This window comes from Coptis chinensis, chromosome 9, assembly GCF_015680905.1.
Source record: "Coptis chinensis isolate HL-2020 chromosome 9, ASM1568090v1, whole genome shotgun sequence".
Classification (NCBI taxonomy): Eukaryota; Viridiplantae; Streptophyta; class Magnoliopsida; order Ranunculales; family Ranunculaceae; genus Coptis; species Coptis chinensis.
The window spans coordinates 21,690,856-21,762,944 of record NC_141464.1 but is presented as its reverse complement, the minus strand read 5'-3'; the positions used below and the strand labels follow the sequence as shown (position 1 = coordinate 21,762,944).

General features: G+C 37.6%; 3 protein-coding genes across 3 annotated transcripts; 1 reads left to right on the top strand and 2 right to left on the bottom strand.

Moving 5' to 3' along the window:
* Window positions 1–35,931: 35,931 nt before the first annotated feature.
* On the bottom strand, window positions 35,932–37,059 carry LOC147475201 (uncharacterized). The gene has a single exon (XM_086585318.1). It carries the CDS (start codon window positions 37,057–37,059, stop codon window positions 35,932–35,934), a length of 1,128 nt encoding a protein of 375 aa, XP_086441444.1.
* An 18,671-nt stretch (window positions 37,060–55,730) lies between these two features.
* On the bottom strand, window positions 55,731–56,432 carry LOC147475200 (uncharacterized). Its single transcript, XM_086585317.1, has one exon. The coding sequence runs from the start codon at window positions 56,430–56,432 to the stop codon at window positions 55,731–55,733; it is 702 nt and encodes a 233-aa protein (XP_086441443.1).
* A 3,980-nt stretch (window positions 56,433–60,412) lies between these two features.
* On the top strand, window positions 60,413–60,811 carry LOC147475199 (uncharacterized). Its single transcript, XM_086585316.1, has one exon. It carries the CDS (start codon window positions 60,413–60,415, stop codon window positions 60,809–60,811), a length of 399 nt encoding a protein of 132 aa, XP_086441442.1.
* Window positions 60,812–72,089: the final 11,278 nt, after the last annotated feature.

Genomic DNA, 72,089 nt, shown 5'->3' with positions numbered 1-72,089 from the left:
ATGTAAAATTATCTTTACACACTAATACAAAACCACTTTTAACTAGTTGTTTTAAAAATCTTCAACTAAAAATCATAACATATAAAATCCAATGTCAAACTATAAAATCCAACAGCATTAGAAAAAAGAAAGCAAGTTCATCGACATCTCGTTTTTTATATACGAACAACATCAAAGAATAGATCAAAAAATGCAAAATCATCAACATCTTGCTTTTATATAAGAGCAACCATCAAATAGCAAATAATTGAATCGGTGCAGAGCATGTTGTAGGAGTGGAGCCCACTCTTGGGTTGCGATGGTCATAACAAGGGCGCTTGTTCTTCTTCGACCTCTTGCAACACCAGTGCTCTGCTTCCGTTTCTTGTTTGGTCTCCCAACTCTTGCCAATCAGACATCATTTTCATAGTTTTTCCATGGATCTTGTCCACCATTGTAGTGATAGGCAAGTGGCGTTCTAGCATAATCCAAGAGTTTAAGCTTGTGGTGGCCATAGCAACAGTACTCACTTTTCACCCAATAGAAGCACGCCAAGGATTGAAGCTTCGAGTCAGTCTCTATCACACTATGATTCAAAGAACGATTAAAATGAAATGTCCAATGGATAAAGGAATAAAATCCTACCATTTTTCCCTTAAAATCCATGATAATACAATTAGCGCAAAGACGAACACTAGTTAGGATTTTGCAACAAATGACAGAAAAGCACAATCCCTCCATTTCACTGCATTTACAAAAACAATGCCAAAACTGATAAACACTATGCAAGTCTAATTTTTCATAGTAACAACACCAAAACTGATGAATCACTACAAAAATTTTACTTTTCATAACAAATTCAAATCTAATAGAAACACATAAAACCAAATTAAAGCAAAGTGAAAACAATATCAAGATGTATAATTGCATAAAACTATAAAATACAAAAGAATCATTAATTGAATAGAGTTCGTAATCAAATTGAGAAAGCATCCAACACAAATTTGAAGACAATCGAGATGAAAATATATACCACTTTCTTCAATCTCTCAGATGTAAGAATAACTATTTTATAAATCTTTAATGTCAAATCTTGTTTCTTCAATAGTCAAACAATGAAAATCTGAAAGTGGAAGCTTGTTTCTTCAATGGTGAATCAAGAACATCACTGTTTCGGTGTTTTTCATTTTATTTTTTGTAATCCTCGATGGTTCGTCAATCTTAAATCTTTATTTTAGTGAAAGGGTAGAAAAGGAAACAATTTTGGTGAGGATATTAAAATTAGATCGAGATTTAATTAATTTTAAAAAAACAGGGAGGTTACATATAAACGACTTAAAAAGAGGGGGGTTTAGTGGGTATTAGCGATTTGAGGGTGGATTAGTGTAACGGGTTCTGAATGAGGGAGGTGAGCCTCATTTCTTGTTTTTTTATCTTCTATTTTTTTTCTTTTTTCACCTTAATGTTCTTTTCCTTTTCCTTTTAGGTTTAGTAAGTTAATTCTTTTTGGAGAGAACCTAAAAATATAGCCGCGCGCCCAAATCACGACTTTCAATTTCGTTGGATAAGCAATTACTAGTGTCGCTTATTTATTTCGATAATTTGTTAATTTTGTTTTCGATTTTTTTACACCAGAAGTGACACAACAAGGCAAACCACTAGTGTCACTTTTCCTAGAAGCAACACATCAGCCCTCATTCTATAAAAAAGTGACACATCAAAACTCTGTGTGTCACTTTTTTCTAATAAGTGACATGAGATAACAAAATAAGTGACACAAAAAGCCATTCTTTTAGTAGTCCTGGATCAATGTTCATACCTATTGGATCATTGTTCATAGCTCCAATAGGTATGAACACTCATTGTTCATAGCTAATGTTTGTAATTGGGGTTATGAACAATGAGTGTTCACACCTGCTTAAAGGTATGAACAATGATTGTTCATACTAAATACACCGGGTCGTTTCGTCTGGGCCGGGCCGTTAATTATTTCGCGTCAGGGGTATACTTGACATTTCATCTACCCGATCCGTTTTTTATTTCGCGTCAAGGGTATACTTGACTTTTCATCTACTCGGTCCTTGTGAGTTATAAAAAAAAAAGGTGTCCTTGAGAGTTACTTTTTCGGCAGTTTTGTCCTTGAGAGTTACTCCTTGATTTACTAAAGTTAAATCCAAAATGATATACCCAACATTCCCAGAACAATGCCCCATATATATATATACTAGAATTTAACCCCTGGCTACGCTACTCGAGTCATTATGAAATGAACACACGTAAATTTAGTATTTTACAATCTACACTAACTTTTACAACAGAGTTACCAATGTTTTCTGACATTTAAATTGAACTTGTTTGTATCATTATGATACCCTCGAGTCCTTAACTAATCCGTGGTGTAACTCGAGTCACTATGGGTAACTTTAGTGATATAAAGGTAAAATTCATAAGAGTTTTCAATTTTTATTACTTTTTTTTGACATTTAGACAAAACATGGAAAAATAGAGTTAGCATTTTGATTAAAACATGAGCACCATAGCATCACATCTAACAGATTTATTTTTCCATATACAATATAAACATTGTACCTTCGACACATACCACATCTTCTATTGTTCATAATATCTATTATAACAAAAATATAGTTATTGTCTCAATATATGACCCAAAAATCAGGTTATCATCGTTGGCAGAATTGGCAAGATGTGTCCATTGGGTCTTCTTCCATAAAATCTGTCACTCAAGTGCCTATAACAAAAAGAACTATTTATTAGAAATCAATTATACAACACTCAAAACCTCCAAACTATATAAAAAGGAACCATTTTCTTAATTACTTCAACTATTGGTTTATTGATGGTTTTTGTTATATATAGACCAAACTTCTTTCCAGTAGAAATCTAGTAACAAAGTGTAATGTAGATAAACTAAACCAGTGTAAATTGTCTAAGTAGAAAGCTATGACAACATAAATATTGGAACCACAGAGTACCGAATGAGAAATACTTCGATACTTTAGAATTTCATAAAATCGGGAGGCAGAGCCAACCAATACACACAAACTTTCTTTCATCTCAAGCTAAGCACCAATGAACTCTTAAAGCTCTTAGTCCATCTACTCCATCTACTCTCTACCACCACGATACACTTGGTAACAATCTACATCTATCTCAGGAGCCAATCATTTACTCCAAATTCGTATATTTCACTGGCCTCAATGGGCAAGAAAGAAAGTGATGCGATAATAAACAGGACATGTTTATAAATAGTAGTAAAGACGGTAACACTTCATAAAGTAGAATACACAATACAAATCAATATCTCGAATTGACAATTGGTCCAGACCAGAGTCATCGATGAAGTTAATGTTTTTACATCTGAAGTATGGCACTGCAGTTACACAGTAATAAGTGCGTTTTCAAAATTCTGATCTCTGAGTCCCTCTCTCTCATGCCCCCATGATTCTAATAAAACAAAATGGAGAGTGAAAGGATCTTTAATTAGGATTGAAATGTTCCTACTTGGTACACCATTCGTTCGTAATAATGTGACTTTTGATTTTTTATGCTTTTTTCCCCCTTAGATTGCAGCTTCCTAACCATTTTAATACTACCCTCTTGGCACTGCAGTTTCACAGTAATAAGTGCAAATGGAAAAAAAATTAAACAGATTAATCTATCTAGATAAGAAATCTAAAAATGATCACAATGACCATACCCATATACACTGAATAAATGGTTCTAGATAGGGATATCATTATATAGTTACCATTACTGTTAATCAAAGCAAGCAAGAAATCAACTCAAATCGCAGAAAAATAGACCAACCTTAGATAATCACCTTATTTATAGATGATAAATTTGATCACTTATGTGTTTTAGAAATAGAGCAGTCGTGTATCACTCAAGTGGATCTTTTGGAAAAAATCAACTAATAATCGTATTAACTCATGCTATGAGATTTGCACTTGAAATACATCCATTGGTTCCTTGTAGATTTGTATTTGGAGTGGTGGAGAGAACAATGTGTCACAAAAATTATAATCATTAAAAAGAACGAAGAACAGAGAGGGTACCAGTTATCTCCAGTGCTTGAAGAAGGTTAGTGAAGAAGAGTTAAAGTCAGAGTACTTGTTTTGGAGTATTTTTGTTTTGTTTTTGTGTGAAGAAAAGAGTTGTTTTTAGGGTGCGAAGAGAAGGAAAAGGCAGGGGTGAAGAAAATCTTTTCTTTGTTTCGGTGGTTTAGTTTTGTTTCAGTGGTTTAGTTTTTTGGGTGTCTTTGGCAAGAAATTTATTGTCAGTAGGATTCTTAGACTAATGTGGTGTAGTTTGTTTACTGTCAGATCATCCCAAAATTGCTTTCTCCCAGACCGCTTGATACAACAACATAAAAAGACCAAGCTGTTTTATTACGCCACTCGAGTCATAACGTTATTCATTTTTTTATTAATTAAATTAAAAGCTGCAAAAGAAACACAAAAATCTAATAACTATTATTTACAAAATTAATATTGAGTGCTTATGGAGGGTGCATGCTATTTAGATTATTTTGGATTAGGATGACCTTTGTTATATAAACATATGCATCAAATTCATTCATTTATCAGAAAATTTGAGAAGTCATTACAATACAAAAATAACTCTGCAGGTCCACCCTTGGCTGCCTAAGCAACAAGTGTTTTTGACGAAATATATAGAAAGAATCTTGTCCTGATTGAAAAAGGTGCGAAGGCATCTACAATTTTGTTTGGTAACAAAAGCAGGAGCAGTGCCCTCTTTATGACATCAGTATCTAATAGATCAACAATTACAGTAAACAGGAGAATATCATCGTCCAATCTATTTGTAGTGGTCAGCGAGAATCAAACTGCTGAGAAAATGTGGGGAAAGAAAATTTTGAAGTGAGAACCTTCTCTTCCTTTACTCAAGATTAGAGAGAGAAGAAAACTCATTTTGCACAGGATAACCATGGGTAACGAATAACATCAACCCTAAGGAATATCACACTTCTTTAGAGATGTACAAAAGATGCAGAGATACAATTTTACATTAGTTGACAAATTGACCCTTTCTTGCTCCAGTGGCTACATCTTTCAGCATCAGAGAGCTCCCCAAACTCAAGTAACCAACCAATATCTTTCCCAACCTTTCACTTTCCTGCTTCATTTTCAACAACTTCCTTCATATGTTCTGCAGCCTTGTCAGTGTCATCACGTTCTACGGTTGTCATGTCTTCAACTGCAGTATAACAAAATATATTTGTAAGCACTGGTCTCCACCTCCATGGCGCATTGTCAGCTCCATCCCTACATGCATCTATAACTTGCTTGCATCCCCTTCATAAAAAGTACTGGTCCATTGTTTCTAGTGTGAAAATTCCCCTGTTGGCTCAGCATCTAGTAATTTTGCTTATGCAGACATATTAGCCTTCTTTTTTCTTGAGCAAGCACCTTGAAAGCTTCATTCATTGTCCCTACTAGCCACAGCTAGAGTATCATTATAACCATCACTTTTAAAAGCATCATCAAACTTAATCTTCACCAAACCAAGTGGTGGGAAAATGGTGATGAATATGTTATAGTCTTGCTGCCCTTGCTAAGAAGCTCCAATGCAATCAATTACGCTCCCTGCATATGACATATGAAGTATTTATAGATATCTCAAGCAAGATGCCCCTTAAGACTATGATGTGTGTCTTCTTAGTGTATGATGGATTTCAAGAATTGTCGAGTAATGAAATCATTAAGGCAAAATGGCATAGTAAATAAGATTGTGTCAAATTCCAACAACAACATATGTCACTAAATGCAAGAAACTCTATTGATAATGGCAAAATAGTAGCAGACACATCTTTTATGGAATTTAAACAGTATATCATCGACCTTTTATATAAATGATAAAATATTATAAACACACAACAGTGGTTGTTATCTACTTTCTCTAACCACTCCCTAATATTGGTTGTGATTTTGACCTCATGGCCATGAAAGATGAAAAGAGCTGGTGCTCTCAAATTTAGGAAATCCTTGTTGCAGAGCCAACCATTATAGACATAGAACATTGTATTCCTCCTTTCATCACAAGTACCAATGAACTCCTTAAAGGTAATATTCATGCTCATTTACCTACTTTCCACCACCATGATACAGTTGGTTCTACTTTAAATTTATTTCAGCAGCCAATCATCTACTTCAAGCTCGTATATTTTACTTGATGCTGAAGTTGATATTTCATTCGTCATATTAAATGGAATTTAAGCTTTTCAAAATTAGAACTAGTGAACTTATAGTAGCTGCTTTCTAAAGGTCAGATTTGAAGATGTTTGTTTTGTCTGTCATCTCCATACTACAAAAAAAAAAAAAAAATCAAGATAAATGATTGAAAATGTAAAACTGGTAAAGAAAAAACTTACATGCTAGCTGGATCAGAATAGATGTTTTCATAAAGAACTTTTATAGCAACCTTCGTCGTCCCATTCCATTTGCCTACTTAATTGATTTGATTCCTGTAAGGGGAAAAGTAAAATTAGATATCCCTTATCCAGACCAATACCCATCCTTGTCGTAGAATATTCTTAAACAAAACGCAAAGAATAATTAGTTCTAAACACTAAAAGATTTAGTCTGTCATGAAGGCCCAACTTGGCAGCTAAAACTACAAACTCCTTGCATACTTTAAAATGGGTATTGTGTCATGTCAGATCAACTTCTAGTGCCAAATTAAGCTATTCATGTGTTGTTAAGGTTGTACGAACCTGGTGATATGCTGAATATGTTACTCATAGTCAATACCACTTATGACTGATAGAGCAACACTCTTGGGTGGTTCCTCATACAACCTGCCCTGTTGTGCATTATCCCTGGAGTACTTTGTCTAACCCACAAAAATAGACGAAGAACAAAAATCAGAATAATTTCTTTATATCTGAACAGTTAGAATTCACTGTATGGTATATCTCAAAATAAAAAAATTGTTCATTAAGATTGTTTCAAATCCCAACCAAAGAACACAAAGCACTTAATGAGTATCATTATCCTATTAAATATTCTATTTTTTTTTATCAAAAAATATTGTTGTCTAGAAACCAAAAAACAAATTCCTCTATCTAGCAAAATGCTACGACATAACAACCAGTCAATATTTCACACTCGTTGTTAGCTGATCTAGATTCAAATCCTCACATACAATGAAGGGTTCCTTATTTCCTAACCATATGTATAAAATAAGAAATTGAGAAATAAACATCAAAGCTCAAAAGTTATGAAATATACCTTCTCTCAAACTAAAGCAGGACTTCAGGATACACGATATTAGTTGTGTGGTTTGAAGAATCAGGAGGGAGGATGACACTGATTTGTTTTGAAGAAGTGCATCTTGATAACGCCACATATAATTGACCATGGCTAAACACTGGGTTTCGCAAATCAATTCCAACGTACTTAACAGATTGCCCTTGTGATTTGTTTATCGTCATTGCAAATGACAATCGAATTGGAAACTGTCGTCTGGTCATTTGAAATGGTATTTCATTGGTCGAAGGAGTTAATGATTTCTCGAGATAAAGCATACATTCCCTGCTTTTTTCTCCAGTTAAGATTAGAACTTGCACCACGTGTGGCTTTGTGCACACAATCATCAGGCGCGTGCCGTTACAAAGTCCATCTATTGGCGCTATATTTCTCAGCAACATTACTGGGCATCCTTTTGAGTGTAAGCTTGAATAGAGGCAACCCAGAAGGATCGAGTGAGTTCAAGTACTCTGTCGGATAGCTATTTGCATTACCACTATCAACAACAATGGCAGCGCCTAACTTGTCAGCACCTATGCAAACAATTTCTTCCCTAGGAGACGTACCTAGTGTAGTAGCATTTATAGTGCTAACGTCATCATTGCATACTAAAAGGATAGTCTGCTCGGTCAAATAATTTGGGTCAGCTTCATACTGCTCACTTAGATCGGGATATACATTATTTAACAAGTCATGAAGATTGCTACAATTTTGAATCTCCAGTGGCAATTTAACACTTTCTTATGGTTTCATTCCAACCTAAAAATTTCAAATGAGAGCATATGAGATGAGTGATTGTGTATAATTTAAAATGGTCAGCAAAAAGCATTATTTATTTCAAGAAATTAAGTAATACCTCCATCAAGAAATTGGAGAACAACACGTTCTCTGGCAAGTCACTGTCTAATCTCATATTTTGCACCAAAGATAAAACATTGACGTGTTTCCAGAGCAAAGACCTTCTCAGTGATGCACCTACAATATCCTCACATTCACCTTGTGGTACAACTGGAAGAATTTTTCGGAAGTCACCGCCTAGAACAATAGTGATTCCATCAAATGGTCTTTCATTGTTACAAACATCTCAGAGTGAACGGTCGACGACTTCAATACAAAACCTAGGCTGCATGGAGAGTTTATCCCAAATTATCAGTTTTGTTTCTTTAAACAGATATGCTTGGAGCGAATCCTTTTTGAAGCTGTACATAGAGTTCTCCAACACATCAAAAGGAATTGAAAAAGTTGAATGAGTTGTTCTGCCCCCATATAATAAAAGGGACGCAATACCAAATGAGGCAACTGCAATCACAATATGTCCTAGATGACGACATTTAGCTGTAATCGTATTATACACAAATGTCTTTCCTATACCTACAACTCCATTTAAGAAGAAAATTTCCCTTGCATTTTGCATGACTGAGTCAACCACGGTATCAAATGCATGGCGTTGCTCATTGTTAAGACGATCAATGTTACGGTTGATTTGTTCATCTTGTAAATCAAACTGGAGTTGGCGTTGCTCCCAAATTAGTTTATTTCCAATCCCTTTGTTCCATTTTTTGAGTGCTCGGAGCATCGGGGGAAAGTCTTCTAGAGTTTTGTTTTTAGATTCCATGAGGAACTGCTCTAATAGATGCAACCCGTAATCTGCCACCTGCAGGAAAATTATGTATTAATAATATAATATAAGATACATGAAGGAAGCATTAATATAATATCTGTCACCTGCTCTTTTGATGGATTAGGAATGTTGAAGATAGTTCGTAATTTGTGCGCCAGGTCGTCATATATACTTGTTGAGAATCTATCCCACAACAGATGTGGTTGCACTGGATTGCACTCCAACAGAATAATGCTGAACAATCTCCTTAGCTAATATCCAGTATTCATTATCGCCTCTTCTTCTAAACAATGTATCTACTCTCCATCATCTTCAAGAAGTCCACGTGCAACACACGCAGCCTTGAATGTTGGATGAGGAATACCTTCTGTTTCGACCAAATATGATCAAAACACCAAGTGTTGATGAAAAAGACGAAGAACGTAGAAAAGTAATTAGAAAAATGATGGTGATCGGGGGAATGATGAGACTGTACCTTGCGGTTGCCTCACGCACCCAAATTATCGGTGGGATCAAGTCTCAAGAACGTAGTTCTGAATGAAAAATAGTTTGGTATTTATATAGGTAGAGTAGAGAGTCCTTGTAGCTCAAGTAATCTTGTAGCTTGAGTAATTGTGATATACTATAACTTTCAACTGATAATTATCTCTTTGATAAGAAACGAATCTGGACATAAATCAATGTACATTAGTTAAAGCCATGTGGCTAAGGTTCACCCTTAGCCACATGAGTTAATGGGCCCGTACATTGATCCATGATATTACGAATTGGGCTTTAGCCCCGCCGATTAAACGAATAAAGTGGAGACTCCTACCAATGGGCGTTTACACGTAGGTGGGGTCGAAACACCCCTCTTTGGCATGCGAACAAAGTTCATATGGCGAAGAAAGAAGAAAAAAATGAGCGGAATGTATAACGAAGTGTCGTCGCGAAAAAGAAATAATTGGAAAATTGATTGTCAAAAAAATCGTGAATTATTATCGAATCTAAATAATGTCAAACTAACGATATCACGGACGAATGTAGTTAAATAAAAGATGGCCGAAAATGCACGAGAAAAAAATAAAATATGCAATGTAAATAAAATTGCAAAAAAAATCGATTGGCTTAAAATGCGATCAACGCGCCACGTAATAATATGAAATTTGAATTGACGATGCGTGCAACGGAATAGCGATACTTGGATTATACCGTTGAAAATTAAACGTAGGGGCAGTTTAGTAATAATAATAATAAAAGGAAGTTAAATCTTTAATTGGACTAAAAGTGTTCGGATGAGATAAGAATTGAGAGTAGAGATGAAGTTGGAGTTGGAGAAAAATCCTACCAAAGATCGAAAACCCGCCGTAATCCTATATATAAGTGTGGGGCCGCATATCCCAATCCGAAAAAACACCGCACGCCATCCAACGTAACGCACGTAGGCAAGAGAAGTTTTGAGGTCGCGATAAAGCTCGTCTTCTTCCCAGATATCGCCGCTTTTGAAGCGTTGTGTGCCGCCTTCCATCGAGCAGGCACTTGTTCAAATTTCACATCTTAGATTTTTGGTAAGTAAAACTTTACTCCTTATACTCCTTGTATTGATCCCATCAAACCGCACTTTTGTCGGGTTGAAAACTCCACACCTTGATAGCACGAGGTATAACCATCCTCTTACCCTTATCATAAGGAGGATTCAACCTGTCTAGGTGGGGAAAACACCAGCGGTGGTGCTGATTTTCGTGGGTTTTTTTTTTCTTGTCAAAAGTCGTCTTTACCGTAACCACTACCGAACTTTGTAATCGGTACTTACCTCCTATGGCGTAAGGGCTTAACAGCGCCTAGCTTACCTTCCACCGTCATCTCATCGGAACAGTAAGTTTTTGGAAGAGGAAACTCTTTATCCGCAAAACCACGACTTTGTGGTTGCGAAACAGTGAAAGATGGAGGCGCTAGAACTCAAAACCAAATATTAATCAAACATGATACGGTGCAACACCTTCTAAGGAAGGGCACCGTACCTGTCCCATTGATTTGGTGTTTGTTTTTATTTTTTTGTATTGATCCTGAAGACCTGCTGGAGAAGACGGTGAGGAAGAGATACTGGCGCTCGTGTTCAAATTGATACTAACCAATATGATACGGTGCAGCGCTAGTTAATGAAGGGCACCGTACTTGCTCTTTTAATATGGCCAAAGTGTATCCGGAACTGAAATAACAAAACATGATACGGCGCCGCCAAAGCAAAGAAAGGCAAAGGAAGTTGCCTTCGAAATGACCCGTGTTGCCTTGAGCTAGTGCATCCGGTTTTTGAGCTATTTGACCATTTTTTTTTCAGGGAGAAACGACCATACTATACGGGTGAAAAATACTCGAGAAGAAAACGCGATGACGATCGCAGACTTGGTGAGGTGGAAAGAAGGTGACAGATACAGCGACTACCTGAAACCGCGTCGATGGTTGCTTAAGGAAATACAGAAAATACTAGGACTCGAGAAATTTGAGATGGAAGAAGTGTACGAATTTGAAACGAAAGTCGAAGAAGATGAAGTAGTAATGACTTACACACAATTAAATTGCAGGAATACAATTCCGTTGAACAAAGAAATTGCGCAATTATTGGAGTGGTGGCAAATTGCATCGGGACAACTGCCAATATCGTTCTGGTTAATCTTTACGAGAGCGCACCGTTTACAAAATGAATTTAACAGAAGGTTTGGGGCTCAAGAAATCTTCGCGTTGATACGATCGAAAGCCATACTGATGAAAGGGTACATAAAATTTGAAGTTGAATTCAAGGATTCAAACAGAACTTTAAAAGGGTTCCCAAAAGTATACACCGGATGGGATAGATTTCTGTACCGCTTGCGAGGGAAGTGGAATCCGACAGAGTTTAAAGTGCTGAACAAATTTCGAGGTAAGCTAAAACATAAGTATTGAAAATTGTACTACGAGTAAACTGTTGACTAACACGAGTTATTTTGTGTCTAACAGAAAACGCGAGTACACTACCATACATTGAATTGGACAAGGAAGTGGAGAACAACCTTCGTTTCTTCTTTCATGAATGTTCTGACGAAAGATTGGTAGATCTGAGCTATTTCGATGATATTGTTGATTTCCAACACTATGGGGGTATTAAACAACAGTCCGATAGGTCCAAGGAGACACATAGTGAAATGGCGAAGAAGAATAAGATTCTCAGAAATGCAATATTTGGCAGCGATAGCGATAGTGAAAAAGAAGATGGAACGGAATTAACACAGTGAGAACTAGTGTTGAGCTTGCCAAGCACAAAAAGCGAATTGCACAAAAGAAGATGTTCCACAAGAAAACCGGCGAACGGAGACCAAGAGAGACAACCAACATTACAATGTATGATGCCTCGAGGGACGAGACTACAATGCACAAAACATCCCCGACGAAATATAATACACTCTCAACATAAAGAGGAACAGGTATGTACCGTAGAAAACATAGATATGTAAAAGTGTGGGGAGATGTAATATCTCGCTCTGGTTTGGTATATACAGGAAAAGAATGGCGGGGAAAAGAACGAAACCGTGATACTTACAAAAGATAGTGCAGCGAAGAACACAAAGTCGGTGAAAGAAAACAAACGGCAAAACAAAATGCAGGAGCAAAGAATCCAACCACCACTGGCAAGTACTGTCCGGGGTAATACTACTCATGGAGGAAAACCACAGAATCTGTTAACAGTAAGTTGACCGTTGACTTTTACTATTGCGTTAGGACGGTAAAGAAATTTATGTCCAACACTAAACCGATGAAATTGGTAGATGAAGCAAAGATGTTCAAGTATGGACAACGAAGCGAAGGTATTGCCAAGGACCACGCCAATGGAGGGGTTCGAAAAATATCAAAACTGTGACCAGAATACGGAGAACATCGGAGAATATGACAGAGCAGTGTCAATGATTTTCGATAATATGAACCAGGTATGATAGTATTTTTTATCAGTTATTGCAAACTTGTGTTTAAGTCTGAAAAATTGATGAAAACAGATATTTTTCGCCGTAGGTTAAAACGGCGGTAGTACGGGCCAAAGAAATTCATGAAAAAGTTGCGAAGAAAAGTATCGTTTGAATGAAGTCAATGCCGTAGAAGAAATAGAGAAAGTGAAAATACTCAACCGAAAATTGGAAGAGGCAAACAAAGTGTTAAGTGGAACCAACAGAGAGTTAGAAGACGAAAACAAAAACTTAACCGAGCGGATAGAAGAAGCCGAGCAGAGATCGTACGAAGACTTTGGGAAAGCCTGTGAGATAATGGAAGAACACAAACACTTAAAAGCCGATGTGATAGAATTAAAGGCACTCGTGGCGACCAAAGATCAGGAACTTAAACGTGCGCAACAAGAGGCAGAGAAAAATAACAAGCGAATGACAGATTTAAACGAGCGGCTCGGCCAAGATAACGTGCAAATGGCACATTGTGAATCGTTCGTAAGACAATTGACAGAGACTTTAATAGAAATGGGAGATGAACTAGAACGTGAGAAGATGAATTACAAAGATTTGTACGAGTTATATATGCAAAAAGTTTGTAAGGAACCATTGGATTTGCCCAAACCAATGAGCATGTGATTGTGCGTTTGTAATACCATAGAGCTAAAAATTCTTTTTGAATAAAATAAAGTATGTGTTGGCAATTGAATATCATTGTGATGTCAGATAACATACTTGTGGAAAACTGACAATGTCGTTGAATTATATAGATGACACAAAATAGAATGAAACACCCCTAATGCTAATCTTTAAGCTTGCAAAATTAGATTGAGTGAAAAAATGCTCCGACGCAGAACCGACGAAACGAAACGGGGTAACTTCATCAGATGTTGACATAGCGCGAGTAACCAACTAAGCGAGCGTAAAATCGTTCAATTTAGACTAACGAAATTAAATGTGGTAATTTCGTCAGATTTTGTCGGAGCGATAATACGACTAAGCGAGCGTAACAGTGTTCAACTTAGATTGCTGAAATTAAACGTGGTAATTTCGTCAGATTTTGTCGGAGCGATAGTAACGACTAAGCGAGCGTAAAAGCGTTCAACTTAGACTGACGAAATTAAACATGGTAATTTTGCCAGATTTTGTTGTAGTGATAGTAACGATTAAGCGAGCGTAAAAGCGTTCAACTTAGATTGACGAAATTAAACGTGGTAATTTCGCTATTTTTTGTCGAAGCGATATTAACGACTAAGCGAGCGTAAAAGCGTTCAACTTAGACTGACAAAATTAAACGTGGTAATTTTGCCAGATTTTGTTGTAGCGATAGTAACGACTAAGCGAGCGTAAAAGCGTTCGACTTAGACTGACGAAATTAAACGTGGTAATTTTGCCAGACTTTGTTGTAGCGATAGTAACGACTAAGTGAGCGTAAAAGCGTTCAACTTAGACTGACGAAATTAAACGTGGTAATTTCGCCAGATTTTGTCGGAGTGATAGTAACGACTAAGCGAGTGTAAAAGCGTTCAACTTAGACTGACGAAATTAAACGTGGTAATTTCGCCAGATTTTATTGTAGTGATAGTAACGATTAAGCGAGCGTAAAACGTTCAACTTAGATTGATGAAAGTAAATGTGGTAATTTCGCCATTTTTTGTCGAAGCGATATTAACGACTAAGCGAGCGTAAAAGCGTTCAACTTAGACTCACGAAATTAAACGTGGTAATTTCGCCAGATTTTGTTGTAGCGATAGTAACGACTAAGCGAGCGTAAAAGCGTTCGACTTAGACTGACGAAATTAAACGTGGTAATTTCACCAGATTTTGTTATAGCGATAGTAACGACTAAGCGAGCGTAAAAGCGTTCAACATAGACTGACGAAATTAAACGTGGTAATTTTGCCAGATTTTGTTGTAGCGATTATAAGATTCGCTAAAACCAAAATCATACCATTGGAACTGAAGTGAAAGAACTGTTTCTTTATTGATTACCGAGTCTTAAAAAATGCAAAGATAACAACGGAAAATACATGCCTGAACTGAAAACAAACTAAATATTGTATTATTTTATTTCTCCAGGATAACGGAAAAACATAACTAAAATCTACTTATAGAACCTGCGCAGATGAAACGCATTCCACGGCTTATCAAGAACATTCCCATCTAAATCTCGGAGAAAATAAGATCCTTTGGTGGCAGGGCGATCTATGATGTATGGACCTGTCCAGTTTTCTCCAAATTTACCGAAATCTATCAACCTCGCTCTTTCGACAAAGTACCCTATCATCATCTTTCTCAAACACTTTAAGTCGAACTTTCTTATCATATTTTTGTTTCATATCAGCTTGATAACGAATTAATTGTTGAAGACCAACATCTCTTGTCTCATCTATCAAGGCTTTGGCTTGAGCAAGTGCTTGATCATTCGACTCCAATTCCACATTAGAAGTTCGTGTGGTTGGTGTCATCAACTCTGTAGGCAAGACCGCTTCCGTACCATAAGCAAGATTAAACGGAGAAAATCCAATTGAATGCTTAGGTGTGGTTCGATAAGCCCACATAACCACAGGAAGTTCCTTAACCCAATTTCCTTTGGCCTGTTTAAGTCATCGCTTGAGCATTGCAAGAATGGATTTGTTAGTAGCTTCAACTTGTGCTTGAGGATGATATGGTGCCGAGAAATTATGATTAATCTTCAAGTCAGAACAAAATTATCGAATTTCTTCAGCATCAAATTGTTTGCCATTGTCGGAAGTCAATGATGTTAGAATACCGAAACGACAAACAATGTCTCGCCATAAGAATTTTTTAACATCTGAAGCATGGATCTGGGCTAAGGGCATAGCTTCTGCCCACTTGGTAAAATAATTAGTTGCGACGAGTAAGAAACGAACACTGCCAGGAGCTTTCGGAAGAGGACCGACGATGTCAATACCCCACTTTGCAAACGGCCAAGGGCTCAAGATTGGATGAAGTTCCGTTGCTGGAAGATTTCCCATATTAGCATATTTCTGGCAAGGAACACACTTCTCAGACAAACGCTTAGCATCCTTTTGTATGTACGGCCACCAGTATCCTTGTGTCATTGCTCTATGGCGAGAGACTTAGCCCGAGAGTGGTTCCCATATAGGCCTGAATGAATTTCCGCCAGGACGAGCAAACCTTCAGCTTTGCTGAGACAACGAAGCATAGGGTTAAGACTTGTGCCTTTGCGATAAAGTTGCAACAGACCGTTTGAAGTCGATATGAGACAATATTTCCAAGCATCGCATTTGACACGATCACCCACTTTATGATCGGGAGGCAAGATGTGATCATGTAAATATATGATCATTGATAAATGTAAAATGAATAGTCTACCTACGAAATGAGTGATGAATTCACAACGTAAGTAAACTAACAACTATTTTGATGCTTATTTATCAAAGATATTTTCTACTCTCAATCCTATGAGATATAGTGGAGTAGAGTGATTCGTTCCACTCTTAGTCCTTCCGTATGCTTGTTTTCTAGTCTCAATACTCTACTTAAAGTCAATGAGAGCTTTACGAAAAGGGGACTAGACTACGATGCAACTACCCACGAAATGCACTAGTCGGTTATCAGAATACTAAGGGAATGCTACGTTGATTCGATGTTAAGGAGTTAGAGGGGGATTGATTCCACCTTAACTCAACTTAATCCACTAGCGGCGAAGTCGTCGTAATCGAATTGAACTGCTAAGCGAGAACAATCGGTTCTTCCTAATCCCTAACTACACATGACATTTCTACCAATTAATAATTAGCATGTGAGCGATTAAACCCATTCTCATGGTGAACTAAACGCGTTTCTAGAGTGGAAAGGAAACTACGACAATCTCCGATAATTGGAATCAAGCTTTCATCAAGGTTTCTCAACCCCTCTAATGGAGGTTTAGCCTTGAATCATTCATAATCATTTCCATTTAAATTTAAACTAAACATAATATAAAGCATTGAAATTTACTTAATGAAACAATAATGGAATCTAATTAATAACTAAGAATTGAATGATAACAAGAATTGAAATTAGATCTAATAAATTGTAAATGACAAAAACGAAATTGAATAATAATAACTATTTATTTGTCTAATGAAATGAAGAAAAAAGATTCAAAGGTTTTATCTAAACAAGGATTTGAAACTAATTAAATAAAACAATTAAATCTAGATCTAGAAGCTATTCTAATGGCTACTTTCTATTCTAAGCTATCTACCTAACCTAACTGCCATTAACACTGAGTTAAGCTTTTGTTCTTATACATTCAGATCCAAAAATCGTACATGGGCTTGGAGCCATGTTTTGGGCCAGAGAATCAGGCCCAAAACCCAATTCTTTCAGTCCAAAAATGCCTCTTCAGCTGCAGTTGGCTTCCACAGACTTTTCGTCCACTTATGCTCCTCTGATTGGGTCAAGGCTTGGACCATTGCAAAGCTCTTTCCGAGACGGTCGTTTTGACATAAGGTAGGTCTCATTCCGAGGTCTGAGTCCAAAGATATGTCATTCGGAAGTTCTGCTGACTTTTGCTCCTTTATCTCGCTAAAGTGGCACATTTCTGCACATAATAGACTTTGAAGCCTGAAATGCATAAAAACACGTAATCAGTATTAACTCTTACTTATTATTCACATAATTGGTCTAACAAAGATGATTATTAAAGGGGTTAAAACTACAGTTTTGGGCCCTTATCAAACCACCCCCAAACAAAGATTTTGCTTGTCCTCAAGCAAAGATGAGAAATTAGAATAAGTGACCAAAAATGGAGTTCTAACTACTCGTTTTTGAGTGCGATTGCATTGACCATATGCAACAAGGCCTTAAACCACTAGGAATTCCCTAGTGGACGAAGTTATAGCCTCGTGAGAGTTTTCGATGAAGGTACTCACAAACTTCATCTATACTACAAACGACTAAGAAAATAAAACTATTGTTCCTTATTCATGCTCCAAATTATCTATACATCTCACTAGCTATGAACAAGAATAACCAAGTCAAAACCTAAGTTAATATATGCATAATAATCTATCATCTACAATAAACATATACACCATGAGTAGTACTATAAAATGTTTAGCGGGTTTGTTTTCGAGAACTTCGGAATAAGCGTCCTTAAGTAGGTTCTCACAATAATAGTCAAGAAACAACACTCGATTTTTCCACTCAAGTTTTAAGCTACTCCGGTGTAATTGGGCACACTTTACCTTACAATCTCAATGACACACAAGGAAGAGTTTGGAGTCGATCAAACACATCTACCACTTACTATCACACTAACCTATTCCTGGCGAGCTAGAGGTCTTTATTAGGTGTTGCGGGGATTAGGAGATGGTTTAAGAAGGAAGGAAATGGATATACAAAAGGACAAGTCTGAGATAATAGAGTCTTCATATTATATAACTTAGAGAAAACCTTGTTATTTTCTTTTGCTTCTATACTTTGTTTTCATCCTTAGCCATATTTTTCTTTTTCTTTTCTTTGGCTTTTGACTCCCTTTTATTCTATTTTTGGAGTTTTTATTTATTTCTATTTTTTTTTTTCTTTCTTGGATGGAAACTTCTTTTCTTTTTCTGAAGCAACTACTAATTTTTGTTTACACAGGTTTTTCTCTTTTTCTTTCTTCCTCATTCTATTCTCAGACTTATTCTAAATTGGGTAGGTTGATTTATATTTATATTTTGTTTTGTTTTTGTAACAGGGTAAAGGAATTTTGGTTTATGAAAGGCTAAGGAAAGGCTCAGAGGGGTGACTAGCGGAAAATATTTCATAGGTTTGAATTTTTGGCTATATCGATCCAAAGAGGGCCTAAATTCTCGCTTAGGATATGACATAGTGATCAAGCAAGTGGACGTGTGATTTCTCTATCCGGATTTTACTTCTCCCTTGTGTCATTTCTCAAATGTTTCGCTCATATAAGGCTTTAGGCTATATTCTCACAGGATTTGTAGAATAACTACTCTAGCCTAGATTTCAGAAACTTACTACTAACAATCATAGATACTCATGTAATATATTTATAGATAGATGCAAAGATTATTACCTACATATTAACCTAAGTTTCTAACAATTATTCTGATGCAAAAGCTACATTGAGACTTCTAGATTGTTAAGAGCATAGAGAAAGAAAACAATACCAATATTCCTAAGTGTATAGCATAAACTTATTTATTTATATTTTTGAAATTTTTAACTTGAAAACAAATGCATATTATACATATCTATATCCTAACAGATGTCTTAATTACACGAGTTTCTATGCCCCCAAACAAGAAGCATGCTTTGTCCTCAAAGCATTTAAATAAAGAGGGTAGGAAAAATACCATTGAAGCGTGAAATTCAGGAACATCTGTAAAACAAGGTTAGAACGTACTAATATAGGAAATAAAAACTGACACAACTCTATACGAGTTCTACCCATTATGGGGTTAACAGAATTAAATTGCGTGGGACATAAGCAGACACTAACAGAAAATAAAACTTACCTCCACTCCCGCTGTTATTCGTCATCTTCGTCATCCTCTACTTCTATAAAGAAGTGAGGCTCCTTCGCGTCCTGCCATGCTATGATAATTTGCCAGGCTTCACGCCATTTATCATCTATGGTTGCTAACCTATTAAGTGCCACTTGGTCTGATGGGGTGTAGGGTGCAACCTGGTGAGGTTGTATCCGCCACCCTTGCCAAGTCATTGCACGGAAAGATCGAATAATACTATTGGTGGGTCGACCGCGTCTACCGTAATCCAATCCGTGAAGCGTGTACAAAACAGGAAAGAAACATAGCATAATACGTGAAATTAGAACGGGCATAAGAAGGTACTTATGCCTCATGGTATGGGCTCGTGCTAAACTAGACATCAAAGTTAAGGAAGATCATAGAACCCGCCCCGTGGCTAAAGCAAGGAAAAAACGCAAGCAAGTGGCGCCATTCACGTAAGAGAAACGCCATTCCCTAATATGTTTAGCATAATCCAAAACATAACAGTTCCTATGTTCATGGACGGGCTACCAAGGGCAACGCGTTATAGTCCCCTTGGTCCTCAATCTGGAAAATGCACGCCCCATAAGCCTCGTGCAAAAACTCATAAGTGTAGACATGCATATTATCGACCCAATAGCACCATGGGTCTTGTATCTCAGCGGGCATAGCAAGTCCAAGAACAAATGCTAGCAAGAACACTTGTTCTCCATCCGGTCTCTCAAAGAAAATGCAGTTATTATAAAAATAAGATGCAAGTGCTGGAGAATAAAGTTCAGCCGGTCTTACCATAAGAGGTTCCCAGCCAACATATGTGATCACCTCGCGAAACCAAGCACCGTAAGTAGTGCTTTGGAACAAATCTTCGAAAGACTGTTCCGGTATCAATGTTGGAGATGTCATCTCAAAATTACGCTTTGGGATAGCTGCGAATGATCCGGATACTACACGCGAAAAACTGGAAAATTTCTGGTCCACGCAAGTCGGTCGCTGAAGTCGCTCTTTGTGTTTTGGAATTCCAAGAACTAGGGCGCTGAAGTCGCGGCCAAGGAGAGCGCTTATTATTAGTATTTTGGAATTCCAGTGTGTTTTAGCCGAAGTCGCTTTTTGACTTTCGCTGAAGTTTGACTTGACGGCTCCTCGAAAAAATTTTCGAGGAAGTGTAGAGAAGCGGCTTACTCAAGGGCGCTGGCGCCCGATGCGATTTTTGGCGAAAATGAAGTCGAAACGTGGGAATCGCGGGTGTGAAAGGTGAGTGATGGAGTTTAGGTGTAGTGTGAGTTGTGAGGATAGTTTGTATCAAGTTTATATAGGTTTAAAGTTGCTAAAAAGGATCGGAAAGTTGCCAAAACTAATTACGGCAGTTTCCGGAAATCCTAAAATTTCCAAACTCGAAAACGGAAACAACTCATATCCTGGATTCTAATTCAAACCGAGTATCTTTTAGGTTGATTTTATGATAGAATGTACCTATTTAATCTAGATTTCATCCTACAATGATACTTAATCATATTTCTGCCTAAACAACCATATTTTCACCTTGACTCCGCAATTAATTCTAATAACGAGGGTTATACAAAAATAATGCTTGAATTGATAAAACCACCCCCAAACAAGTTGGGAAGGTGGGGTCAATATGAAACAACCATGCATAATGAAAATAAGCCCTTATATTAAAATTTCATTTGGAGTACCACTACAATATTCAAATTACGGAAATAAAAATTACATTACAATAAAACAACAAAAGTAAATAAAACAACAACAAAAGTAAATAAAACCAACCACTATCAATCCTCGGACTCTCTAAACAAACTCGCCATTGGTGGTGGGGGGGCACACTCTCTAGTGGTGGCTCCGGGCTCGGAAGGTCCAGCAGTCGTCCTTCGTCGACGACGCTCATGCCTCGTAGATTTGTCCTCAGAAGCAGAGTCTGTATGAGGTGGGAAGCGTGCAAGCATATCCACTCTAAACTGGCGCTGGGCTTCCATCTCAGCCCTCGCCTGCTCCCATCTCTCATCCTCTCTCTGGGTGCGGAGCTCGAAGTTGTGATAAATAGTCGCCTGTCGAGTCTTGAGGTCTGCACAGATAGTGTTTAGGGAACGCATGCCCCTATGAAGCACAGCCATGCGTTCCGCATCAGACCAACACCTCTGGAGGGCATCTGCATCAAAGCAGGTCAAGTCTTCCTCATCCTCGGAGGCATCCTGCTGTCCCCCAGCCTCCTCTTCATTCCCAGCCCCACCATCCTCTTCTTCTTCCTCTCTATCCTCCGCCCTCCTCCAAACTTGTTGGACACACTCCCTATAGATCTGGCGTGTTCGGTGCGAGGGGTAATGTAAATCCTCTCGGTATTTGGAGCTGCTTTCATCTTGACATGATCTTGGTGATTAACACGGGGAAGAGGTGCCAAAGACCTTCCGACCCCCCGATCATGCTTCAAGCCAAAAACTCCGGATACGAAATCGTTATACGCTCTGAGTACCAAAAAACGATGGAGGCAGGTCAGACCGATGTCACTGACCTTGTCCTTCCCTAGGACATTCCGACCAATCCACTGGGCTGTAGCCAGCTGGTTGGTCCGGAGTGATGCCTGGCGAACACAATGGGAGTTTGTATTGTAGCTCCCATTGATGACAGTCAGGCCCATCAATGGCTCTACCCCGTCAAACTGGGGCTCCTGTAAAGTGGCCTCCAGATGGATTCTAGGCGGAATGCCTAGAATCTCAGCCAACAGCCCAGTAGTCAACTCCCTTCTCTTCTTCCTTACCATCACAAAAATCCTACTCCCCTCCAACTCCCTGGTGTTGTAGAACCGTCGGACCAAGTCTTCATGGTAGAAAGGCGATTAGGCGGTACCGAGACTATTCAGTCTCTACTAGCCATTTTGTCACCGTAAAAGCGAGAGCGAAATGGTCGGCGATGAAAAACTTGCTCTCGGTATGAATCGGCGTTGTTGAGCCATTTGAAGTTTGAATACGGTTTGGGGTTTGTAGAGGGTGGTAGTGGTGGTTTAACTTGACCGACTGAAAGAACAGTGGTGGTGGCGGTGGTGGTGGTGCAAAGCACCAAATTTTGAATTTTTGGTGGTTTTGTTGGGGAGTTAAATTGGTGGAGGTGGTTTGGTTTTAGTTTTAGAAGAGATTTAGCTTGGAAATTTGATGGTTGGCGTGAGTTTATGGTATTTCTTTTTAATTTTTATTTTTTGTTAGGGTTTTGAGCTTTGTTAATGGCGGAATGGAGTGGAAAAACGATGAACTGTTGCTGCTTGCTGAGAATGTAAGGTCGTGGCTGGTTCGGTGGCGGGGGCCCAAGCCCAAAATCGAAATTTTGATTTTTTGATTTTTTTTTCGCGAACTTCAAATCAAAATTCCCGCTTCGTTACCGGTCCGATTTTTGCGAATGAGATATGGAAATGATCAGGAGAGAATTTCCTATCCAATGATCCATAAAACACTCTATTCCGACTTCAGATGACATACGAGATAGTAGAAAACGCCTCGAAGTGCGTGCATGACGTAAGTTATGCGAACGAATGAACTCTAAATTAATAGATTATGTCAATCCGAGTCGTAATACAATAAAACGGCCTAAGCAACTGTAATGGGACATAAACATTTAGTACGGAACATTTAACACCCCACCCCAAACAAATTTTTACAACGAAGCTTAGAAAATTTGTTTTTAGTAATGGTCTTTTAAAGTCGATTCGAGACTTCCTAGATTACTATGTTTATTTTTATTTTTTATTTTTTATTTTTATTTTATTTTTTAGAAGGAAAACGATAAGCAATAAAGACATAATTCACACCATAGAGAAACATGACTCAAAAATCCGAGAAAAACATGCAAGAGTGGAAAACGTGAACTATGTGAACCGTGGACTTAGGATCCGTACTTACAGCCACACACACTCCATAGGGAGGGCTCGGTTACCTTAATGGTGCACTCACCAATATATTAAAGTGAAAGGAAGTGCACCAAACACAGAAATTGAGTCGTTTATAGTGGATACTCGAGACTTTATCTAAAACATATGTATGAACATGAAGTTGATCATATATCAACAACCGAAATAGTTGTGGATCATTCCATAAATAAATATCACATAAAACATATCTAAACAGAATGAAACACCAATTTTCCCTATGACTAAACCTAGTGAAATGAAAGCGAAGTCGGATTACCCTATTGTGTAACCTATCATGCACCTTATTTTTCATTTTTGAATGAGTGGGTGTTCTAGTAAATAAGTGTGGAAAAGTGAATGGTTGTGGAGAATATGGTAGATATGGATAAGTTCTAGAAAGACACCTTGTACACAATGAGGATGTGGTTTTAGCACCGAACTCATTCATTGTGTGTGTAGGGACTGTCTCAATTCTGAAAATGAAGGTGTCAAATAGTTTGTCCTTCTGAAGTATCTGTTTGCTAGGAGGATTTAAAAAATTATGAAGCACAGGAGAAACAAAAGGATCGAGTGCAAACTCGAGATTCCTGAAAAGGGTGGAAGGAGGGGAATCGAGGTGGATGTTGTGCAAGTTAGTTCTTGATAGGGTGAATTGTCACCTACTCGAAAAAAACTCATCAATTCCTCATCTAGATTGGTCATATCCACATTACTATGGTAGTCCTCTACATCTTTGAGAAAATCCTCTATCCCTTCCTCATCAATAATCGTGTATCGACTAGTGTAGGAATGAAAATGTTGAGTCCGACTTTCCAAAGGAAAGAATTTTGGGCATATGACTATCGGGGAGCGTGTTGTTGAAATAATCTCGAGCAAAGCTCTCGATCATGCTAACCTCTCCATCCATAGATCGAATCGGGTAATGCTGTGTCCTTGTTTTAAAAACATTGACTTCAACGACAAGATGGCCAAAAAAGACATGGACATTGAACCATCACGGCAATTAATGGCGCATTGGCGGTTGCGGGGAAAGGGCGCCCTAGAATGATCGGGACAGAGTCGTTTAGCTTCTCAGATCGAGGACTACAAAATCAGCCGGATAGTAGAAATCACGAACTTTTACGGCACATTTTCGACTACACCCTTAGGATACTTAATAGACCGATCGACTAATTGCAACGTCATTTTAGTGGGTTGCATCTTGTCTAGACCTATTTGTCTATACAAATAAAATGGGAGTAAGTTAACACTCGCCCCGTGTCTAATAACGGCGGTCGTCGTATAGGAATCTCCTAAGGTGCATTATCTGATAGAGATCGACCGGGTCCTTGTACTTAACAATTCCATTATGTTCAGATAAGGTTGGGAATTGTTCCGTTAAAAGGCGTCTTTTGGTATATTTGTCTTACGCCTAGTAGTACACAATTCCTTAAGAAACTTAGCATGATGTGGTAGCTTTTTAATAGCTTCGAGGAAGGGAAGGTTTATAGTTAGATTCTTGAAAACGTCCCCTAATCTCCTCGTAATTTGTATCCCCTAGTTAACATGGCTAATTTTTGTGGAAAGCGGTGGTTTTACGTCTATATTTAGCAATGGTATCACCTGGATGTTTAAACATGGCTTTTCGTTTCTTAGGTTGTGTTGTAACCGGTACCTCTAAATTGGGTAGGCTCTTCAGTTTCTATGTCGGTATCTAGTAAAATAGTAGGTGTGTAGGGACTCTTGGTGGGGTAACTATAGGCATAGTTACCTTGTTATCAACCACTCTGCCGAGAGCGGAGAGTGGTGATGGCATTTATCTCACCTACATTTTCAAATTCATTACTAGTATTATCCGATTTACCTCAAAGGCGTTGTGTTTGTTGTTTTAGGATTAGGTATTGCGTGACTGGCAACACACCTTTGGTTTGGGCTTTATCTTGAGCCAATTTGTTGGGTTAAATTATTAACGGATTGTAGAAGTTTGTTGGTTAGATTGAGCCATGGTTTGGAAAAGTTTTTGGCTCACTTGTATGAAGGTGTCGAGGCGATCCGATTGTGTGGGTGTAGTAGTCGGTTGGTGGTGTTTGGAACTATTTCACGTGAATTATTTATAGGTGGATTTTGATAATTATTATTTCTTTGGGACGATACCTCTATTAGCATTATAATTATTATAATTACCTTGACCTTGTGCTTGACCTTGTCGAGGTTGCACTTGGTTGTTATAATTATTAAAATTACCCCGACCACATCCTTGTCGTGGTGGAGCTTGGTTAAAGCTTTGCGTTGGCCTAACATATTGATTATTATACCCCTTGGGGTGTGACTTGTTGGTTATTTCTCCAACCGAAGTTGGGATTTTGTCTCCAAGGTTAGGTTCACTATTAATGGAAGAAGCCTGTTCATAGGCTATATAGACATGATGAGTCGGGATGCTCGGGACTCAAATGAAACTACATGGGTTTGAATTTACATTCATGATGGGGATATGCTTTTGTTGTACAGAAATGGCCTCTACCTTTTAGTGAGTGATTCGATTAGAGTTTTAAGCTCGAATCGTGTTTAATTTCAAACATACCGGCGCCTTAAGCTGTTGAAGAAGAACTAGCCGAGGGGGATATCATCACTACCCCCAATTATTATTTTGCTTTAGTTTGGTCTTCTAAAAATTTATAAGCCTCGAGGCTCCTTTACTTAAGAAACTACCCCCATTCATTATGTCAAGGACTTCTTTATGGTGATGTTGAAGTCCTTTGAAAAAGGCAACGAACTAACGTGTCTTTTGGTAGGTTATGGTGTGGACACTCTATAAGCAGATCGGTGAAACGATTCCAAGCCTCGAAAATGATTCATGAGGATTTTGTCGAAAAGAAATGAATCTTGGAAAGCATCTCATCCGTCTTTAGGGGTGGGTAAAATGTTCCATAAACAAATTTGTGAACAAGTTTAGCCCACGAGTCCACGAGAATTAAGGCTTTGGGCGTTAACCAAAGCGCCGCCTTATTGGCTAAGGTGAAAGGGAATACCCCTTAATTTAATTTGTTCGTACCAACCGTAGGATGGTGGAATGTTGTTAAGACTTGTTCAATCCTACGCGTGTAGCCGATAAGTTTTTCATGGTCTAAACCATGAAAAGCGGGTAACAAATTAAAATATTTGGAGGGATTCAAATCCCATTTGGTCCGCTAGAACGATGCAAGATTTGGGGCTATCGCTCAAGGCTTTGTAGAAGTCGAGAGAGGAGTCTCTCTTTCTTCCCCATTATATCGGTGGGTGTGTGTGAAATAGTAGCTAGAGGTGTAGTGTGTGGTATACTAGATAGACTTGTTTGTTTGTGTTGTTTGTGTATTTACGTTAGGTGTTTTGTTCTACCAGACCTTAATCTCATGCAAGACTAAGTCGAGCTTAACTAAACATGCAACACTCCAAACAATTCTGATATACTAGTATAAAACTCTAACAGGAGATGCGAGGTGTGGAAGAAAGGGATACCTGATTGCGTCCTTGTTTCGCTTATGAATAGCGTCTTGTTTACGCTTGTTCAGTGTATATAGCAGTTTAGAACACTGAAAAATATGAAAGAGCAAAGTTCGAATCAAAACTGTCAAAATCTGAAAAATTTAACACGGTATTTCGTGCTCGAGTAATTTTCAAATTACAGTGTTTTTTAGGGTGGTCGCTCCATATGGGGGCGGTCGCTTCGATTGTCGATAACATAGGGTCAAATTTCAAGGAGGAAGCGTAGCTTCGTGTAAAATTTTGCCCGATTTTTCAACTATAAAATGGACAACCACGGTATGATTCAAACAAGGGTGGGTGGGTGAAATGGGACTTTAAAAACAGTACTAACACTTCACGAAAACAATACGAAAGTGAAACTAAGATGGCAGCGGCGCCATTTGATAAATGTAAAATGAATAGTCTACCTACGAAATGAGTGATGAATTCACAACGTAAGTAAACTAACAACTATTTTGATGCTTATTTATCAAAGATATTTTCTACTCTCAATCCTATGAGATATAGTGGAGTAGAGTGATTCGTTCCACTCTTAGTCCTTCCGTATGCTTGTTTTCTAGTCTCAATACTCTACTTAAAGTCAATGAGAGCTTTACGAAAAGGGGACTAGACTACGATGCAACTACCCCCCGAAATGCACTAGTCGGTTATCGAATACTAAGGGAATGCTACGTTGATTCGATGTTAAGGAGTTAGAGGGGGATTGATTCCACCTTAACTCAACTTAATCCACTAGCGCAGTCGTTAAGTAATCCGAATTGAACTGCTAAAGCGAGAACAATCGGTTCTTCCTAATCCCTAACTACACATGGCATTTCTACCAATTAATAATTAGCATGTGAGCGATTAAACCCATTCTCATGGTGAACTAAACGCGTTTCTAGAGTGGAAAGGAAACTACGACAATCTCCGATAATTGGAATCAAGCTTTCATCAAGGTTTCTCAACCCCCTCTAATGGAGGTTTAGCCTTGAATCATTCCATAATCATTTCCATTTAAATTTAAACTAAACATAATATAAAGCATTGAAATTTACTTAATGAAACAATAATGGAATCTAATTAATAACTAAGAATTGAATGATAACAAGAATTGAAATTAGATCTAATAAATTGTAAATGACAAAACGAAATTGAATAATAATAACTATTTATTTGTCTAATGAAATGAAGAACAAAGATTCAAAGGTTTTATCTAAACAAGGATTTGAAACTAATTAAATAAAACAATTAAATCTAGATCTAGAAGCTATTCTAATGGCTACTTTCTATTCTAAGCTATCTACCTAACCTAACTGCCATTAACACTGAGTTAAGCTTTTGTTCTTATACATTCAGATCAAAAATCGTGCATGGGCTTGGAGCCATGTTTTGGGCGAGAATCGGGCCCAAAACCAGTCTTTCAAATTCAAAAGGCCTCTTCAGCTGCAGTTAGCTTCCACAGACTTTTCGTCCACTTCTGCTCCTCTGATTGGGTCAAGGCTTGGACCATTGTAAAGCTCTTTCGAGCGGTCGTTTTGACATAAGGTAGGCCTCATTCGAGGTCTGAGTCAAAGATATGGCATTCGGAAGTTCTGCTGACTTTTGCTCCTTTATCTCGCTAAAGTGGCACATTTCTGCACATAATGGACTTTGAAGCCTGGAATGCATAAAAACACGTAATCAGTATTAACTCTTACTTATTATTCACATAATTGGTCTAACAGTATGATTATTAAGGGGTTAAAACTACAGTTTTGGGCTCTTATCAATCATCTTCGTCACAAGGTGTAAGCGGAAAACTTAGCTTTATATCAGGAACCTCTGGAGCATTATCAGCTTCATGATCGTCGTCGGTATGGACCGAGACAATATCATTGACAGGATCATTGTGGTCATCTGATAGCATAAGTTGTGGATCAAGTGTTTTCTCTGCAATGATAGCTTGATTATGAAGATCACGCTTGCGCTTCCGAGTCCGCACAGGAGATATCAAATTGGCATGATGTGATTCCTCAGAAAATGTCTTGATGAAAAAACAACTCTGAGTGATGTACATATCGCGCACATCCTCGATGGACAGATCGATACTCGGTTCCTTTTGAAATTCAATGGTAATCTGGCGAGGCTTATCTGACTTAACTGCCGCGGATAAATATCGAGAGAATCCGCGATGTCGCGACGCCATGACGCCGACGCCGCAATCACCGATAGAATCAAAATTTCGAGCAATCCGATGAATTAAGTCCACATAAGCCGCCATTCTATCGTCACGAGCTGCATACGATCCACCAAATTGGCTAGCGACTAACTTAGAATCTGTGAATAATTATAGCTTAGTCACCCCAGTGAAGAAGCGATCACATGAAGCCGCAAATGACTTTACTTTCGGCCTCATTATTTGAAGCGTCAAAACCCAAACGCACTGACTTCTCAATTTTTTCTCCATTCGGTTGCAAGATTACACACCCAATACCGGAGTCATACTTATTATGCGAACCATCAGTGTAAACAATCCAACAATCAGTAGATACATCTGATAAGTTTGGCAAATCTTCGTCCCTGAGAGGTAATGGTGTGTTGTCGACAACATTCTCTTCGTCTAGTAATGCGTCAAACATAAGAATATCCTCAATTGGAAAATCAGCCATTAGCGAAGCCAAAGCTTGTCCTTTCTCAGCTGTGCGAGTTTCAAACATAATGCTATAAGCGCTAAGGTAACTTTCCCATTCTGCGAGGCGACTTGATTCCTGAGCATTGCGAAAAAGCTTTCGCAATGGATATTCGGTATAAACTTTGACGACTCGTCCCTGGAAATAAGGCTTAAGACGTCGGGCAGCATGAACCAAGGCCAATGCAATTTTCTCCACTCGAGAATATCTTGTTTCAGCAGTTGTAAGAGTCTTGCTAACAAAGAATATAGGATGACCATCGCCACCGTTGACAAATAAGACGGCATTTACGGCATGATCAGTGGCGGCTAAATACAGACCTATAGGCTGCCCCATTGCTGGACTAGCAAGAACTGGAGGTTGGACTAAGTATGCTTTCAATTGACGAAATGCAACTTCACAGTCCTCCGTTCAAATTGAAGCGTCTTTCAATGTTTGGAAAAAAGGACGACATCGATCAGAATACCGAGAGATAAAGCAATTTAAGGTAGCCAAGCGTCCTGTAAGTCGTTGAATTTCTTTCTTTGACGTCGGAGAAGGCATTTCAAGGATAGCTCGAATCTGATCCAGATTTGCTTCAATTCCGCGTCTAGTGATAAATGTAAAAATGATAGTTTACCTACGAAATGAACGATAAAACTCAAAACGTAAGTAAACTAAACTTAATACGTGCTTAATTTATCAAGTTTTCTACTCTCAATTCAATCGAAATAGAGTGGAGTAACAAATTCGTTCCACTCCTAGTCATTTCGCATGGTAATGTTCTCTACGTATAAGTAATCTTAACTTAAAGTCTAATGAGAGAATTACGAAATGATAACTAGACTACGATGCAACTACCCACAAGATGCAACTAGTCAACTATTTGAACAACTATGGGAATGCTACGTCGATTCTATGATAAGGAGTTAGATGGGGATTGATTCCACCTTTACTCGACTTAATCTTACTAACAAAGAATAAATTAAGTAATCGAATTGAATTGCCATGAGAACAACTGGTTACTCCTAATCCCTAATTACACATGGCATTTCTACCAATTCATAACTAGCATGTGAACGATTACACCCATTCTCATGGTGAACTAATCATTTCTAGAGTGGAAAGGAAATTACGACGACTCTACGATAATCGAAATCAAGCTTTCCTCAAGGCTTCTCAACCCCCTCTAATGGAGGTTTAGCCGAGAATCATCATGCTATCATTCCCAATCAAATTCGAACAAGACATGATATAAAGATTTGAACTTTACTTGTTTAAACTCAATTCAAAACTACTCATGCAATAATTGAATTAAACTAATAATGACAAATAATTGAATCGAAGAATTGAACTAAATACGTAAATGGAAAATGAAACTAGATTACCAAGAACACTATTTTATTAATCTAATGAATAATAAAACAATGATTCAAATACTGAATTAATAATCTACTTTGTTTTAAAGTAATTAATTAAACATGAAACTAGATTTAAAACAAGATATTAAAACCTAATTAATTAACTAATTGAAATTCTAAAACTAATTAATGGAGGCTAACTAATCTAGGTCTAACTATCTACCATTAACAAAGAGTCAAGCTCTTGTTTTTATACTTTCAGATCCAAAAATCGTGCATGGGCTTGGAGCCATGTTTTGGGCTAGAGAATCAGGCCCAAAACCCAATTCTTTCAGTCCAAAAAGGCCTCTTCAACTGCAGTTGGCTTCAATAGACTTTTCGTCCACTTCTGCTCCTCTGATTGGGTCAAGGTTTAGACCATTGGAAATCTCTTTCCGAGTCGGTCGTTTTGACATAAGGTAGGCCCAATTCCGAGGTCTGAGTCCAAAGATCTGACGCCTTCGGAAGTTCCGACTTTGAGTCTTTGTTTTACGCCCGCGTCGACTTTTTAGCTTTTGACCGGGCTTTAGAAAGGCTTTGTCTTCTTGAATCTTGGCCTTTAATCATTGAACTCCTTAGCAACCGACCTTTGCTCCTTTATCTCGCTAAAGTGGCACATTTCTGCACATAATAGACTTTGAAGCCTGAAATGCATAAAAACACGTAATCAGTATTAACTCTTAATTATTACTCACATAATTGGTCTAATAGTATGACTGTTACAGGGTTAAAACTATAGTTTTGGGCTCTTATCATCTAGTCATCATGTATCCTAAGAATTTACCAGATGATAAACCGAAAGAACACTTAGCCGGATTCAAATGCATGTTGAAATTGGAGAGTCTGTCGAAAACAGCTTGCAAATCAGTAAGATGATCAGGTGCTTCTATAGATTTGACAACCATGTCGTCGATGTATGCTTCGACTGTCTTTCCAAGTAGGTTAGAAAAAATAGTGTTGACTAGCTTTTGATATGTGGCTCCAGCATTTTTCAGACCGAAAGGCATTACCTGGTAACGATAAATGCCTTTGGTGCGTAATGAATCACCGATGAACTCTTGGTCCTCAATGAATAACGGAATCGATGATAACGGAATAAGCATCCAAAAGACAAACGCTGAAAACCGGATGTTGCATCGACCATTTCGGATATCTAAGGCAATGGATACGGATGAACCGGACAAGCCTTATTGAGATTTGTGAAATCGATACAAACCGTAATTCTTTGTTCTTTTTATGCACCGCGGACAACATTTGACATCCATGTTGGATAAGTCACGGGCCTTATAAAGTTAACAGACAGACAAGAGGGTCGATTTCGTCTTTTACTTTCATCTTTCTATCGGGGGCCATCCTTCGGGGCTTTTGTCGAACTGGTTTTGCATTGGGATCAATGTCGAAGTTTATGACAAGCCCACCGAAGGATCTATACCGAGCATTTGCTCTATTCGCCAAGCAAAACATGATTATTCTTCCCAATAACAAAATAAGCTCTTGTCTCTCCGCCTTACGGAAGTTGGCTGAAATAAAAGTAGTCTCTTGAGGGGAGTTGGCCAATTTGAACTTCTAAAAGTGGATCGATTTGTCGGGGTCCTTCAACATTTCTATTGATGAGTAAACCGAAGGTCCGGATCTTTGTAATTGCTATTTGTGGCGTTGGAACTCAAAATAGTTCGTCCAACAACTTCAGACTTCTTATAATCATCGAGACCATTGTTATGGCAAATTAGAGATGCCAGTTGATCGCTGCGCACCTTACAGACTTTTTTATTGAATGGGAACTTGATGGCTTGATGATATGTTGAGACAACAACTTCCATATAATGAATCCAATCTCGACCAAGGATGACATTGTAAGGGGATTTACAATCCATCAATAAGAAATCAATATTGACTTCCTTCTGCATAAGAGTAATCGGGAGAGACACATTTCCAACGTAATGAGTAGCGGTACCATCAAAACCAACGATAGGTGCATTTTCAGGGGTGATCAAGTTATCAATAAAAGGAATACTGTGATAACACCTAGAAAACATGACGCTAGCTGAACTACCAGTGTCGATCATTATACGTTGTACACGCATACAGCTGATATACGCAGTTATCACGACAGCATCATAATGAGGAACACGCACGCCCATTAGATCTTGGTTAGTGAAACATAATGGTTCATCTTCAATAGTCTCCGTGCGAAAACCTTCCATGAAATTGATCCCATTAACTTCGTACAAATTAGGTAGATATTTGACTTTAGAACGACGAGCAGTTTTTCGCTGAGTATTGGACAATGAATCAATGATGGCATGTCCAACCTTAATGACATTGTGATCAGTGATAGTTAAAGCTTGAGTTGTTACTTTCTTCTGCACATATTGATCAAGTTTTCCATTCTGTACAAGCTTTTCAATTCTTCCCCACAAAGACCGACAATTCTCCGTCTCATGACCATAATCATTATGAAATTTGCACCATAACGATTTATCGCGAGTTGTTTTAGTGTCGTCGAGCAGGGGAAACGGCGGAGTGAGTAGACTCTTATCCTTGATTTTGTCGTAAACTACAGCATATTTGGTATTAAGCGGAGTTAATTCAAAATCAGTAAAAGGCTTTCCGGTCCTGCTCGTGGAGTCTTCTTTCTTATCTGAGGAGGCTTCCGATTTGGGTTCTTTGTTGATCAAAAGTCGGATTCTTCTGTTTATTTCGCTGATTATTGAAATCCTTTCCTTTATTATCTTTGTCACGAGAAGTTCGAGCAGCCGTGTCGTCTTCAACATTGATAAATTATTGAACTAGCTGGTATAACGCACGTCGGGAAGATGGAATATCCCAAACAAGAGAGTTGTATAACCCATCTTTATCAAACAAGATAGCTTCTTTAAAAGCGTAAACCACTATTAGATCTGATTGCTCGAAATCTCAATTTGCGGCTTGGCGGAAACGAAGCGATAAAAACTACGGAGAGTTTCCACGTTGTTGTTGCTTGATGTTGAAAAGAACTTCGGACTCTATTTGGGCGTTTGAGATTATGATGAAAACGTCTTGAAAACTTTTCGGTTAAGTCCTTGAACCGACAAATAGAATGCGGAGGTAATTCGCTAAACCATACCAACGCTTTCCCCTTTTTAATGTAGAAGGGAAAAGTTTGCATTTTAAAGCATCATCACCTCGATAAAACCGGTTTGTTTGTGAAATTAATCACATGAAGCATAGGGCAACCCTCGACATCATCATATTGATCAAACTCGGTTGTTTGAAGTCTTTGTTATGAGTAGCCCTTTGGATGGCGAGAGAAAATTTGTCCAAAATACCATCTTCAATTGCCAGATTTTCTAGTGTCGATTCAAAAGGATCATTTGTCGGAAAAGAGCTTTTTAATCATTTCTCGACCGTTGCCGAGGAGTCATCGATCCAGTATCTGTTGGATCGTGATCATGGTCCACGATGGCGCCTATGGAGTGAAACGAGCGAGAAGAAAATGACGAAGATTCATCATTTCGTCGAGATGATTGTGGATGGTACGTTGGGCTTTCGAGACGATAATGTTGGAATGATAAGAACCGCGTTGCTGAAGTGTTTCACCATACTGATGGTTCCGATCATGAGTGCGATCATTATTCTGTTCGCCACTCGAATTCCTCGGGACTTGCCAATAATTTGTAGGATTGTGGGGTGCAGTCGGACGATTATTAGTAGTACCTTGCCTACCGAGAACGTGACCAAGTGGGTAGAGATTTCTCGGCGGAGGTCGGGGAATTTGTCGCCCATTACTCTTAACTCGTTGATGGCTGTTGCAAATATCACGAATCTCATCCTCACCACTTAAACGATCCCACACACTATTATGTCGTTGGCGTGTGTGACATTGTGGTGTGACAGATACAACATCATCTGCGAGTGGAGCGCGTCGTTTAAGATGACGCCTGTAGTAATTATTCTGTTTGCGGACAGTCTTTAACTTTTGAAGAAGTGCTTCTCGAGACATATGACTTACATTATCCGTGATCGATTTGGAGAATCGTCGAGGCAATAATCTCATTTGAATAATTTGGCGCATTGGTGAACGCAGCGGTATTAGAAGGTATTATCTTCGTCGGCGCCAAGTTGTCCTTGACCATCATGTTCGTGATGATCGTCAGTAATCACATCGGGACCTTGAGCTCTTCGAGTATGCATCATAACTTTCACAGAACGTGCTCGAGGGTGTAGTATAAGAACCGCAGACGGCGCCAATTATGTTTCGACCAAATATGATCAAAACACCAAGTGTTGATGAAAAAAGACGAAGAACGTAGAAAAGTAATTAGAAAAATGATGGTGATCGGGGGAATGATGAGACTGTACCTTGCGGTTGCCTACGTACCCAAATTATCAGTGGGATCAAGTCTCAAGAATGTAGTTCTGAATGAAAAATAGTTTGGTATTTATATAGGTAGAGTAGAGAGTCCTTGTAGCTCAAGTAATCTTGTAGCTTGAGTAATTGTGATATACTATAACTTTCAACTAATAATTATCTCTTTGATAAGAAACGAATCTGGACATAAATCAATGTACATTAGTGGCAAGCCATGTGGCTAAGGTTCAGCCTTAGCCACATGAGTTAATGGGCCTGTACATTGATCCATGATATTGCGAATTGGGCTTTAGCCCTGTCGATTAAACGAATAAAGTGGAGACTCCTACCAATGGACGTTTGCCACGTAGGTGGGGGTCGAAACACCTTCAAATTTGTGTAGATCCTCAAATAATGTTAGGCCCTTTATGATGGTCAATAGTAGATGCAAGTAAAACCTCTCTCCCTCGTTGGGCTTGGCAAAATACATCCTGCCAATAGCATAACTACTGCTTCTTTTAGTCCATACCTTTTCTGTTTTGTGCCAAACAAAGTGCTCGGGGAATTCTTGGTAAGTATAGACCTGAGCATCTGGATTTGAAGCACAACAGTCGAAGAATGAAGTGAGACTCGACTTTTGTTGTTTCGCCCTCTCAAGAATATTCTCCATCGGTTCCTTAGGGTTGAACACGACATGATGCATACCTGGCAACAAATCATAACTTAACAGTATGGCATTCCAGTATAACTTAATAGTATATTGATGAAATTGGTTTAATCAAGTGTTAAATACCTGGCAAGTGAAGAGATAACCTTACAACAGTTGGAAACTATTCATGTAAGGAAAACCCAAATAGCTGCCAAGCTGCTTCTGGTGGTCCAATATATCTAGCATCAATGTACTGTTTAATCTCATTTCCACCGTCCAACACCATTGTAGTTCTGTCATTGCCCTTGTAGATGTACTTGTGGATGTACTTAACACATTGCAATCTCACAAACACTTTGACATTAATGTGACAATTAAACATCCTCACCAATTGTGGATTATATGGGACAACATTCCTATTGTCAACCTCTTTGTCTTTCACCATATAGACATGTCCTGTGTTACGATGCATAGAAAGTGGATAACCGTCTTTTAGTATGGTTGTCGCATCTGTAAACTCATATGAAAAATGCTTTGTGCACTTGCCATTTTCCATACACGGTGAGTTCATATTTTTAACACCACACGGTCCATGGATCATACAACTCTTTATTGTATCAAAGAGCAAGGGATCCTTATCTGGGTTGGGAAATTCTGCAGAAATAATTCGATCAATTTGGGCTGCAGTACAAATTTTATCTTCATGCTTGAGGAAAAAGAGTGCATGCACGTGCAGGAGGCCATGCTTATGAAATTCAATGGTGTACACATGAGCTACTTCACGGTCAAACACAATTTTCTTCTTGATAAATTTCATTAAAGCTTTTCTCTTCAGTTCGAAAACACGGGCAAGAAGATCAGGTCGATCAAACGTATTTTGATTATTCAAAAGGGCTTCTTGCACTTCTGGCCAATGAGGATTAGCCGTCATCGTAAGGAATATATCTGGATGCTTATTGTAACGTGTTATAGCCATCGAGTCTTGAAAGATCTCATACATGTACCTTAGACTTCCAATGAACGATGATGACAAAATAAACCGCTGGCCAACCTGATCAGGATTCGTACCCTCAGCTAAATCTATCAAATTCATGTACACTTCAGCACGAAGATCCTTTTGGTGGGTATAATGATAGTATAGCCGATTTTGCTGAGTAGAAGCCCAAACATCACACAGAAGCTCTTGAAATAATTTTCCACCACAGAGTATTGCTGAATATTCAGTATGACGTTCGAACAAACGATATGCATAGAACACCATCTGAGTCAATCGCCTCAAATTGTCGTCATTGACATCATAAAGTTTCATTTCGGTTGACTATTCAAGCTCAGCTCGAGGGAATAACAAAGGATAATGTAGGGGTAGATAAGCGGGATTACATTCATCAATCCGCTTCAGTGCATTGCCTGATCTATAATGAAGAATGATATCTTTTGTGCTTCTGATTTCAGTTATATCCCCAAGTTTAACAACTGCAATTTCATTTGCTGAAGGAAGATTGTATCGCCGTTGGTCAGTAGATGTATTATAATGGAGATAAGCTGCCACGTCATTTTCCTCAGCTGTGCGAGCACTCAATATATCATATGTTTGACGAAATTTTTCAGCAAATCTATTACAATCCGACAGTGTACTCTGAATGACATCTAAAACATCACGTCTCAATTCTGGATTTCGGCGACGACGCACATCAAGGGCACTGGGTGGGTTATAAACATAGATCTGAGCATAAGTCACCATGAACGGTGAATGGAATAGGACCACTACCGCTGAATATTCGGTCATCCGGTTGACAACCGAGACTGGTAAATGCGTTAGCCAGGTTATACTGACGAAGATGTTGTCTAAATGACCTGGCTTTGGCGACACTACCATCATATAGATCTTGAATTGCAGGAGGCAATGGACTAAGTAAAGGAAGACTGACTTTTCCTTGTTTGCAATACATCCCGAAAAAGTGTCTTTTGACTGATGTATTTGCTAACCTTTCATCTTTACAGTGCAGAGCTTTACAAAAGGAGCATTCCACATCCATCTTTCGAAGATAATGGCGGACATTGTTGTGCATATTAGCAGGTTCTGCCATATTGACACCAGCTGTAAGAGGCTGAAAATAATCATCCACATCCATTTCGCTTTGGGTGTCACTAATGTGTTGGAAAAAAAATCCTAATGAGTTAGGAATGGAAATATTATTTTACTGAAAACAATGCTATAGAAAACACAATGTAATTCAACTTACATATATGAAGACATTGATATTGGAATATTATGAAGGTATGCTTCTAAGTTCCTTCTAGTTCGCTTGTTCTTTCTACGACTTATGCACTCTTTTTCTCTTCTATTGCGTTGGGCCAACTTGCGTCGAGAAGTCTGAGAAGGTGTATAAGCATTGGTCGGACTAACACTAAGATCATCCACTTCCATTTTGTTTTAGGTGTCACTAACATGTAGAAAAAAAAATCATAATGGGCTAGGAATGGAAATATTTTTGACGGAAAACAATGCTATAGAAAACACACAAAGAAATGAAACTTACATATGGGAAGACATGGACATAGTTATATTTTGAAGGCCTGCTTCTAAGTTCCTTCTTGTTCGCTTGCTACTTCTACCACTTATGAGCTCTATTTCTCTTCTATTGCGTCGAGAAGGCTGAGGTGTAAAAGCAATGGTCGGACTAACATTAAGAGTGGATTGTGGAGGAGTAACTACAACCTCATTTTGCACAGGAGGTGATTGATAACCCGCAAAAATAATAGAATCCTAAATATTAATGCTACAAGAACACTAATACGAAATCCTACCGTTCTTACGTTTAAATCAATTCTTCTTACTCTCAAGTCATAATCATGCAATATAATGAGTAAGGATTTCGTTCCACTCTTAAACCGTCAAGACTTAAATAGAATTCAATTGATCCAACACAAGGAACAATGGTGAGAGTGATGTGTTTGGTGTGAAATTTCTATACTACCATTCTCAACACAAGAACAATAATAACAATAAGACATAATTAAATTAAACTGAATTTAAAACTTTATAAAACTAAGATTGTGAATAAAGATAATTAACTTTATTGATCTAATAAAAAATAACAATGATATTATTGAATGAATAACAACTATTTTATTTATCTAATGAATGATATTCAATGATTTAAATAACTAATCTAAAACAAGGAAAATGAAAACTAATAAAAATGGAGATTCAAAACTAGATCTAGATCTAAAAACTAATCTAGATCTATCTTTTTCTAACCCTAAACTCCATTAACATTAGCTTCCTAACCTAACTGCCATTAACAAAGAATGAAGCTTTTGTTTTTATACATCCAGATCTAAAAATCGTGCATGGGCTTGGAGCCAGGGTTTGGGCCAGAGAATCAGGCCCAAAACCCAATTCTTTCGGTCCAAAAAGGCCTCTTCAGCTGCAGTTGGCTTCCACAGACTTTTCGTCCACTTCTGCTCCTCTGATTGGGTCAAGGCTTGGACCATTGCAAAGCTCTTTCCGAGCCGGTCGTTTTGACATAAGGTAGGCCCAATTCCGAGGTCTGAGTCCAAAGATACGGCTTTCGGAAGTTCTGCTGACTTTTGCTCCTTTATCTCGCTAAAGTGGTACATTTCTGCACATAATGGACTTTGAAGCCTGAAATGCATAAAAACGCGTAATCAATGTTAACTTTTACTTATTATTCACATAATTGGTCTACAGTATGATTATTAAGGGGTTAAAACTACAGTTTTGGGCTCTTATCAAACCACCCCCAAACAGCATTTTGCTTGTCCTCAAGCAAATATGAGAAATTAGAATAAGTGACCAAAAATGGAGTTCTAACTACTCGTTTTAGCTGAGTGCGATTGCATTGACCATATGCAACAAGGCCTTAAACCACTAGGAATTCCCTAGTGGACGAAGTTATAGCCTCGTGAGAGTTTTCGATGAAGGTACTCACAAACTTCATCTATACTACAACGACTAAGAAATAAAACTATTGTTTCCTTATTCATGCTCAACTATCTATACATCTCTCTAGCAATTACATAAGAATAACCAAAGAACCCTAAGCTAATATATGCATAATAATCAATCATCTAAAATAAACATATAACAATGAGTAATACTATGAAATGTAATAGCAGGTCCGTTTGAAAACTTCGAATAAGCGTCCTTAAGTAGGTCCTCACATAAATGTCAAGACAAAACCACTCTGATTTTTCCACTCAAGTTTAGCTACTCCGATTGTGCGGTGGGCACCCTTTACCTTACAATCTCAATGACAACAAGGAAGCCGGGTCGATCAAACACATCGCCACTTACTATCACACTAACCTATTCCTAATTGAGTTAGAGGTCTTTATTAGGTGTTGCGGGGATTAGGAGATGGTTTAAGAAGGAAGGAAATGGATATTCTAGAGGACAAGTCTGAGATAATAGAGTCTTCATATTATGTAACTAGAGAAAACCTTGTTATTTGCTTTTGCTTCTACACTTTGTTTCCATCCTTAGCCATATTTTTCTTTTCTTTGGCCTTTGACTCCCTTTTATTCTATTTTTTTGGAGTTTTTATTTATTTCTATTTTTTTTTTTTCTTTTCTTTTTTTTTCTTTTCTTTTTTTTTTTTTTTCTCTTTGGATGGAAACTTCTTTTCTTTATTTTCTAAAGCAACTAACTAATTTTTGTTTACACGGTGTTTTTCTTCTTCTTCTTTCTTCCTCATTCTATTCTCGGACTTATTCTAAATTGGGTAGGTTGATTTTTTTATTTTGTTTTGTTTTTGTAACAGGGTAAAGGAATTGTGGTTTATGGAAGGCTAAAGAAAGGCTCGAGGAGGGGCGACTAGCGGAAAATAATTCATAGGTTTGAATTTCGGCTATATCGATCCAAAGAGGGCCTAAATTCTCGCTTAGGATATGGTTTAGTGATCAAGCAAGTGGGCGTGTGATTTCTCTATCCGATTTTACTTCTCCCTTGTGTCATTTCTCAAATGTTTCGGCTTCATATAAAGCTTTAGGCTATATTCTCACAGGATTTGTAGAATAAGTACTCTAGCCTAGATTTGAGAAACTTCATTGCTAACAATCATAGATACTCATGTAATAAATTTATAGATAGATGCAAAGATTATTACCTACATATTAACCTAAGTTTCTAACAATTATTCCGATGCAACAACTCATTGAGACTTCTAGATTGTTAAGAGCATGGAGAAAGAAAACAATACCAATATTCCTAAGTGTATAGCATACTTTTTATTTATATTTTTGAATTTTTGAAATTTTAACTAGAAAACAAGTGCACATTATACATATCTATATCCTAACAGGATGCCTTAATTACGCGTGTTTCTATGCCCCCAAACAAGAAGCATTTTTGTCCTCAAAGCATTTAAATAAAGAGGGTAGAAAAATACCATGGAAATGCGTGAAATTTCGGAACATCCGCAAAACAAGGTTAGAATATACTAATATAGGAAATAAAAAAACGAACTCTATAAGAGTTCCACCCATTATGGGGTTAGCAGAATTAAATTGCTTGGGACATAAGCAGAAACTAACTGAAACTAAAAAAACTTACCTCCACTCCAGCGTTTACTCATCATCCTCCTCTTCTATAAAGAAGTGAGGTTCCTTTGCGTCCTACCATGCCATGATAATTTGCCATGCTTCACGCCATTTATCATCTACGGATGCCAACCTGTTAAGCGCCACTTGGTCGGATGGGGTGTAAGGTGCAACCTGATGAGGTTGTATCCTCCACCCTTGCCAAGTCATTGCACGGAAAGATCGAATAATAGAATTGGTGGGTCTCACAATGTCGAATTTAACCCAGTCCGTGAAACGGGCACAAAAAATAGGGAAGAAACATAGTATAATACGACAAACTAATATAGGCATAAGAAGATACTTATGCCTCATGCTATGGGCTCGTGCTAAACTAGACATCAAAGTTCTGGGAAGGTCATGGCACATACCCCCCCGTGGCTAAAGCAAGGAAGACGCTGCAAGTGGCATCATTCACAGAAGAAAAATGTCATTCCCCTAAAATGTTTAGCATGATCCAAAACATAACAGTTCCTATGTTCATGGACAGGCTACCAAGGGCGACGTTATATTCCCCTTGGTCCTCGATACGGAAAATGCCTGCCCCATAAGCCTCATGCAAAAAGTCATAAGTGTATATATGCATATTATCTACCCAATAGCATCATGGGTAATGTATTTCAGCGGGCATGGCAAGTCCAAGAACAAATGCTAGCAAGAACCATAAGCGGTTCCCAGCCTACGTGTGTGATCACCTCGCGAAACCAAGCACCATAAGTAGTGCTTTGAAACAAATCTTCGAAAGACTGTTCCGGTATCAATGTAGGAGATGTCATCTCAAAATTACGCTCTGGAATAGCTATGAATGATCTGGAAACTACCCGTAGAAAACTAGAATTTTTCTGGTCCAAGGAAGTCGGTAGGCTGGCCTTCATTATAGGGCGAGTCGCTCTGAAAATTTTAGAATTTCAGTGTTTGCTGGGTGGTCGGTATGATGCTTCTAGGTCCGATAGATGAGGGTGGTCGCTTCAAAGCCTTGGTAGCTCTAGGTCGATAGATGAGGGGGGTCGGCTTCGGCTTGAAGCGTATGGCTGGCTTCTAACTAAATTTTCAAAAAAATGTGAAGAAGCAGCGCAGCTTCGATGGATGGGCTGAACCGGAGTTTAGATGAAAAAGAAAGTAAAACTTGGAGTGGAAAACTTTTTTTTTTTACAAAGGAGCGAGGTGGGGGTAAGAATAGGAAGTTTAGTGATCAAGCATGGAAAAACCAAACACCCCCCCCAAACAAATTTTTGAAAATAGGTTTGTAAAAATTTATTTTAAAACGCTGGTCTTTTAAAGTCGATTCCCTAGACTTAAAGTGATATATATGTATTTACATGCGGTTTCCCATATATCAATAATCTAAAAAGTTGTGGGTCTTTCCACAAATAATTAACATGGAATGCACCATCAAAAGTAATTAAGCACCAAGATTTCCTATGATGTAGCTTAGTGGAATGAGAGTAAAGCCTTATAGATCTAAAACCTAATAGAGCATACAGTTTCTTCTTTTTGTCCTCCGAAGGGAATGCCAAGTAAATGAACATGAGAAAATTGATGGTTGTGGAAGATCGTAGGATGTGGATAATTTTGAGAAGGGAAAAATGAAAAAATGAAAAAAGTGTCCGGTGGCTTGTCCTTGGGTGTTACTTCTTCACTAGTTGGTTTTAGATAGTTATGAAGCATAGGAGAAACACCAAGGTCAAGTACAAACTCAATGGTTCTTTGAAAAGGTAGAGGGCGAGGAACATTCGTGATGGAAGGTGAATGAGTGACATGAGGATGTGAGGTGGGTGAATGGTGTTCAACTAGTGTTCTTAGTTCTATATCATCAGAGGCCTTGAGATATGCAAGACATTCCTCAATAGGTGGGTAAGAAGAATCACTGGGATAGAGGGTGAAAAATTCTTCTTCCGGCGTCATCAAGGCCAAGAGATGAATGGATGTCAATAGGAGAGAACTTCGTGAGTGACAAAGAAGGATTGCAAAAGAGTCGAAGGAAATCCTCCTTGATGTTATCTACGTCTAGGGAGTAGAAATTGTGATCCTTGTCTTCTTCCATAAGAGGGGTATCTACTAGTGTGGGGACTAAAGTGTCAGCCGCACTAATGTAAGGTACAAAACTCTCAATGGACTTCACTTCCCTTTCTACTGGGCAAACCTAGTTGTCCTTGTTTTTGTCTAAACATGTTAACTTCTACGAAAGATTTCCAAAAGAAAGAGTCATTGAGCCATCCCGACAATTAATTTGGGCATTGGCGGTTGCCAAGAAAGGGCGCCCTAAGATGATGGGAATGGAATCATGAGCAACTTCGTGTCAAGAATAACAAAGTCTATTTGGATAGTAAAATCCTGAACTTTAACGAGAATATTTTCAACTACACCCTTGGGATACTTAATAGAACGATCGGCTAACCGCAAAGTCATTTTGGTTGGTTGAAGTTTTGTTAGACCTAGTTGTTTATATAAATAAAAAGGGAGTAAGTTAACACTGCGCCCCGTGTCTAATAAAAGCGGTTGTTATGAAGGTATCACCTAAGGTGCATTATCTGATAGGGGCGACCAGGGTCCTTGTACTTAACAATTCCGTTATGTTCAGATAAAGAGGGATATTGTTCAGTTAAGAATGCTTCGTGGGGTATGTTGATTTTCCTCTTCTTGGTGCACAACTCTTTTAGAAACTTAGCGTGTCCAGGTAGACTTTTTATAGCATCTAGAAAAGGTAGGTTAATAGTTAGATTTTTAAACACTTCTCTAATCTCATCAAAATTCTCGTCTTTTTTAGACACAATTAGTCTCTCGGGATACGGTGGTTTATCTTTATGCCTAATATGAGGGGGAACATATTTGTTAACCGTTGCTTTATCTTTTATCACTTTCGAACTAGGTTTCCATATTGGAACCTCTACAGATGTAGGGTCTTCACTTTCTATTATTGGATCTTGTAATGTTTTCCCTTTTGGTTGTGGTTTAACTGGTACTTCTACAGTTGTAGGGTCTTCAGTTTCTATTATAGTATGTGGTATGGTATCATTTTTAGTTTGTGGGTAATCTTTAGGCATAGTCACTTTGTTATCAACTACAGCCGAAGCGAAGGGTAGTGGTAGTGATCACCAGAGGTCCCCTTTGGTTTATATTACCGTTATTAATGAATACTTTTTATTTCGGCGGTGTTTGTTGACTTAGGATTAGGTAATCGCTTGACTTGGAAACACACCGGTTTGGTTATTATTTTGGTTAGAAGACATGTCAATAACCTTTTGGCACAAAGACGCATCATTTGCATCGTTTGTTTCATCATATTAGAGTTTTGATCATCTTTGATCTTTCATCAAGTTGGAGTTTTGTTGCATAATTTGATTTTGTTTCTCCAACAAGGTCACTACTACTTTGTCGTAGATGGTTGTATTGGAATTAAAGCTTGTTGGCGTTCATGTCTTGATGTTGATAGTTCGGGTTATGGGTACTAAACCTCTATTCTGGTCACCTAAGTTCTCTTGTCCTTGATGTTGAGTTAACTGGTTAAAGTGTGATGGTTGTGGTGGTGTTTGTGCATAGACAAGAGGACAATAGAAGTCGGAATGCTCAAGACTACAACACATTACAATGAGTAGAGTTAATGTTCATGACTGGAGTGGGTTGTTGTTGAACGAGATGGCATCTACCTTTTTAGTGAGGGCATCGATAAGAGTTTTAAGCTTCGGGATCATGTTTAACCTCACGAGAAGAAGGAGAGGGCCGGGAGGAATCGTTACCTCCCCAATTGTTGTTCCTCTTAGATTGATCTTCTAAGAATGTATAAGCCTCTAAGGCTCCTTTACTAAGAAAACTACCCCCAGACATGATATCTAGAACCTCCTTATGATAATGTGAAAGCCCTTGAAGAAAGCACGAACAAGCGTGTCTTTCACAACAAGATTATGATGCGGGCATTCAATGAGAAGATCGATTGAAACGATTCAGGCCCTCGAAAAGGATTCATGAGGATTCTGGCTGAAGAAATGAATCTTGTGAAGCATTTCATCTGTCTTCAGTGGTGGGTAAAATTGTTCCATGAACAATTGAACAAGTTGAGCCCATGAGTCCACAGAGTTTGGCGTTTGGGCAGTTAACCAAGACGCCGCCTTGTCGGCTAGGGTGAAAGGCAACACTGCAGAAACACACTGGAAACACTCTACTATTTAGGAGGTCAAAACAAATCAAAAACTCATCAAATTTTTACTACAAACTCCTGCATTAGGATAGATACTCCTGTAAAAATTATAGAATTTTTAGAACTCCCTAAGTAACTTTACTCGTCTGTTTTTCAAGAACATACGGTGTGAAAACTGAAATGCAGCACTGTAAAGATCGTATTTTTTTCACAAGGTAAAACAACTTTGAAAAATCTGAAAATATTCTAGTAAATCAACAACACATTAAATATTATGTATGAATACTTTCAGAATTTTCGAAAATTTAGAAATACCTTCACCGCAGTGTTTTTCTCTGTGAATCCAGAGCCCCCTAAAGCTGAAAAATTGAGCAGTTCCGAAAATTCAAGAAATAAGAATGAAAAATTAAAAGGGTGGGTGGGTAGAGAATGGGGGATTGCCCCTTGGATTCAAGCAATTGAATTCTTGTCTTGAACGAGATTAAGATGGCAGCGGCGCCATTTGATAACCGTAAAAATAATAGAATCCTAAATATTAATGGTACAAGAACACTAATACGTAATCCTACCGTTCTTACGTTTAAATCAATTCTTCTTACTCTCAAGTCATAATCATGCAATATAATGAGTAAGGATTTCGTTCCACTCTTAAACCCTCAAGACTTAAATAGAATTCAATTGATCCAACACAAGGAACAATGGTGAGAGTGATGTGTTTGGTGTGAAATTTCTATACTACCATTCTCAACACAAGAACAATAATAACAATAAGACATAATTAAATTAAACTGAATTTAAAACTTTATAAAACTAAGATTGTGAATAAAGATAATTAACTTTATTGATCTAATAAAAAATAACAATGATATTATTGAATGAATAACAACTATTTTATTTATCTAATGAATGATATTCAATGATTTAAATAACTAATCTAAAACAAGGAAAATGAAAACTAATAAAAATGGAGATTCAAAACTAGATCTAGATATAAAAACTAATCTAGATCTATCTTTTTCTAACCCTAAACTCCATTAACATTAGCTTCCTAACCTAACTGCCATTAACAAAGAATGAAGCTTTTGTTTTATACATCCAGATCTAAAAATCGTGCATGGGCTTGGAGCCGGGGTTTGGGCGGAGAATCGGGCCCAAAACCCATTCTTCGGGTCCAAAAAGGCCTCTTCAGCTGCAGTTGGCTTCCACAGACTTTTCGTCCACTTCTGCTCCTCTGATTGGGTCAAGGCTTGGACCATTGCAAAGCTCTTTCCGAGCCGGTCGTTTTGACATAAGGTAGGCCCAATTCGAGGTCCGAGTCCAAAGATACTGACTTTGAAGTTCTGCTGACGACTTTGCTCCTTTATCTCGCTAAAGTGGTACATTTCTGCACATAATGGACTTTGAAGCCTGAAATGCATAAAAACACGTAATCAGTATTAACTCTTACTTATTATTCACATAATTGGTCTAACAGTATGATTATTAAGGGGTTAAAACTACAGTTTTGGGCTCTTATCAGTGATTGGACTTGATGGCCTTCATTTTGATAAAACATAACCATCAGAAGGCAGTAAACAACCACATCATATAATGAACGTATATAGGTTACATACCTTAGCAAGGGTAGCAAGCACATGGTCAATGATCCATTGTTTATGCTCACGTACTCAATTTATATAATCCAATTCTCTTTGCTGCATGATGCAAGTATATGAAAAGCCGCATAAAAAATTAAATGAGAATTTTGTCAAATGAACAAAAGAGTTTTTCTTTGTTACAAAATTTAAAAGTTTGAAATCATGTAAGAATCAAACATAACCAAACTGTGAAAAAGAAACTTCAAATACCTGAACAGATGTAGTAGGTTCATTGGTAGATTTAGGTGGTGCGTCGACAACAGAAACATCAAATGCACTTGTAGGTGGTGCCTTATCCATGGCTGATAATCAAACATTGATAAGGAAATTGCAGCAAATAAATAAAAGTGGTATACAACTATGATCAGGAACAACTATTAAGGGAGGTTTAGAGTCGTGCAAAATGCAACCATGTCACCAGTACCTCCAATTAGAGTTATCGACTTTTGTATAATTAAAATGTGAAGAGTTCCGATCCACTGGAACTTCTACCAAAGTTACACACATGTACTATACTTTAGTGTGCATAGCAAAAGGGTCTAAAAGCATAAAAGAGGCAAAGGAAGAAAGTGCAAGAATTGAATAATGGCAATGTTCGTCTTGCAAAAGAAACAAAAACAACATATATAGTCTAAAAGGATTGCTTCCCTTCTGCCCAACTACAACATATCATTTTTTAGAACACGGATCGCAAGAGATACACAATGGAACACTTCAACATTGCAATCCAAGTGATAAATTATAGAAAAAGTTCGTTGACATGCGCTCCTTTTTGTGTTGGTTGAGATGGTATTTGGATGATGTAGATAGATGATGGTCGTTGAACAAAACAGAAGCGTATCAAAACCTAATTATCCCTCAATAAGTAAAGGATGAGTAGGATATTGTTCCACTTTTAAGTGTATGTTATATGAAGGACAGGACTGGATAGGGGGTTTAAGGGATTAAAAACTATGATTGTAGACATTGTAGATTCTAATGCTAAACTAAACTAAATAAACTATTAAGAATTTATAGGAGAGGGAATTCAAGAGATTAGAATCCATCGATACCTTTGATCTGTGACGTATTGCTTCATGGTAGTTCTCACAAGTAGACTACAATTAGGCAATCGAGCGAGTGCCGATGCCCTCTTGGATGAAACATCGTTAATGAATAACTCTACTTAAGGTTGTTCCTATGTTTATGCTATTAATATCTTCTTTCCTTTTATGTGAGCTTAGGCAGTTATTCAATGAATCACCATCTAAGGCAAATACAAGGAATACTTCCCTTACTCTAAAACACTACACAACTAGAAGAAAAGTAGAGAATAATAGTATAATATTCAATTACAATAAATAAAACCCTATTCTAGCATTATATTCAATTGCAATAAATAAAAGCATGTCACTAGCAAACATTCAATTGCAATAAATAAAACCCTAAACTAGCATGATATTCGATTGCAATAAATAAAAACCTTAATCTATACTTCCATCCCCTGGTCTGGGTAATGGAACTAATAACTAAAAACATAAAGAACTAACCTGATTGGCGAATACCATGAACCAGAGGAATAAACAGACCCTAAGCACCGGCTTCATCTTGTCCCTTGAAGGAGAAGATTAGTCTTCCATAAAGAAGGAAGAATACGAAGAACGAGGAGAAGAAGAGTCAAAGAACATAAGACTAGAAAGACTAATTTATTAAGACTCGACTAGTTAAAATCGAATCTTTTATTATTAATCTCTCTCTGCCTCAAGTTCTGGAGACAAGAATATAAGTGAATTGGCAAGTTTCATGAGGCACTTAGGTCCTCTATTTATAGGGGTTACAATGAGTTCTAGAAGCATTCCAAACCGCCATCTGTTTCCTAATACAAATCAACTTCTTTCAGAGTCTAACTTTGTCTCTAAACTGAGAAGGAAGTGGCTACAGTGTCGGTTATCGCGTCTAGACACATGATCCTCGCGTCTAGACGCACGATCCTCATGTCTCAGATGAGAGAGTTTATTTTTCCTCTTTTGCTCCATCCTTCTTTCCTCTTTTGCGGGCTTTGGTCCAAGTAACGAATCCTTTTGCCTTGGGATTCCAAATAGGATTTAAAATAGGTCCAAGTTGCATCTTTCATAGCTTCAATTCCTTGTCCTTCTCTATGATTGTCCACAGGGTTCCCATGTGATCCATAATGCTTTGAATTGCTTCGTTTTATCCCTTTTTCTCTAATATTCTACAAAACTCTCTTTTTCACCTGTAGAATCATAAAACATAACTTACAAGCACTATTAGTCCACTAAGATAGCTAAACAAGAGGTATAATTGAGGGTTAAAATGTACTTTTTAAGCACTTATCATTCCTCTCGCAAAAGAAACAAAAACAGCATAGTGTAAAAAGATTGCTTCCTTTCTACCCAACTACAACCTAGCATTTTTTAGAACACGGATAACAAGAGATACACAATGGAACACTTCAACATTGCAATCCAAGTGATAAATTATAGAAGAAATCGTATGTTAAGTCCAAATTTTATAGCATAGCCTTAATCAAGCATAGCTAATAAATCCCCATTGATGCTCACTCAAGCATAGCCTCCCTTAACTTTCAGACCCTAAAGTAGTCTTTGCCTTTTGAAATTCATTATTCCAAGCATGAACTCAAACCTTTTGAAATTCATTATTCCCCTTTTTGATAGACAATCCAATATGATGCTAGCTGAGATATTAGAGGCATGGATTGTATATATAGTACTCCCATGAAAAGTTAGAAGCACATCTTATGGTTACATTTTGAGGAAACAAACATGCATTGAAAGAAATCAATGAGAATTTAAATTTGAGTATTCTTTTCTCCTTACAGATATTCCCACTCCTATTACTTGGCTTTACAATGTCAAAAAGGGAATCAAAATTTTCTTATAACTGAAATGAGTGGTCATGCATAAAAACTTATATGTTAAATATTCGAGTGAAGCGTGTTGGAAGCCTAAGGCAAAAATAATTATAACCGTCAGTTACCAACATACAATGCAAATTGTCAAAAGCATTAGCTTCATTACTTGTCACCCACATCTCATTAGACAAACTAACGAAGTTCAGTGATTATATTTTAACATGTCACCATATTAAAAAATAACAGTAGGACTATTAGGGGTAAATGTTGATTATCACCCAATTTTTCCAAGTTTTTGCTACTTAATAAATGAAAATAAAAAATATTATGTAACCTTCAAGTACACATCATTGTAATAAGTTAGCCCAGTTCCCTCACAAATCTATTATTAGCAAAGAATGTATAAGAAAAGTTAACAATGAAATCACACAACAATGAAAGAAGAATTTGCAAACCTTGCCGAATACCCACTGAATGAAGAGCTTCAATAACAAAGTGGATCGTACCTGGAAGTGGCTTATTTGAGAGTGACTATTTTTTTTTGACGTGAAGAAAAGGGGGAAAAAGGGTTTTTTTTGCTGGCGTGAAGAGAAGAAGCATGGGTGAATAGGCGAACGAACAAACGAACTCTGTAAAGTTTTCTTCTATTTGTTTTTGGCAAGTATATAGGACTCTAGTTGGTGGTTTTCAGTAGGACTGTTAGAAGAAAGTGAATATCTTGTACATTAAGTATATAGGACTCTATTTGGTGGTTTTTAGTAGGGCTCTTAGAAAGAAAGCGATTGTTTATCGTAGGATCTCCCAAAACTGCTTTCTCCCCGACCTCTCAATATAACAACATAAAAAAACCAAACTGCTTTATTATATATATATATATATATATGTGTGTGTGTGTGTGTGTGTGTGTGTGTGTGTGCGTGTGTGTGTGTGTATGTAAACACACAGTTTCATCCTAAACGAGTTCAGTAATATTATAACGAAAGATGAATGAGAAAACATAACAAAGTGAAAAAGCATTGATTTAGAACATTCCCAATGCAAATGAATATCAAGGGGGTGTGACAATATTCACCTTCAAATGGTCAAAATCCTTTGCCCAATGCAAAGGTGAATATCAAGGTGACTATTTTCCCAAGTCAAAACGAGATTGTGGCTGAGTTGTGAACTTCAGACGGGATGTTGGATTTCATCTGGATTACAAAACTCATCAGACGGAATCCAACATCCCATTTAGCTATATTTCTTTTTTTTCCAGACTGAATCAAACATCCCGTCCGGAGTGCTAACGGCTAATTCACCAACGGTCAGAAAGTCAGAACGGTAAAAAATGGTCAAAAATAAAAACTTTGGTATATATACAACATTTGTTCCATTTCAACTCACACTTCCAACAATCAGATTTCTTCTTCTTCAAAATCAGTTTTTCAAAAAAAAAAAAAAAATCAAATAGAATCTCAAGCATCTCAAACAACTCAAGCAAGTGGTATCATTCAAGAAATAGCAAAGACTCACTTTAGCATGTCCGAAGATCAAGCTCTATGTCTTGCTTGGATAAAAATTAGTGAAGACTCCGTTATTGGTGCTTTCCAAAATGCAAAAGGATTTTGGAATCATGTAACAAATGAGGTCAATCAAACATGTGGAGATAGGTCTTCCAATTCAATTTGCAGTAGATGGAAATATATTTCGAAAATGATGAACAAGTTTGTTGCAATTGTGAATGCGGTGGAGGCTCGAAATGCAAGTGGTACTACAATACAAAGCCGGGTAATTACAATTTCGTCAATTTGTCAATTTATAAATTTTGTTTATGATTATCTTAGTCTAATTCTTGTTTTTTTTTAGTTGTCCGAGGCAAGGATGACGTACCAACAACAAGAAAAAGCGTGTTTTTCAATTGATCATTGCTATGTTATACTCAAGGGTAATCCAAAGTGGAGTAGCATTTTTGAGACAAGGTCAAGCCGCCCCACAAAGGGAAAAGGTCGCAAAAGTGATGGTGAAGATTCAATTTCTAATTCACCAAGTGTTGGTGGAGTTGAATTGGAGGGTTCTAAAGAAATTGAGCGTCCTCTTGGATCGAAGAAAGCCAAGTCCAAGAGGAACAAAGAAAAATCAGTTGGTATGTTGGAGGGTTTCTTTAGAGGATACATTTGCAAGGGATACAAATGAAACATAAAAGTGCATAGAACTTAGGGAAAGGGAGTTTGCACATGGTCAAAGAACTGTGATGGCAAGAGAAGAAAAAAATCAAGTTCAAATGGAAAAAAATCGGCTTCAAAAGATGCAATATGAAGCTAAGATTTTAGCTACCGATACAAGTATTCTCCATCCTGATACCGCTTTTACAATCGAGCAACAACAAGCTGAAATACGTGCTGAATGGGTAAGGGCTAGAGGTTCTAGCTCTAACTAAGCTTATGTAATGTCTAGTATTTTATTTTAATTAATGCACTATGTATTTTAATTTCACTGTCTTTTTAATTAATAAACTATGTATTTTAATTTAACTGTTTTTTTAATTAATGAACCATGTATTTTAATTTCACTATTTTTTAATTAATGCACTATGTATGTTCTTTTCAATGTATGTATAATTAATGAAACATGCACTATGTTTAATTAATCAATATAATTATTTTCATAGAAATACAATTACAAATAAAATTAAAATACATTATAATATAGTTCATTAAAACATAACTTATAAAACACATAGGAACTTCATAGTTCACTTTTGGAAATACATAGGAAATACATCACACTTTGGAACTTATAGTTCACTTTTGGAATTACATAGGAAATACATCACACTTTGGAACTTCATAGTTCACTCACTTTCATTTCTATTTGCCCATCCTTTTCCCTCTGCATCATCTGACCAATTTGGATCATAAATTGGTATTGGTGTTTCTTCAATACCAGTCCAATTCCACACATGCTCAACTAAGTCCCTTTGAAGATTAGTATGTGTAACTTCATTTCTGATTTTATTTCTTGCTTGAATCATCTGATTGACAAAATGGTAACCATCATCTTCCTGAAAGAGCTCAAGTATTTTTTTCATTCCTCTGACCTTTCCAATTCCACACTCCACTTTCAGGTTCATTCTCAACAATCATATTATGCATTATAATGCATGCCTTCATTACGTCCCCAAGAACAACAACACTATGACAACGCGCAGAAGCCTTAAGAATATGCCATCTTGCTTGCAAAACTCCAAACATTCTTTCAATATCTTTTCTTGCAGCTTCTTGACGTTGACTAAAGATCTTTTCATGCTTATTTCTTGGATAATGAATGGATTGAACAAATGTGCCCCATTTTGGGTAAATACCATAAGCAAGATAATATTCCATATCGTAGGGATTACCATTCACATTAAAATTAACATTAGGAGCCTCACCTTGCTCTAATGATTCAAAAACATGAGAACGATGAAGCACGTTAATGTCATTATGCGAACCTCATAAGCCGAAGAAGCAATGCCAGATCCAACAATGTTTATCTACAATGGCTTCAAGTACCAAAGTTTGTTCCTTCTTGTACCCCACATGTTTCCTAGCCCATCCAGTTGGACAATTCTTCCACACCCAGTGCATACAGTTGATTGATCAAAGCATTCTAGGAAAACCCCTTTCCACATTTTTAGCTAATATCCTAGTTGTGTCTGCCTCAGTTTGTCGTCTCAAGTACTCTTCCTCGAACGCCGTGATTATTGCTGCGCACCAACGCTTCATAGATACAGTTGCTGTGGAATCTCCAATTTGAAAATACTGATCCGTTTAATCAGATGAACAACCAGTTGCTAATTGTTCAATTGCAGCTAATCCCTTCTGTTACCCAAAAGTTGCTTGCCGACCCAATCCATCCACCCTATCTTTGAAGTAGTCGTCTAATGCTGTAATAATTTTCAACATATATGTAAAAAGCTCTCTTTGCATCCTGTACTTTTGCCTAAACTTATGAGGAGACCACCTACAAGGTGTTCTGAAGTAATCCCTTAGTATTTATTATTTACGTAAATCACCACCATAAGTAATGGGTTTATTCACAATAATTCAATAAACCTATGTTATTAAGAAAATATGGATTATGACAAAAGTATTACAATCTTCATGTTATTACACCATAAGTAACTATTAATTATTGAGACCATGTAGAACTTGCATTAAAATTTGAACATAGAGAATGACAGCCAAGAGATAATAAATCAACTATTGCAATTCGGAAAAAGCAATGAAATTGCACAACCATGACACGCCTTGCTAGCATCCTCACCCGATGATGCTTTCCTATGACGGTTTGCAAATTCACCGAACGCAACTAACTTGTCTTGTGCAACTTTCTATAGCAAAGCTTGTTATTGCAATTGACTTAAGCCATTTCCTTCACGTTATTGCTTCCTTTAAGTTGTATGCCTATGATATTGGCTATTTTTTTTGGTAACCCTATGATATTGGTTGCATCCTTCTCAATTGGCATGAAATACTCTTAACATCTATGAACCTTGTTGTTTTACATTGATAAAATCCCAACCTATAGGAGGAATAACTCTGTCAAAACAATACCTTAAAAGATTGGAGAGAAACTGCTTTGATTGGAGGGCGATCAAATGGAATATAAGTCAATAAACAACCCTTCCAAACAAAATCTTAGCTTCTCGGCAGAACTACTACGAAACAACCACTCAATTCATGAAACCATAAAAAGACACTTATTGAAGCTCTACGATAAGAAACAAATTATTTGATCAATCAATCTACAATGTGGCTCTTACTTTTAAATGATCACTCATAAACTATAAACAACTATGATGCTTAACTAAAGAATGATATGCACGACCGTGTACCCAAATTGCACAACACATTGTTGATCAAAGAATGTATATTGATATTATACAACAACTTATTTTATGAAAAGGTAGTAAGTTTATTAGCTCAACAATTTATATGCCAAGTCCTTTCAATATTTCGTTATTGTTTACTACTTAACCCACCTATTCTCGTAGTTCAAGAAAATTAAAAATATTTGGTTTTCTCGTAAGTCTAGTCAATCACTGATGAAACATGTCTACTGAAAAAAGCACATCCATTTGCATTGGAAAGGTATAACGAGAAAAAAATGAAGGACACTGGCATGAAATCAAATGCATGACCAATATATGAGCTCAACATAAAGAAACAAAACAAAGTATCCCAAAGAAGTCCAAACTCAAATTAGAAATTGACAACAAACACACAACTATAGTTTAGTGTATGGAGGGCTCATTATTCCTCTTACACACATCTCGTTAAAATTAGTTCATATAAGAAAGATTAAAATAGGCAAACATAATGATATGACTGTACAAATAACTTATATATAACTCGCGTGTCTATTATTTTTAAAAAATATATGTATAGAGATTTATTCAATCATTGAAAGAGGAAGTTTAATGACGAAGGAAATGTGGGCATGGGCTATGTTCCTACTATGATTGAGACAATGACTAATTTGAAGTGCAAGTCAAGAAGCAAATGGATAGATAAAAATTAGAATTTAGATAAAGAAAATACCTTAAGAGTTTGGCTTACGTATAACCACGCTTCTTGTCACTTTTTTTTTTTGCTAAAAGGTAATTGATTAATAATAAAAGAATAAGAGTTACATGGAAATGAAATAAAAATGAAAAATGGTAGCTAAGGAAAGGTAACAACAAGTGTGTATCTTTCCTAGTACAAGAAACTCTAGTTGACAAATATGAAGTAAGTAGTATAGTGGTTCTCTAAATTCTTCATGAAAGGAGGTCTGGAGTCCCACCACATACTTTCTCCTTGAAGAAGAGCAACTCCATGTCGTGTACAGCTATCTACTTCTAAGTTAGTCTCTCTCCATATTGGAGTGACATTGTTCCATGCTGCTGCAGCCTTCATCCTTTGCCACATAAGCTTGAATCTCCAATGTACTGTATTATTCTGGAAAGCTTTAACCACCGAGGAGGAGTCACATTCCACCCATATATATCTCCATCCCATTTCCAAATCTTTTTTTATGGCTTGCACAATTGCCATTGTTTCAGCCAAGTAATTGGTCGCTATGCCCATGCCACCAGCTGCTGCTCCCAGAAAATCCCCCTTATAATTTTTGAGGACCAAACCCCATCCTGATCTTCCTGGATTTCCCCTCAAGCATCCATCAGTGTTAATCTTAAGAATTCCCGGAGGAGGTAAGAGCCAATAACATTCAAAGATTTTAGGGGATTTGCGAAGTTTGTGTTGAATATTAAAGCATTTCAGTACCTTGAGATTGTGTACTAAGTTCTCCATGTGACTTGATGACTTGTGACGGGCTCTTATTGTTGCTCTCCTGATTGAAAATGTCACTTGCTTGTAACTTGACTCCTTAGCATCATACAAAACCTTGTTTCTGTTCTTCCAGAGGCTTACCATGGCTGTCAAAGAGCACGCTTTCCACATGTCCAATATCAGTGAACTGTAGTGCTTACTCTGTTGTTGCACATCATTAAAAGATTCCAGCTCATTATGAATGTTGAAGATTTCCCTTGCATATTTCCAAACTCTCTTAGCAAAAGAGCAATGGAATAAGACATGAGCTAGAGATTCCACTTGATTTAGGCAAATGCAACATCTTGAGGCGAGATGAGTCTTCCTTCGCTGTAGCTGATCATCAGTTAGAGCTGCCCCATGTGCAAGCTTTCATGCAATTCCTTGTGTTATGGGAATGACTTTGCTATTCCAGATGAATTGACACCATGGTGGTTTTGCGACTTTTTTCCTAATTGCTTCATGTGCCTCTGACATTGTAAATTGCCCTGTAGTGGAAGCTATCTAGATTCTTGAATCTTCTTTAGAGCTATCCGGTTGTGGTATTGAAGATATATCAATTCCTAGCTGTTGTAACACTTAAGTCATTTTATTAGAGAACTGCCATCTATCATCTTGAATATATTCACAGAGTCTAGATTGAAATTTAGTAATTTCCTTTCTTTCCTCGTGAAAATACTCACATATTGGTTTCTGCATCAACCAATTCTCCCTCCAAAGATTAATAGACTCTCCATTACCAACCACCCATCCACGCTTCTTGTCATTGTGATTACAAAGAAACTGATAAGTTATATATTATTCCATGAAGAAGAAAAGGAGAAAACAACATTTAGGCATTATATTGGCCAAGCTCTTCCTAAACATCAAAGATTGACTGAATTTTAGTTTTATGCCCAGAAGCGAACGAATAGATACCATACAATCAATAATTAAATGAAGAAAGAAAGAAACTTTGCAAATGCTTTAGAAATATTGAATAGTGAAAAACCTTAGTAAGGCTTATTTTACAGCAACCCAATTTAACTAGGATAAGTAAAACAATTTCGAAAAAGACCTATTGCTTGTGGGAGATAACTATACATCCAACTATTTTTTACGAGTCTGTTACCCATTAATGGAAAAATAGACACGTAAGCATAATTAATAGCCTAATATTGAAAACAACATCATTTTATAATGATAACGAAATATGCATAAACGATAGGCTAACACAACCTACACTTTTTAATACAAAACACAGTGGTTTAATCAAGCGCATGAAAGAATTCTTGCAAACAACAACAAACCCTGTACACATTATAATACAAAACACGAATCTTGAGTGCCCGATACGCCCAATTATATATATATATATATATATATATATATATATATATATATATATATATATATATACCAAAGAAAAAGAGAGATCAGGTAAAACACCTGATTAATGCGGAAAAATCAGTCAGCAGCAAGAACACTTGATATAAACTGAACTTTTATTTTTATTTGTGGAATTATATTACAGGGGGGGAGAAAAGATTACACACTTATCACTCAAAACAAAGAGAAAATTGAAAGCTAAAATGAAAGATGATCCTCAACAAGGGTGAGGTATCCCTTTTATACTAGTCGGATCTCAAAATATAATTTGGAGTTTGCATAGGAAGTGGCTATGTGTGCTAAAGCAGTCGCAGTCGGCTGGGCCACCAAGACAAAGCATACTTGTCTTTTACTTCTATCTTGAAAGGATAAGAATCCTTATAATACTAAAATCCTATTCAACTTTTGACTTTTGAGAAAAGCAAAAGGTAGGATGTCTTCTTCAAGGGTCCCTCTTGATAACGCATTTCTTGTTTTGATTCCAGCTGTAAGGATAAGGATAAGAATCCTAAACAAAATAATGTTGATTCTGTTTCTAGTCCTTATCATGGGCCTTGATGTCTTGTAGGAACCGTTATTTTCAGAATCAATATTTCTACAAACCGCGAGAACCACGCGCAGCGGAATCAATGGGTTCTCACGATTTGGATAGAGAACATACCTTTTAGATCCATTTTTGATAACTTTGAGAATCCAAGCTTTATGAATCCGACTCAACAATCAACCACTTGATCTTCTGTTGTATTCCTTTAGAATAGATTGGACGTTGTGTGGACAACGATTTACCAATCCCCTTCTTTCTCACAAAGCTAGATCCAATTTTGGATCTATCTTTCCTTGCCTCTTTTTCTGTTCAGATAAATAGTGAATTTCGGCTAGAGAGAGATTATTCTATTTATAGGCTACAATAGGGACCATGAGGAGAAATTAGGGTTGGGCCTCCTGACAGGCTTGGGCTTCCCATGTTCGCCCAAAACACACGGCCCAAGTCCGTCAACAAATGACTTAATCCACTAAAGGCCATTGTTGCACTACCGCCCTAATCCCAAATTACGTGTCAGCATTTATAGGTTCCATATTATATGCTCATTGATCTCCCCGTGTTTAAGATATCGAATGTCCGTTGATTAAATCAAGTTACTGACAACTACATTAATCAACTTCTTTTGTTCTTGAGTAGTACCGCTCAACCTCATTGTCATGTCAAAATAAATCCACCTGTAGGGTTTACATGACAATCTTTTTGAGCTCTTCAAGGGGACATCATCAACCCGACTTCTTGCGGGACACGGATTCCTTCTATAATCAACAGCACACCTTACATACAATGTCATTACCCAATCCATCGAGTTTGTTGATTCACAAATGAATCTCACTCATTGATGATTTAAAGCAATGTACAATGCATGTAAGTGCCCGTTATTATATCCGGATTAGGAGGACAAACATCCATAATAATAGAGGTGTTTGTTCTCTTATATAGTCAGTATAAGGAGAAACAACCTCACTTGGTTATGTTCAATACACACAAAGTATACTAATATAATCCTATAGTCAAGATAGACTAATACTAGATTATACTATAACCGTACCAATGGTTTGTCTAAATCCATCTAGGTTGTGAATGATTACTTATACTTTATAAGGTACTGATGATATGATCTTCTGTGTATCCACACTATATCCTCTATAACATAAAGTATTAGACACATGCATATAACTAATAACATATATAATATGCATAACATTTGCCCATATGATTCTCATTCAAAATATAAAGAATTAGAGTTAATACAAAAGTAATGCTTTTAGTATATAACCCTATCAGTCTGCCACTATGATCAAATATGATTAGGAGTGCCAAATTGAGTGCATAAATTTTCATCAACTTGGGAAAGGAAATCTTCTTCCCCTTCTTCAGGTTCTGAGTAGTCTGAAGTAAAGTCACCTAGATGAGTGAGGAATTCATAAGGGCCTACTTCATTAATAAGTTGACAAGTCTCAAGAGCAGATGGGCTAAGTGCCAAAGAACTCTTTTTGCTCAACTTTTCATAGAAATTAGTTCTATTAGAATTATCCAATGATTCTGTTTGGATAAAAAATCTATCAGATTCAGAAAAAAGTGTGAACCTTAGATTCTTTTGTACATAACTATATATGATGGGGACCTTTTTTAAGGCCTGTTTAGTAATGGGGACCTTTTTTAAGGCGACTTGTAGTAATGGTAGTTAAGTTACTACCGTGCTCCTGTGCTCTTTTATAACCTGTTTTAGTTAAAGCGCTCTGAGTTTCCCTCTCTTATCCAAAACAAGTTTAAGTTTTATTCCTTTTTCTGGTAAATTCCTCATCTGCTTACAGAGTGAGTTTAGAGAAGGAAGGATTATTCAAAGTTCATGGCTTCCTCTAGTAATCCTATAGAAACTGAAAATAATATAAACCAAATGAGTTCTAGAAATAGTTCATGGAGCTCTTTGTTTGGTCGGTCAGGAGGCCAAGATTGAAATGTAGCTTTCAAGGAGTTCACTCCTATTATCATCGATAGAGTAGCTCAAGTTCCTGAGGACCTTGTTGAACAAGGTATCAAACAATGGGATGAACATCTGGTGGGGTATTTTGTGGGTAAAAGATTGTCTTTTCTTACAGTGAAGGATGTGCTCAAAAAAAGATGGAAGTTGAAGGGTTCCTTTGAAATCACGACGGACAAGGAGATGTTTTATATGAGTTTTACGAGTAATGAAGATAGGCAGATGGTTCTGGAAGGGGGAGAGTGTTCGTTATTAAGCCATGGTCAGTGGAGGTTGACAGTTATAAGAATGAGGGCTACAATTCCGATATGGGTGAAGCTGCTGGATGTTCCAAAGGAGATGTGGACGTTTGATGGACTATCATATCTCGCCAGTTTGATTGGTGGAACCCCAAAGTTCATGGATGAGGCTACAATAAAGAGGAAAAGGCTCTCATTTGCCCAATTTTGCTTTGAATTTCCTGTTAACCATAGCTACAAAGAATTTATTAAGATTAAAGCTGGTGCTCGAGACATTGTCATTCCCCTTGAGTATCCATGGAAGTCGTTGTCCTGTGAAAAGTGTAATCGGTTTGGGCACGACACAGCTTAGTGTGGTGTGAGGGTTAGTAGAGTGTAGGCAAGAAGGTAGAGTGGGCAGACAAATGCAACTAGAGTGTATAGAGAAGAGTCTAACAGGGGAGAGTCTGCGAGTGCTGTAACTAGGCAGCAAGGGGAGGTGAATACAAGGGGTCGTCGAGTGGTTGAAGAAGTGGAATTGCCTCTTGCCATTGTAAGTATGAATCCGATAAGGACCCAAACAGTGGACATCAGGAGGCAAAATGGCGATGGGGATGGGAGTTTATTGGAGGAATAGAGGCTCAGAGTAGCAGCCACAAGAAGAGGAATGTCAGAATCAGAATACAATCCAACTGGTATCACCTGGGAGAGTAGAATGTACTTTCCAAGAGTTAACAAGAAATCCTGATGTACTAACAATAGAAGGAGTGCAAAGCACAATACAAGGCAGGAATGAACATCTTGAAACTGGTCTGTTTACTGCTGAGAGAAATATTTTTGAGGAGTTGGCTAATTTGGAAGAGGATGACTTATCAGATGCTAAACCAAAACTATTTAGTGATATGATGGCAAACTCTACTCGGTTGAGAAGGACTCCTGACCCTGTTCCGTTGAGAATGGTTCCTGAGAGTACCCCAATCCAAACAAGAGCACAGATGAAAAAGAATGCAGAACCCCAAATTATACTTGGGAAGCAAGGAAGGGGAAGGTCCAAAGGTCGTGGAAAGCGACGAGGTCACTAAACAAAAAAATAAATAAAAGATGATTAGAGTATGTAGCTAGAATATGTTAAATGATCGTAATAAAGCTAAAAATTTGAATAAGTTTATTTTGGAGAATAAGATGAGTTGTGTGGGTATTTTGGAAACGAAGGTAAGGATGGAGAAGTATCCCACTATTGCAGGAATGGTTTGTCCATCATGGGGAATCTTACATAATTACTCAAGTGATGTATATGGAAGAATATGGCTTACATGGGATAAGAGCATTTTGGATGTACAGAGAGAAGTGGAAGGAGCCCAGTTTATTCATTGCAAGGTACACATCCTACAATACGGGTTCTCGTTCTTTCTAACAGTTATTTATGCAAGTAATAAGGGGCATGAAAGGCTCATTTTGTGGGAGGAGCTAAAATTGTTGAGTGCAAGAATTCATAGACCTTGGTGTGTGATGGGAGATTTTAATAATGTATTATTCTCACATGAAAGAGTTGGGGATAAAGCTATTCACCCGAGGGAAACCCTTCCATTTGCTAGTTGTTTGAATGTAGCAGGATTGTTTGATCATACTGCGACTGGATGTTTTTACACATCGAACAGTGGTGGAGACAATATAAGGAAGTGGCCCAAGATTGATAGATGTCTAATAAATGTCTCTTGGTCCTCGAATCCTCTAACAACAAAGGTTGAGATCTAACTCAAGGTCTCTCTGACCATTGCCCATTGGTTCTTAGCTTCATGGAAACAGGTAGAAGACACCCTCCATTTCGATTCTGTAATGTGTGGACTCGGCTACAGGATTTTGAGCCTATTGTAAGAGTGTTGGGCTATGGCTGATCATGCGAGTCCTCCGTACATGTTAACAAGGAAACTCAAAAGCTTGAAAGGGGTGTTGAAGGGTTGGGCATGTTGAGCCTATTGTAAGAGTGTTGGGCTATGGCTGATCATGCGAGTCCTCTGTACATGTTAACAAGGAAACTCAAAAGCTTGAAAGGGGTGTTGAAGGGTTGGGCATGAACGTTCTGTAATGACACACAAAGACTTGTAACGACCACAAGAATTGAACTGATGAAGGTTCAAGAAAGGCTCAATATTACACCTTTAGATCTTACTCTTAGTGCACAAGAGTTTACAATAAGGGAAAAACTATGCCATTTACTTAATCTGGAGGAAGCTGAATTATACCATAAAACAAATATAGATTGGCTATGTTTTGGGGATAAGTGTAGTGAGTTTTTCTTCAATGCCTTTAAGGAAAAACAGACCAGAAATCTTGTGTGGAGTATAATAGATGTGCATGGAACTAGAAGGGAAGGCAAATAACAAGTGGATGAAGCTTTCATGGTATATTACAAAGAGCTTATGGGATTGTCATCTGCTGCCTCTTGTGATGCTGATTTTCTTAGTAATATTCATATTACAGAGGTAAATCCTGCCACTAGTGATAAGAGCCCAAAACTGTAGTTTTAACCCCTTAATAATCATACTTTTAGACCAATTATGTGAGTAATAATTAAGAGTTAATCTTGACACGTGTTTTATGTATTTAGGGCTTCAAAGTCCATTATGTGCAGATATGTACCACTTTAGCGAGATAATGGAGCAAAGGGTTGGTTGCTAAGAAGTTCTATGATTAAAGGCCAAGATTCAAGAAGACAAAGCCTTTGTAAAGCCCGGTCAAAAGATGAAAAGTCAAAGTCCACGCGGGCGCTTGATTAATACAAAGTCGTGAGAACTTCGAAGACCATATCTTTGGACTTAGACCTCGAATTGGGCCTACCTTATGTCAAAACGACCGGCTCGGAAAGAGCTTTGCAATGGACCAAGCCTTGATCCAATCAGAGGAGCAGAAGTGGACCAAACATCTGTCGAAGCCAACTGCAGCTGAAGAGCCCATTTTGGACTAAAGAAATTGGGTTTTGGGCCCGATTTTCCGGCCCAAAACATGGCTCCAAGCCCATGCACGATTTTTGGATCTGGAAGTATAAAAACAAAAGCTTGACTCTTTGTTAATGACAGTTAGGTTAGGAAGCTAATGTTAATGGAGTTTAGGGTTAGAAAAAGTTAGATCTAGATTAGTTAATTACTTAGTTTTCATTCCATTAATTAGTTTCATTCTTTGTTTTAGCTTAGTTATTTAAATCATTAAATATAATTCATTAGATAAATAAAATAGTTGTTATTCATTCAATCATATCATTGCTATTTTTTATTAGATCAATAAAGTTAATTATCTTTATTCACAATCTTAGTTTTAAATTCAGTTTAATTTAATTATGTCTTATTGTTATTATTGTTCTTGTGTTGAGAATGGTAGTATAGAAATTTCACACCAAACACATCACTCTCACCATTATTCCTTTTGGGTTTGATTAGTTGAATTCTATTAAGTCTTGATAGATTGAGAGTGGAACGAATCCTTACTCATTATATTGCATGATTATGTTTTGAGAGTAAGAGATTTTGATTTAAACGTAAGAACGGTAGGATTACGTATTAGTGTTGTTAACATTAATATTAGTCTTTTATCATTTTTACGGGTTATCAAATGGCGCCGCTGCCATCTTAATCTCGTTCATGACAAGAATTCAATTGCTTGAATCCAAGGGGCAATCCCCCATTCTCTACCCACCCACCCTTTTAATTTTTCATTCTTGTTTCTTGAATTTTCGGAACTGTTCACTGTTTCAGGCATAGGGGCTGCAGATTCACAGAGAAAAACACTGCGGTGAAGGTATTTCTAAATTTTCAAAAATTCTGAAAATTTTCATACATTATATTTAAGGTGTTGTTGATTTACTGGAATATTTTCAGATTTTTCAAAGTTGGTTTACCTTGTGAAAAAAATACGATCTTTACAGTGCTGCATTTCAGTTTTCACACCGTATGTTCTTGAAAAACAAACGAGTAAGGTTACTTAGAGAGTTCTAAAAATTCTATAATTTTTACAGGAGTATCTATCCTAAGTCAGGAGTTTGTAGTAAAAATTGGATGAGGTTTTGATTTGTTTTGACCTCCTAAAGAGTAGAGTGTTTCCAGTGTGTTTCTGCAGTGTTGCAAACACTTAATATCTGGAACACCAGCCAATAAGGAGAGGTTGTAGAACTCCAATTGCTCTAAATATTTTACAGGAACAATTAGAATCTGTCAGGAGTCTCCAGTAAAAATTGGGCAATTTTTGGATTTGTTTTGATGGGTTAACCATTCGGTTGTTTGTATTATGTCCGAAAACCGTTTTGCAAACTTTGAAGGGCTGTAGAGGGACTTTCATAGCTCCGATTGATCTGAAATTTTACAGGCTACTTGATAGACGTCTTAGCAAATTACTGTAAAAATTTCAAATTTTTTGGAGTACGATAAAAGGCCTAAAACTTGAAAACCCTGGAGCGCAACCCGCGCCCAAATCGAGCGCGACCCGCGCCCAAAACACTGGACATCCGAAAACTGGTCCGCAAACTTTGCAGAGCAGTAGAGGGACTTTCATAGCTCCGATTTATCTGAAATTTTACAGGCTACTTGATAGATGTCTTATCAAATTACTGTAAAAATTTCAAATTTTTTGGAGTACGATAAAAGGCCTAAAACTTGAAAACCTGGGCGCGACCAGCGCTAAAACCGAAGCGACCGCGCCCAAAACTGGACATTCGAAAACCTTGGCGGCGCTTCAAACCGAAGCGACCGCGCCAAAACACTGGACATTCGAAAACCGGGTAGCGACCGCGCCCAAACCGAAGCGTGACCGGCGCTCTCCAAGGAAAATTCAGCGTGAGCGACCCGATTTTTCACGAAAGTTAGTTCAAATTTCTATTTCTTCAAGTTATTGGTGTTTCTAAATTGTTAAATACACCGAGATCGCGTATACAAGACGCTATTCAAACGCGTAGCAAGGAGGCATTCAGGTACTCCTTCTTCCACTCCTCGCCTCTTACGTCGGAGGAGTTTTAATTCTAGTATAATCGGGGCTTATTTTTTCATAGAAATAAATACAACACGCCTATCTAGAATTTCACACACTACACTTGCATCAATGGCTAAAGAACAAGAGACTCCTCTCTCGATTTTTATAAAGCCCTAAATGATGGCCCTAAAAGTCGCATCGTTCTTGCAGACCTAGTGGGGATTTTGAATCCCCCTAATATATTTAACTTGTTACCGGTTTTTCATGGTTTAGACCATGAGAAGCCTTACCAACATCGCGTAGGATAGACCAAGTTCTCACTACATTCCATCATCCTAAGCGTAAGTCCGAACAAGTTAAACTTAGGGTGTTTCCTTTCACCCCTAGCCGACAAAGCGGCGTCTTGGTTAACCGCCCAAACGCCAAACTCTACGTGGACTCATGGGCTCAACTTGTTCAATTGTTCATGGAACAATTTTACCCACTACTAAAAGACGGATGAAATGCTTCACAAGATTCATTTCTTCACCCCGTAATCCTCATGAATCCTTTTCGGAGGCACGGAATCGCTTCATCGATCTTCTCATTGAATGCCCGCGAGATCATAATCTTGCGAAAGACACGCTTGTTCGTGCTTTCTTCAAAGGGCTTTCACATTATCATAAGGAGGTTCTAGATATCATGACTGGGGTAGTTTTCTTAGTAAAGGAGCCTTGGAGGCTTATAAATTCTTAGAAGATCAATCTAAGAAGAACAACAATTGGGGAGGAACCGATTCCTCCCCTCCTCTCCTTCTTCTCTTGAGGTTAAACATGATCCCGAAGCTTAAAACTCTTATCGATGCCCTCACTAAAAGGTAGATGCCATCTCGTTCAACAACAACCCACTCCGGTCATGAACATTAACTCTACTCGTTGTAATGTCTCATTTGTAGTCTTGAGCATTTCGACTTCTATTGTCCTCTTGTCTATACACAAACACCACCACAACCATCACACTTCAACCAGTTAACTCAACATCAAGGACAAGGGAACTTAGGTGACGAGAATAGAGGTTTAGTACCCATAACCCATAACTATCAACATCAAGACATGAGCGCCAACAAGCTTTAATTCCAATACAACCATCTACGGACAAAGTAGTAGTGACCTTGTTGGAGAAACAAAATCAAATTATGCAACAAAACTCAACTTGATGAAAGATCAAAGATGATCAAAACTCTAATATGATGAAACAAACGATGCAAATGATGCAGTCTTTTGTGCCAAAAGGTTATTGACATGTCTTCTAACCAAAATAATAACCAAACCGGCGTGTTTCCAAGTCAAGCGATTGCCTAATCCTAAGTCAACAAACACCGCCTTTGAAATAAGCAAGATTTTCTTGTAATGGTAATATAAACCAAGGGGACCTACATGCAGTCACTACCCTTCGTTCAGGGCGAGTAGTTGATAACCAAGTGACTATGCCTAAAGATTACCCGCAAACTAAAAATAATGCCATACCAAATACTATAATAGAAATTGAAGACCCTATAACTGTAGAAGTACCAGTTAAACCACAACCAAAAGGGAAAACATTACAAGACTCAATAATAGGAAGTGAAGACCCTACACCTGTAGAGGTTCCAATATGGACACCTAGATGGAAAACGGATAGTGATAAAGCAAAGACTAATAAAACTTTTACACTTCTGCTAAAAATAGCGATAAAGCACCATATCCCCAAAGACTAGTTGTGTTTAAAAAGGACTAGAATTTTTATGAGATTAGGGAAGTGTTTAAAAATTTGACTATAAACCTACCTTTTCTAGAAGCTATAAAAGTCTCCACGGACACGCTTAAGTTTCTAAAAGAGTTGTGCACCAAGAAGAGGAAAACCAACATACCCCACGAAGCATTCTTAACGAACAATATCCCTCTTTTATCTGAACATAACGGAATTGTTAAGTACAAGGACCCGGGTTGTTCCATTGTACAATGCACCTTAGGTGATACCTTCATAACAACTACTTTATTAGACACGGGCAGTGTTAACTTACTCCCTTTTTATTTATATAAACAACTAGGTCTAACAAAACTTCAACCAACCAAAATGACTTTTTGCGGTTAGCCGATCGTTCTATTAAGTATCCCAAGGGTGTAGTTGAAAATATTCTCGTTAAAGTTCAGGATTTTTACTATCCGGCCGACTTTGTTATTCTTGACACGAAGTTGCTTATGATTCCATTCCCATCATCTTAGGGCCCTTTCTTGGCAACCGCCAATGCCCAAATTAATTGTCGGGATGGCTCAATGACTCTTACTTTTGGAAATCTTTCGTAGAAGTTAACATGTTTAGACAAACACAGGGACAACTAGGTTTGCCCGTAGAAGGGAAGTGAAGTCCATTGAGAGTTTTGTACCTCACATTAGTCGGGCGGTGACACTTTAGTCCCCACACTAGTAGATACCCCTCTTATGGAAGAAGACAAGGATCACAATTTCTACTCCCTAGATGTATATAACATAAAGGAGGAATTCCTTCAACTCTTTTGCAACCCTTCTTTGCCTCATGAAGTTCTCTCCTATTGATATCCATTCATCTCTTGCGCCATGACGGAAGAAGAATTTTAAGCCCTCTATCCCGGTGATTCTTCTTACCCACCTATTGAGGAATGTCTTGCATATCTCAAGGCCTCTGATGACATAGACCTAAGAACACTAGTTGAACACCATTCACCCACCTCACATCCTCATGTCACTCATTCACCTTCCATCACGAATGTTCTTCGCCCTCTACCTTTTCAAAGAACCATTGAGTTTGTACTTGACCTTAGCGTTTCTCCTATGCTTCATAACTATCTAAAACCAACTAGTGAAGAAGTAACACCCAAGGACAAGCCACCTGACACTTTTTCATTTTTTCCTTCTCAAAATTATCCACATCCTACGTATCTTCCACAACCATCAATTTTCTCACGTTCATTTACTTGGCATCCCCTTCGTAGGAGGACAAAGAAGAAACTGTATGCTCGATTAGGTTTTAGATCTATAAGGCTTTACTCTCATTCCACTAAGCTACGTCATAGGAAATCTTGGTGCTTAATTCTATTTGATGGTGCATTCCATGTTAATTATTTGTGGAAAGACCCACAACTTTTTAGATTATTGATATATGGAAAACTGCATGTAAATACATATATATCACTTTAAGTCTAGGGAATCTGACTTTAAAAGACCCACATTTTAAAACAAATTTTTACAAACCTGTTTTCAAAAATTTGTTTTGGGGAATGGGTGTTTGGTTTTTCCATGCTTGATCACTAAACTTCCTATTCTTATCCCCACCTCGCTCCCTTTAAGAGTAGCTAGATTTCTCTTTGTTTGTTGTTTTGATGTTGTCTTTTATTATTTTTTAGTAGATAGGATGTTACGTTGTTAAATTCAGTAGTTAACTTTGAATTTGGTAGTTAAATGTTGTTTGAATTTCAATTTTAATATAATGTTGTTCTTTTCAAATTGTGCATGGATTTTATTGTTAATCCCACCTCCCGAATTGTTTGGGGTGGTATTATTTATTCTATCATGATTTGTAGAAGATCCTCCATTTTAGAGTTTGTTTTGGAGTGAAGGTTGAGAATATTGTCGTGAATTGGCATACCTATGATTAGATGTGGTGGTATGATGAAATCTAAGAGAGTTTAGAAGTTACTAGTCTAAATCCAAATTATAAAAGATATTAGGGTTGTTATAGAATCAAGAATATGAGTTGTTTCCGTTTTCGGGTTCGGAAATTTTATTGTTTAGGAAATTGCCTTAAAGCTTTTTGGCAACCTACCGATTCGTTTTAACAATTCAAAACCTATAAAACTTCATTCATTCTACACTCACAACCCACACTATACCTAACTTCCATCTCTCACCTTTCACTCACACGTTTCCGTTGTTCTTCACCATTTTCACAAATCGGCACCTCCGGGCTAGGCGCTGAGGAGGAGCGCCTTTCGCCCACATTTTTTTTCAGAATTTTTGTACAGAGCGCACTCGCACCCAAGGTGAGCGTGACTCGCGCTCAAACACTGGAATTCCAAAATCTTCAGAGCTTTCACTAGCGCTTCTAGCTTCAGCCGCTTCGCCTTCCGTCGACCAGAAAAAATTCCAGTTTTCCGCGGGTTGTTCCCGGTTCATTCGCAGCTGTTCTAGAGCGTAGTTCGAGATGACATCTCCTATAATAATACGGAACAGTCTTTCAAAGATTTGTTTCAAAGCACTACTTATGGTGCTTGGTTTCGCGAGGTGATCACACACGTAGGCTGGGAACCGCTTATGGTTCTTGCTAGCATTTGTTCTTGGACTTGCCATGCCCGCTGAAATACAAGACCCATGGTGCTATTGGGTAGATAATATGTATGTCTACACTTATGAGTTTTTGCATGAGTCGTATGGGGCAGGCATTTTCCGTATCGAGGACCAAGGGGAATATAACGTCGCCCTTGGTAGCCTGTCCATGAACATAGGAACTGTTATGTTTTGGATCATGCTAAACATTTTAGGGGAATGACATTTTTCTTCTGTGAATGATGCCACTTGCAGCGTCTTCCTTGCTTTAGCCACGGGACGTATGTGCCATGACCTTCCCAGAACTTTGATGTCCCATAGCATGAGGCATAAGTACCTTCTTATGCCTGTTCTAATTTCCCGTATTATGCTATGTTTCTTTCCTATTTTTTGTGTCCGTTTCACGGATTGGGTTGGGGTCGACATTGTGAGACCCACCAATTATATTATCGATCTTTTCCGCAATGACTTGGCAAGGGTGGAGGATACAACCTCATCGGGTTGCACCTTACACCCCATCCGACCAAGTGGCTTTAACGTGTTAGGATCCGTAGATGATAAATGGCGGCAAGCTTGGCAAATTATAATGGCATGGCGGGATGCGAAGGAACCTCACTTCTTTATAGAAGAGGAGGATGACGAAGTAAACTTATTTGGAGTGGAGGTAAGTTTTTAGTTTCGATTCATGCGCTTATGTCCCAAGCAATTTAATTCTGTTAACCCCATAATGGGTGGAACTCTTTATAGAGTTCGCGTCGGCTTTTTTATTTCCTATATTAGTATGTTCTAACCTTGTTTTGCAGATGTTCCAGAATTTTACGCATTTCCATGGTATTTTTCTACCCTCTTTATTTAAATGCTTTGAGGACAAAGCATGCTTCTTGTTTGGGGGGGGCATAGAAATACGTGTAATTAAGGCATCTGTTAGGATATAGATATGTATAATATGCATTTGTTTTCAAGTTAAAAATTTCAAAAATATAAATAAATAAGTTTATGCTATACACTTAGGAATATTGGTATTGTTTTCTTTCTCTATGCTCTTAACAATCTAGAAGTCTCACGTAGCTTTTGCATCAGAATAATTGTTAGAAACTTAGGTTAATATGTAGGTAATAATCTTTGCATCTATCTATAAATATATTACATGAGTATCTATGATTGTTAGCAGTAAGTTTATGAAATCTAGGCTAGAGTACTTATTCTACAAATCCTGTGAGAATATAGCCTAAAGCCTTATATGAGCGAAACATTCGAGAAATGACACAAGGGAGAAGTAAAATCCGGATAGAGATATCACACGTCCACTTGCTTGATCACTATGCCATATCCTAAGCGAGAATTTAGGCCCCTTTTGGATCGATATAGCCAGAAATTCAAACCTATGAATTATTTTCCGCTAGTCGCCCCTCTGAGCCTTTCCTTAGCCTTCCATGAACCACAATTCCTTTACCCTGTTACAAAAACAAAAAAAAATAAAAAAAAATATATAAATCAACCTACCCAATTTAGAATAAGTCTGAGAATAGAATGAGGAAGAAAGAAGAAGAGAAAAACCTGTGTAAACAAAAATTAGTTAGTTGCTTCAGAAAATAAAGAAAAGAAGTTTCCATCCAAATAAAAGAAAAAAAAAAAAATAAAAATAGAAATAAAAAAAAAACTCCAAAAAAAATAAAATAAAAGGAGTCAAAAGCCAAAGAAAAAGAAAAAAAAAATATGGCTAAGGATGGAAACAAAGTGTAGAAGCAAAAGTAAATAACAAGGTTTTCTCTAGTTACATAATATGAAGACTCTATTATCTCAGACTTGTCTTTTTTGAATATCTATTTCTTTCCTTCTTAAACCATCTCCTAATCCCCATAACACCTAATAAAGACCTCTAGCTCAATTAGGAATAGGTTAGTTTGATAGTAAGTGGCAGATGTGTTTGATCGACTCCGGCTTCCTTGTTGTCATTGAGTTTGTAAGGTAAAGTGTGTACCCACTTAATCGAGTAAATATAAACTTGAGTGGAAAAATCAGAGTGGTTTTTGTCTTGACATTTTTGTGAGGACCTACTTAAGGACGCTATTCCGAGTTTTCATAAACGAACCTACTAGGCATTTCATAGTATTACTCATAGTATATATATTTGTATCATAGATGATTGATTATTATGCATATATTAGTTTAGGTTTTTGACTTGGTTATTCTTATTCATTTGCTAGTGAGATGTATAGATAGTTGAGACATGAATGAGAAAACAATAGTTTTATTTCTTAGTCGTTGTAGTATAGAAGAAGTTTGTGAGGACCTTCACTGGAAAACTCTCACGAGGCTGTAACTCGTCCACTAGAGAATTCCTAGTGGTTTAAGGCCTTGTTGCATATGGTCAAT

What these genes read in the sequence shown, in the direction of transcription:
- LOC147475200 (XM_086585317.1), bottom strand. Translation starts at nt 56,432, where the DNA reads ATGGTAAGCCTCTGGAAGAACAGAAACAAGGTTTTGTATGATGCTAAG.
- LOC147475199 (XM_086585316.1), top strand. Translation starts at nt 60,413, where the DNA reads ATGAGTTTTACGAGTAATGAAGATAGGCAGATGGTTCTGGAAGGGGGA.
- LOC147475201 (XM_086585318.1), bottom strand. Translation starts at nt 37,059, where the DNA reads ATGAAACTTTATGATGTCAATGACGACAATTTGAGGCGATTGACTCAG.